This window comes from Medicago sativa, chromosome 6, assembly GCF_051527215.1.
Source record: "Medicago sativa cultivar Bolivia chromosome 6, Bolivia_mono, whole genome shotgun sequence".
Taxonomy (NCBI): domain Eukaryota; kingdom Viridiplantae; phylum Streptophyta; class Magnoliopsida; order Fabales; family Fabaceae; genus Medicago; species Medicago sativa.
The window spans coordinates 59,346,012-59,407,553 of NC_140754.1; the positions used below are offsets into that span (position 1 = coordinate 59,346,012).

Consider the following 61,542-nt stretch of genomic DNA (forward strand, 5'->3'; position numbering starts at 1 on the left):
ACTGGTTCCTCGCATAAACCTAGAGTAGTCCAGTCCCCTTGCACTTCCAAGGGAGTTTTCATTATAATCACTAATGATTACAAATGTTCAAGCACACAAGCAAGAGACTTCTAATGCTCAATTACAACTGAAAGTTACTTCTTACAATCTAACTTAATCAAATGAAAGATTGTTTGGATTTTCACTTGATATACAATCAGAGTTTTAATCAATTACAAAGTAGAGTAAGTCTCTTAAGACTTGGAATTTCTATCACATGAATTTAGTAAGAAATTCTTAAGTGTTTATGTGCTTTTAAATTTGAAAGAGTAAGGGCACGAGTTAAAATTGAAGAGTCTTGTTGTGTTCTTCAAGTGTTCAACTCCTTATATAGAGAAGAATTTGAGAGACGTTGGAGAAGTGCCATCGCATTAAGAGTCTTTGAGAACCTATCAAAGTAAGATGTTGGAATGTTGCCTGATATGGTTAATGTGGTTTGAAAAGACATTCGAAATCCATTGTTGCAAATAGAATTATCAGTTTCATTTCTTTTGTCCTTGAATTTGACTTAGCACGTGATTCAGAAGAAGACAAAATGTATTTGTTTAGATCCTGAAAGCGACCATCTCAGAATAAGACAAACCTGACGTGACTTCTTAGGTTCTAAAAAAATAAGGAGGTTTTTATCATTTTGACCTAAAGTGATGACCTTTTTCCAATTTTCTATTTGATTAAGCAAAAAAAACGAGTAGCATGGGCTACACATATTTCCATCTTTATTTCCTTCTTATTTTAATTGAGTAATGTTAGGCATGCTCATATTGCCCGCATATAATTTTAATTGAGTAATGTTAGGCATGCTAATAGGGCCCACATATACCTTCACATAGTTTTCATGCAACACCGACAATTTAAGGACACAGAAAAATATGATTGTGCTTTTCCATCTAAAATGACACACTCTTCCATTTACTTCTCAATTAAGAAAAATATTATTGACATTGGACCCACATATTAAAAGGGGACATAAAAGGAGATGTTAACATAATATCCACATCGCTAACGTGAATTTAGCTACAAACTTTAATCTTTTTCACCTAGGGTGATCATATCTTTCCAATTTACTATCTAATCAAGCAGAAATATTTTTCGAAGCTTTCATATTGCAATTATTTACCGTTCCTTCCAATTTTACAATTATTTTAAAGTATTATATTTACTATTTTATCCTTTTTATAACATAATTTAAATTACTAATTAAAAAATAGATAAATCTCATTCAAATACCCCACTAAAATATGAACAATATTATCTTAAAAATATATAAAGGAAATATGAGATTTTGGGTTTAATTTTTCAATATTCCAACTATAATGTTAAACAATTTTTCCTATAATAATCTTATATTGTTGGTGTCATGAAAAATGATATTCCAACATATAGACAGGCACGGAGTGCCCGTAAACCGCTAGTATATTTTAATGTTTTTCTTATTTTTTCAATGATAAAAAATAGAAAAACTTATGAATTCTCACATCGTATCCCGGTCATATCTAAAATGTATCGGACAATTGTTTTTTTCTAATAAAATTTAATCGTCAGATACTCTCCTAATATGTATCTGAGTGTATATGGCATGAATCGGTGCAAGATACATATCAGAATATCGATACTTCAACAATTTTGAAGTATTTGAGCTTTAGAACGATTGCCAACCCATCTTGATCAAAAATCAATGTTACATATCAATTAACTCGTAATCAATTTTTTTTCCGCAAAACAACCAAACGTGCCCTTAACGCATATATGATATGTATTTAACACGCCTACTTGGACAACCCAAATTGTGTCCATATCTGACAATTTGAAACTCCATTCCCATTGATAAAACTAAAAACAGATAATCTAATTCCTCAAAATTCTACTCCCACTCTTCATTGTAGTCATCAATTCAGATCTGACCTCAATAGATCGCTTCCATACTCGACGCCAATGGAAGAAAACATCCCCAACCTTCTGCGCCAACCAACCCCAACACACAGTAAGAGATGTTCAAGAGTAGATTCTCTCAACGACTTCCAAGACGACATACTAAGTCACATTCTCTCTTTTCTTCCAATCAAAGACGCTTTCAGAACTACCATTCTTTCAAAGAGGTGGGTCTCATTATGTCACTCACGTGCTGTTCACCAATTCAACGATATCCAAAGTGGCGTGAACGAAATCGAGTCATGGATGAACTTTTGTAAAATGTTGGATGCAATCTTACTCTCACCACACGCCCAACAACAGACACTCAAATCCTTTCATCTCAAGTGTCGGTACGATTTCTGGCAGTTTGACTATTCCAGTATCAATCAATGGGTCGAAACAGCAATACGTCGACACGTGGAGGATCTCTCTCTATTCTTGTTACCACGCGTGAGTTTGACGTCTGCTATTTTCTGCTGTAAAACACTCGTGGTGTTGAATTTAACAAACTTACTTGTCGCAACTATGTCTGATTGTTCTATTCATCTTCCTGTACTTAAAACGCTTCATCTGAGTGATGTTTGTTTGGTTGATATCGAGGATTTAAAGAAACTTATATCCGGGTGTCCCATGTTAGAGGATTTGAAAACTGCATACGTCACATCAAGTGTCGGGGTTGGGATTACAGCTGGAGGCTACTCTAAACCATTATACAAGTTGATTAAAGCCAATATTCGTTTATTCGACGTTCCGCTCAGAGCAGTTTCCAATGTGCAATTTCTAACTGTAACAGGGGTATGATATGTTGATATGTTATGATATTATGCATCCTCTTTTATCATCAATATTATTATGTGTTTGTTGTGGTTGATTTATTTGAATTATCCATATGTATAAACATTTTTGAAACTATTTTAGAGAGTTCAGGGAAACAACTTATGATATGTCAAGAAGCAGTTTTGATTCTATTTCCATATGTTCACCGAGTTGTCTTATAAAAATCTTATAGCTCATATGGAAAAAAATTATTTATATTGTGTGTAGAAATAACTTACATAAACACTCATATGATAAGTTCTTATATATGCACTTAATTGTGTTGTTTATCCAAATATGATCTATGACTTTGTTTGGTTTTATAATATGTATTTTTTTTTTTGGCAGATGGGGCAAAGTCTCCCCAATCAAGAAATCAATTCATATTACAAAGGCTGCCCTGTGTTTGAAAACTTAATTGAACTTCGACTATTTTGGTTTGATCATTGCATTCATGATTGGTATGAGGTAGTGCAAATGCTCCATTATTGTCCCAAACTACAAAGTCTTTCAATTTCAAAGGTTTGTTGGTCATGTTGATGAATAGTTATTGGTTTATGTTGGTTCTTCTTTTCTAGTCTCTTTGTATTTTTACGAATCCTTTTTTGTCTCTGATTGACAGTGGACAGGTTTATCAACTACCAAAGTCATTGAAGATTGGAAATACCCATATACAGTTCCCGAATGTGTTTCATCACATTTAACAACATGCAAAATTTTAGACTATCATGCCATAGAAGCAGATTTTAGATTTGTAACATATATTTTGCAAAATGCAAGACTTTTACAGGTTATGGAAATCCGCTATAGAAGTAATTGGAATTCAATGGAAAATTTCCAATTTTTAGAAGATTTATTCTCCTATCCAAGGATCTCTCCCGGATGTAACCTGTCATTTATATGAATGTTTCTAGTTCCTAGACAAGACCTGGTCTTTTTGTTAGTTTCTATATATGCTACTACCGAAATTTATGGTTTGAACAATATAGGTTTGGTCTCTTAATACAAATCAACTGTCAGCCATTTCTATGGTGCACTTGATAACTATGCAATGTATGCTTCACTTAATATTTTACGTAACCAAATTGCTCGAGTAGAACAATTTGTGGCTGCTATGTATGATGTTCATACTTCTTGCATTTATGACTTAGAATATTGCATTTATTTTCTGAAGAGCCACTACTTCTAGTTTCATTGCTTGAATTAGTTCTAGGAAACCTAGCTCTACCTCTAATGTTTTGCCCTCATTTGCACAAATCCCTAATTTGTCAGATTTTTGCAGGAGCTTTAAATGTTTGGTCGATTATGTCACTCGATCTTTCACTCATTCACATTTCATGTGACCCTAAGTTCAACGTTGTTATTTTAAGATTTTTTTACTCTTTAATCGCTGCTACGACGTAATCAAATTGTCCTGTAACTGTTCACATGATTTTTTTGATGACTTATTTTTCTGTTATATCATCACTATTGTTCTTGGTAACACTGTCCAACTTATCCATCCATTTTGAAAAACATTCATTTTCATTCACGAATACTCACATCTTTGCATTGTTCAATTAGCTCAAACTGTCCATTAAATTGGATCTGCTCCTCCATATGTTTTGAGTCTGATTTTTTTTTTCTTTTTGTTAGATCAGACATCTCCTCATATACTGACATATTAAAAGCAAAGTTTTTAATTGAGTTGAATATCTTTTCTACCTATTTCTATTGATCAACTTCTGATTTTTCTTCTTTTGTTGGTTCACATAGTTCCGTTAAAATTATAAATTGTAAATTGTTGATTAGACTTATTGAAGTTAGGTTACTTATGTGCTTGAAATAGCTGGCATCTTAGTTCGACTAGTCTTATGATACAATTTGTTGGTAATTAAAACAATCTTTTACATAAATATGGGTATAACAAAATTGAGCTGTTAATGTAACATTGTTGAACACTAACATAATTTAAAAACAATATGCACCAGGAACTTGTTGCAGTCTGTCTGCATTTTGGAATTCTCTTGTGATTCCACTTGTTATTCTATTTTTACAAGTAAGAGTTGGTTATTGCTTCTTAACGGAAAGTGTTGCTGGGATTACTCATAAACAATTAATAAATAGTAAATTACGATTGTTGACTGATGACTCTGGACCCTCAACCTGAGTTGTCCATTTCCTTAATAATTAAGCTTTGCTAAAATCATTCAAATAGGTTTTATTTCATTTAACATTTATTCTGCATTGGGGTGTGAGGCAGGGGTTTACGTGCGGTTTTTCTCGCGTGTATATGCGGCCTCAATTCCGGTTTCATCTTGGGGTTTTGTGGGGTGTGTAGGTGTTCCATATATATGCGGCACCTTCGTTGTATTGTCTCTTCTTTTCCGCGAGTTTTAATGCGTCTTGCATTTTCTCGACGAGAATAAATTTGCTATTCAAAAAAAAAAAAACATTTATTTTGCATCATATCCTAATTTCAACTTAAATATTTCAGCAAATTCCTTCTACAAGTTTGAGACATGTAGTAGATACAAAAGAGGCTACTAAAGAACTCATTCCTTTTGTCGGAAGTGTTTGGGAAATATAATTCAATTGCTATCATCTTTTCATTGAAAGAGAAAATACATTTCTTATAATTAGACTTTAGTCAAAAAAAAAAAATCATTTCTACATGATAGAAGCAAACAAATTTATACACTAGACCCTAGTTTTTTTAGTGAGAGAAACTCCAACTTCTCTCTAAGTTTTCCTTCTCTTTCACTCATCGAGGAGGGGTGGTTTTAGGTCATTTTTTGACCTAAAATCACCCCTCTGCATCTTTTTTCCCCTTTCTTTCGATCTTAATAAGTGATTTTCACAAATATCAAGCGTTTTCTTTTGTGTTTTTTCGTGAGTTCGTCGTCTAAGTGCGACCTTGTGTTGTTCGTCGTCTTGTGCGGCGTTGTTTGATTTGGCATCTTGTTGCGGTGTTCGTTGGTTCTTATTGAAAGATCAGCTTCAGTCAATCACAGATTCAATCAATGATTTGGACGTCAACGTTGCAGATCCAGAAGCAAAAGTATTCTGGTGATTTAAATTTTATCATATTATTTGTAGGCATTTTGCCGTTGTATGCTATTAACTTGGGTGCTGTGAGTTTGTTCTCAGATTCATCCTTTACGTTTTTAGCAATCTTGATTCTGATGTATTCTATCGATTTGAATGAATGAATATCGTTTTGTTTTTGTCAAAAAGAAGCAAACAAATTTATGTTAGGCTTCTGTGAGATCAACATGGAACATGACCACAATTTACAAATGTAATGAAATGAAATATCCCTTGCATCTTTGATCACATGCACAAAACCTTCCTTTTCTGAAATGAAGATTGAAATAAAATCATTTGAATTCTTATCACCCCAATGTTCATTCTCAAATCTAAACTATTACTATAGTATAGAGAGTGGTCATTGACAAATTCTGGAGCTGCAGTTTTCTTCTCTTAAACAAATTCTTTTGTGTCGCGAAGCCAAGAAAAATATCCAGAAACCAAAAGGGGCAACATCATGAGTAGTGACATGTTATGTTCACCGCAAAACTTATAACACCCTCTACAATAATTTGAAGTATGAAGAAACATTTAGATAATTGCATCAACTTGTGAAAAAATTAATGGTTAATTTTTTTTTTTACAAATATTAATTAGTATGTTAATTGATGGTTTAAATTATTGTCTCATAATGCTAATCCATGAGAACTCATAGATATGAGACTTAAGTTAGTCATTTTCGTTCTCAAATATTTTTTTTAATCATTTTAATGCTCAATATATTTTTCGTTGGCCAATTAAGACCATAAAATAACAAATAAAAGAGACACTTTCTGTAACACCCTAAACCCCATATGCAATAATTCATGCAATTAAATCAAAGAGCTCAAGATGTCACATCTTCGTTTTCTCTAAACATGCATAAAATCAGTTTCATAAAACTCGCAGCGAAAAATCATCATACAAAATTTAATACCCATACTAAATTTATTTAGAATATTTAGCATGTGCGTTAACTTGGCACTAGATACGTTAAAATCACAACATAATTTCGACCGAATGAATATATACATCAATACAAGTTCGTACTTCTTAAAAATACCAACAGTCAAATACATATATCTTATACACATTTGGATACATGAAAGATAATCTAAAACTGGTACGAAACAAGCATTTGACGATAACTCATTCAGCTGCATATCTGCCTCCTCTTGCTACGAGCAACATGTTGATCTGTAAAATAAATAAATAAATAAATAAATGGATTGGGGTGAGACATGATGTCTTAGTGAGTTCCACCTATCATAGGCTATAGGCAAGCTCAGGAAACCTATGATCGCCATCTGTCAAAACTCAACCCGTTTCGGGTTTATACGGTTTTGTTCTTCATAACTGAATGATCAGGGGGAAACTATGATCGTTATCTGAATTATTTCATAAGTCTAATCTTATACATAACATATTCGTATTACATTTTCATATTAATGTTAGAAGGTTAGCGTTGAACAACAATTATTATCTGGGTTGATTTTACGGAATGGTTCTCGAGTGGGGTAACCCCGGTCACCATCCCACTACTATCCGATGAAAATTCCTATCTAGGGCTAATCACTGGAACTTGTCTGACTACGCGTGGTTTACCATCTGCGATAAACCCATCCAGCGGAACCTAGAGCTTACTGAGGCACATGGATTATTTATTATTACATTATATATATATATATATATATATATATATATATATATATATATATATATATATATATATATACACACACGAATCGTCATGAAGGTTCCCTGACGGGCTGACCTATCCAAACATAGTTTGGAGCTTGCCTGAGCCACAACTTATCGACATATATACATATGTATCTGAAATAATCTATGTAGCATATATCTGATATGCCTCTGGTTAAATTGGTAACATAACTTACTCGACTACCTAAGTCGAGTCTCTAATGATTTCCCATTTCTAAGGGATAGAATCCTACCCGGGTAATTTCATATAATTAATTAAACTCTTGTGTGTCATACGATGATAATCTATGCTCGTATTCACTTTGCATTCTCTCTTTAAAATAAAGTAATGAAACTTCCGGTATTGCAGTTTAGTCCTTTGGCATAAACCATTTTTATTTTAAAAGTTGAAGTACATGGCATCTCGATTGGCGGGCATCTGCTCGCTTGGTGAAGGCATCAGGTAGAACTAAGCTGAAGGGCTGGCTAGGCGAGCTGTCACCTCGCCATGGCGAGGGTGTCCAGAACCAAAACCCGTCTTGCTCGCTACGGCGAGCTTCAGCTCGCTGCGGCGAGCATGACAGTACAACAAAGTCTGAAAATTCATGTTTTAATCCAAATAGGGTATACCCAAAGATCCCAATGCATACCACAAGACCAGAAGGCATACAAATAACAGAAAATTCAGTATGCAAAGTGAGATCAACCAGATTATCTTGCTAACACAAAAGGTGCAACTAGTTATCTTAGAAAAACCTAATAGTTTCATGTTATCTTACATAATTCTCATAACACCCATTGGTGGGAACTATGCTAAGGAACTCACCTCTAAATTTGAGTATGATGATAAGTTCGGCTAATGATAAGTCCACTTAATGTTCATCTTCTGCATCTCCTCGCCAAGGCGAGGCTTCATACTTCAAAAATCTGCATTAGGCTCCATATTTCAAAGTTGCCTCAAGAACTCAATACTGAACCAAAACTCATGAAACTAGTACCAAAATGTCGGAAATTTCATTAGCTATCCATAGCAACAACAACCACTTGATTCGGAGTTGCAGGGGAGAGTTCTTACCGTTTTAGTGGAGCCCTGTCCCAAAACCCGTAAATAAATCCCAGCATTCTTACTCAAACTTCGAACACGTTTTCTGAATTTGTTTCTATTCTGAATCATACGAAACTTATCCGAATTGAAGGGAATTAGATGTAGAATCCAAAAATCCAACAATTACACGAGTTTGGACTACACAGAAACAGGTATGAATCGATTAGCACTTGCACTGTCATACAAAATTCTACTCACAATCCATAACATTCAAGCATAATCACTTTCAACAATAACTAGATTGATGACCCGTGCGCCGAACGGGTCTTATGAGCTAAAATCATTTCAAAATGTATTTTATTTTAGTGGTGTAGTTATAACGTAGATTTTTATTTTGAAGGATAGTTATAATGTAGATTTGAAAATACTTAAAACCCAATTAATATTTCAATAATCAAGGACGAACGGGTCTCATTGGCTATAATAGAGACCAATAAATTATATTGTATTTTTATTGATGTTAATATATAATCTGGCATCAAATAGTATAAAAGACATTGTCGCCATTATTACATATTGACATAACTTTTATACATAACTTTGACTAAATATATAGATTTGACCAAATCCATAGATGATAATACAAACGTTGTATTTGGACTTATATATAAGCAAAAGGTCAAATTTATTTGATCCACATATGGACCAAATAACTTTTTACTTTATATATAAATTCGGAGTGAGTACATCAATAATTATGAGCAATTTCGTTAAATCTCTAATGCACGTTTGATCTAGCTTGTTCAACTTAAAGCTCTTTTGTAAGGCTTTTACTTCATCAAAACTCAGTCTTCTTTTCATCTCCAACATTAAGCTACCATCTTTATTGTGTTATTATCTTGCTCCAAGCTATTGAACATTAGTGGAAACTATTCACCTTAATATTGTGCTTCATTACTCCGATTCACACCTACATTGGTAAGGAATAAAACCAATTGGAAATTTTGAATCAAACATGATGCATAACTTAATTGTTAAACCAGATGGCTTGTAAGAGCAACACAAAGTTGGACTTAGTCATGCTTTCAAATTTAATTTTATTATCAATATGCAATCAGACAAAACCTAAACTGTCAAAAAGACTAAAACCTCCAACACAAACCTCGTTAGCTTCAATAAGGTCCTCAATTGACACCCTCCTAGTGTTGAGAAGATCATCGCTCAAAGGAACAAAATTATGTCCAAACATACTACTAACACCCTGTGTCACACAAATTTCTGCATTTCCCATCCTAATAGAATATTGAAAAACATCCATCGGAAAATACATGCGATTCATTTGTTATAAAAATATGAAAATCTAAAGACACGGTTTTAAGTTCTTGCTTAGATTCGTAATCAGCAAATTTTGGATAATCCCCGTTAATGATCAAATTTGTTCCAAAAAAGGAATTTGAAACTCCCATCATACCTTTCCAACAAAATGACACATGATCAGTGGTATGAAAACCTATTTTTTTTATAAATAATAAACGATATAAACTAACTCAGATCAATCTATACCCATGTATTTCCGTTGCTTGCAGTACTGCATTAAGATAGCTGGTGTTGAAATGTTATGGCCCTCCATATATTGCAAGAACTTATCAGCGTAATCACCCCATAAAGAACAATGAACTCGATGATTTCTGTGGAATGTAAACAACATATCAGTAAATGAAGATGATTATGCTATATGAAATGAAACAGTTTCAAGGTAACTCACTCCAGATCCTCGAGAGTAAGATCAATGACCCTACTCTTCCTGCCATTTTTTTCTGTCTCCCTGAGCGCATCCTTTTCAACTATGTGACCAATCACATCTACACCAAAACAAATAGGTCATAAAATTGAAAACACAAAACAAAAATACAGTGGAAATTATTGCATTTACTGTAAAGTGCATTACCAACTATCTTTTCCTCAACTGTTGAAGCCAGTATTGATTCAAAAGATTCAAAATCAAAATTGTTCAGTGGTATATTAGGCTCATTCTGGATTTTTGTCCACCTAGAGTTCTGCATCATGGTAATTTATATTTATGCCTTGTTAGCTTGAATGGACCTTTATTGAAACCAATCATGATTTGTTCTAGCTCGTACAATGATCCCTCACTTATCTTGGCCTGAAAAACTTTTCACCAGAGACTTCCTTACGGTAGCATGAATCTTGTCAGCCTTTATGAAAAAGCAAATGGGAGATATAAACGTAACTTTTTTAAAACCTACAATCTATTGCAAGCTGGCTGAAAGCCTTATTTTAAGCATATTAGCAAGGAAATACGACAATGAAGAACCAACATAATGTTCTGTACTCAAGTGTATATATAGTTCATAACTGAATGTATAAGGGATGTGTTGGAAACATAAACAACATGGAGAAGTGGGTAGCTGATTAATTTTGCACGGGATATGGGTGTCATACCCTAATTTCGGACCTAAAAATACTTGCTCAAAATGTTTTTTCATCTCTGATATGTGCCTTTGACTCTTGAGAGATTGCCAAATTGCTATTATTTTACCCTGATATTTTACCCTGCTTTATTTGCAATTTTTACTATCTTTGTTTTGAAGATATTTTCAATTGTGATTTTGTCTATGTTTTCTTGTATTTGAAACCACACAAAGGTTTTTCTTGCATATCAAGTCATTTGAAATTGTCTCTGATCAATTGCGTATTTCTCTGCATTTTATTTCAATGTTATTTGAAAAAATTGATGAAAAGGGGATTTTAGTCATCTCCTGCATTCAAACTCTTTTAATCCCTGAAAATTGTCTCTGAGTCTTTTCAATTTGCTTGTATAAACTCTTGCTTCAATTCCCTGTTAAAAACCATTTTAAAGTTGCATTTGAGTCATTTTGAGTCAGTTTAGTCCCTAGGGGCATTTTGGTCATTTCACATAAAATTTTGACAGAGAGAGGTTACTTTGAAGTACCTCATTTTTGTAGTTTGTTCATTTTAGTCATTTTGGTGTTTTTATTTTGTTTCACTTAAAGTTTTTTTCAAATTGCCAATTTTAATTCGATTTTAGTTTTATTTTTATTATTTTAGTCCTTTTGCATTTTGGTCCTTGTTCTAATCATTTTTGCAGAATTGTCCAAGTTTTAAGTCCAGGCCAGGTTGCGCCTTCTCACAGGTTCAGGTCCACTGCATCAGCCTATAAAGCTGACACATCACAGTCAAAAAGTCAAGGATTCAATCATTGGGCACAGATCACAAAAATCACAGAAAAACGGTTACACCATTTTCTCTCTCCATTTTCCAGATCGAAATCCATGAGAGATTGAAGATCTTCATCTTCAACCTCTAGAACCTTCAAACCTTCCACTACAACATTTCTAGAAATTCATCCAGATTCATCAGCTGTTTCACAAATCATCTCCTCAAAACCGAAATTCACCAAAAATCGAATTCCTCAAACCCTAACATTCAAAATCCGAATCAAATCGCAACAACATCACAGCAAAAAACTGATATCTCAGATCGTTCGAACACGAACAACACTTCAGTGCAACGGATTAGAATCGAGAGCGGAGGAGAGGAAAGGTGAAAAGATTCAGAATCGTTCAAAGAACAACATCACAAGCTTACTAGGAACTGAAACACGAACCAGACTGAGCAAGAGGATGGAACGGTTGCAATCTCGAGCAAGCTAAATCGAGATTCGTAAATCAACAACAGAGGTAACCGTTCCATCCTTTGTTTACTTCTCTTTTTGTTTCGTAAATTTCTGGCTGATATAATTGTAGATCTAGTAGCATCTGGTGTTTGTTCCAAGTATCCGAGTTCATATTCGAAACGAAGAGAGAAAGAGGATTCTAAAAAATGTAAAAAAAAATTTTAGATCGGAGACGAAAGAGTTTTCCGGCGCCGGAAGCCGTCGCCGGTAACCACGCCGGAGAACTACTTCTCGCCGGAAGGGATGAATACTCATCCTCTTCCTCTCTTCCTTTCCAGAAACGTTGAAGGCTTGTAGAGAGCTTCTCTCTCTAAGTTGTAACCTTAGAGAGAGAAACGGTGTGTTGTTGTGAGGGCTTCTCCATGAATTTTGCTTATATATCTGCCTTATCAATCCCACGCGCGCGCGTCTGTTGTCGTACCATGCTCCTGTTTGTTTTGAACTGTTTGATTCTTTACCTGATGATGTGTACGTATGTGATATGATGTTATGATGTGCCTGTTTTGCTGTATGATGTGTTTCTTGATCCAGTACCGTTAGATCTAGGATCCGATCCATCTGGATCAATCCTTTGGTCTCTGTTGATTTTCTTTGAAACTGGATCTCACTACCTTGGGCTTGGACTTTTTCTATGCGTTTTTGTTAATATTTTTGCTATTTCAGCATTGTTTTAGCTTTTTACACCCCTGATCATGATCAAAGTCTTTCGGAAAATTCTATAAAAGTTTACACATGTTCTTTGATGATTTTGTGATGTTTTTGTGTTATTTGATCACTGAAAAACTTGATAAAAAATATTGTGACATTTTCTTGCATTTATTTCTTGATTTTATGTGAAAAACTTGTGAAATTTGCTTGATTCTAGTTCCAATTCTTGAAAAAAGATTATGATGCATGACTATATGATTTTGTGAAGTTTGTTGCTACTGTTTTGAATGTGGTTTGCTGCATGTGTGTGAATAATGCTTAGTTGCTTGCTTTGCAAGTTTTGTTTGTAAATAAATAATGTAAATATGTCTAAATTCACTTTAAAAATGCAAAGTTTATCATGTTGTCTTAATTCTCATTCCAAAACCCGAGTTTATGCCTTTGAAAAATGTGTTGAATTATGAGAATTACAAGCCATATGATTTTTGCATTTTATGGTTGAATTTTAGCTATATTGTGCATTATTTTGGCTTTATGTTGTGTTGATTTCTTTGTTTTTGTTATGCTATTTTACTTGCCTCTATCTCAATTCCTATTATCCCTTATGCCACTAACCACTTTATTTCATGTTTCATACATTCATCCATAATCATCTCATCCTCTATCTCATATTCTTAGCTTTTGTCTCTTGCACTTTAAATCTTGCCAAGACTTAGCATGTAAAAACTTAGGGATTTTGTAATTTTCTTTATGCTTTTAAATTCTTGCAAGACCATAGAATGTAAACTAGGGCATATGTAAAGGACAATGGACTCTAATGTTGTATACCAACACAAGCACCGACACATGCACACACATCACATGGATACTCTAGATGTATGTTTAGGGAATATATGCTTTAGATGTATGCTTAGGAATACTTAGAAAATTCTCTTTTTCAAAAAACGTGAACAACTTCACTCAAATAATTTTCCAAAGAAACCTTGGGATCAAAATCCCATTGAATTTTCCCTTTATTTTCTTAAACAAAAATCTTAATGAATTCTAATCATACTTAGACTTTTTTCTTGCAAAAAGACTAATTCCACCTCATATTTTCCAAATCTTATGCCCTTGAGGCCTCTCTCTCTCATTCTTCAAAATTCCATTTTCAAAATTAAAATCAACCAACAAAAACAAAAACATTTTTTGGAAGAGAACTACATGGAGTTTGATCCCTTAAAAGGATATGTAGGCAAGAAGTCAAAAACTTCTCCAAGTCCAATAAAACAAAAATTCAAACACATTCTTCTCCCTCCAATTCTTAACCTAGCAAACCCTTAGGTGTAAATAACACTTTCAAATAGCATTTAAAAATAAAGCGCGCGCGTAGAAAGTAAAGACGGTTCTTATAGGATACTATAGTCGTTATGGGTGCCTAACACCTTCCCGTAACGAAAACAACTCCCGGACCTCGATTCTCAAGAGTTTTTTTTTCTTATTTTTCCCTTCCCAAGAAAAAATGAGATATCAAAGGTTAAAAAGGTTCAAACTTGATCAATGTTTGACACCCGAAAAACCAAGATAAAACAGCTGGCGACTTCACTGGGGAGTTTCGAGAATTACGCCTAGTCTTTATTTTCACGCTTGCGCTTTTGTTCTTTTATTTGCTTCCTTATGTGAATAAATGTTTAAATTCTTGCAAACGTGTGGGGGTGAGAATATTAAAGCCCTACACCCGGGCTGAGTGAACTTAGGATTTAGGGGGGATATAATCGACAATTCATTCCGAGGGTTGCCTCGTGTATTGGATTATGCGATCAATCCCACATAGCTGAGGCATTTTGGGGGTGATGTTGTCGGCGCGTGTTGTCGCGTTTAGGCACTTTGCTTCCGATTGTTCTATGACGCTATGGACTGCAGATAACCGAACCCATCCACGACCATTTTCTAGGATGTAGTGCGGAGGCTAAACCGAGTGTTTGTCTCGAGTTTTAGTCGTCACGCGATACTACACTCAAGTTAAACCTTCTTACGGATAATCATGGGGCGAGTGTTTGTCTCGTGGCACCATGATATACGTAAGAGAGGTTGCGACTTGGGAACCTTTTGTAGAACCCGGTTACTATTACCCAAAGCCCTAGTTTCACCGGACACCGTGTCCACCCATGACTCCTTGACTTTGAATCTCAAACCCACCATGTTCTCTCCGTACTTGAATGTGATCCTGCATACATGCATACATGCATAAACTTTTTCCATGCATTTATCGAAGGGCTTAGACAAATTGAATTTGTAAACAATGTAGGAATGGGGAAGACTAAGTCCTACAAGTTCAAGGAAGTGGATTTGGCTAGTTTGAGAGATCTGGCACTCAAGGTCAAGGATCCGACCGGTTTCCGACGTCGTTACGGGGACTTACTTACTCTTCTCCGGACTAATGTGGATGAGAAGCTGGTACACACTCTATAGCAGTTTTATGATCGGGACTATCGGTGCTTCACTTTTTCCGACTTTCAGTTGGTGCCCACACTCGAGGCTTATTCTTGCTTGATGGATCTATCTATTGCCAAGGGGACACCTTTCACGGGTCTTGAGCATCCCCCTACTCCTTTGGTTATTGCTCGTGATCTCCATCTCAAGACCTCCGATGTTTCCAAGAATCTCGTCACTAAGGCTCACATCCGAGGATTCACTTCGGAGTATCTACTTGAGAAAGCCAATCTCAAAACCACTTGTCAGGACACTCTTGAGGCTATTCTTGCGCTACTCATCTATGGGCTTATCCTCTTTCCAAATCTTGATGACTTCGTGGATATGAATGCAATTATGATCTTCCGCTCCAAGAATTCGGTTCCTACTTTGCTGGCTGACACATACCATGCTATTCACGATCGATCCGGCAAGGGTCGTGGATACATCCTTTGCTGTGTACCTCTCTTGTATAGGTGGTTTATTTCGCACCTTCCGAAGTCTTTCCATGATAATCTAGAGAATTGGACTGTTTCACAGCGGATTATGGCTCTCACCCCTAACGAAGTGGTTTAGCTCACCCCCGCTGCTAGAGTCAAAGAAATTATCTTCGGTGGTGGAAAGTTTCTTAATGTGCCTCTTCTTGGTACCCGGGGTGGAATCAACTATAACCCGGAGATCGCCTTGCGACAATTTGGTTTCCCGATGGAAGAGAAGCCCGTCTATCTTGCTACATCTCCTTACCTCTTCCATTACTCTAATGCTCCTACAGGAATAAGAGAAGATTTCATAGAGGCTTGGTCCAAGATTCGGAAGAAAGATGTGTGGGTGTGAGATCCGGTATTGCCCATGAGGCATATACTCAATGGGTAATAAACCAGGCTGAGAAGATTGGCATGCCTTACCCCGCCATGAGATATGTGTACGCATCTACTCCAACCATGCCTTTGCCTCTACCTCTGCCTACTCAGGAGATGTATCCGGAGCATCTAGCTATGGAGAGCCGAGAGAAGCATCATTGGAAGACTAGATACTATGAGGCTGAGAATTTGATCATGACTTTGGATGGAAAAGATGAGCAGAAGACTCATGAGGTTTTGACGTTGAAGAAGGAGTTATCAAAGGCTAGAAAAGAGATTGAAGAAAAAGATAAGTTGCTTATGAGGGATTCCAAGAGGGCTAGGGGTGCCCGTGACTTCTATGCCCGATATTGCAGCTACGAGTCTGAGTCTGAGGATGATCCTTCCATTTCCTATGCTTGAGGATTACTGTTTCCTGTTGTTGTTTCCAGTTGTTATTTTATATTTCAAAATCTATCCCTTGGCTTAGCATTATCTTGTAAAACCTTGTGATGTTTGATTGTTCGTCTGGTTATGATGTTTCAGTTGTTTAGTAATGTTTACAAATTTCCAATTTGTCTAAAACCCTTCGATAACACAAAAAAGAGTCTCTTTTGCATATGCATTTACACATCTCATGCATCATATGCATTCATTGGTCACAAAAAACTTCCCTTGTGCTCATTACCTCCTGGTTCTTCTGCCACAGTCTGAAAGGTGGCTCGTGTTCGTAAAGTTTACCAACCAGCTAGAATTCATCAGACGAGATTGTACAAGAGAAGAAACATGGCTAACTTTGAAGAAGAGAATGCTCAGCTCCGTGCCGAATTGGCTGCTATGAAAGAAGACTTGGCCAAGGCTCATGACGCTATGTCTACTCTGATGGCTGCACAAGAACAACCGGTCACGTCTGTCCCAGCTACTACTGAAATGATTCCATCCATCCCATTATCCACTGTGGCTTCTGATGCTCGGTTTGTTATGGCCAATGGGCGCCCTTATGGACTCTCAGCTTTCTATGCTCCCAACACTGCGGCTGGTATTTCTGGTATTGGCAATCAAGGACAGATTCCTGTGACAACTTTTGCTTCTACAAGTACCTCCATGCCTCAAGTGACTACTGTTGTTACTGATCCTGTTGTGCACACTGTGCAACAGGTAATCGATGTTGACATTCCACGTGGACAGGACCCTATAATGGAAGCTATGAGAGAACAGTTAAGAGAGCTAGCTGGAGAGCTCCGTGAGGTCAAAGCTAGCCGTAGGAATGGTGTTTCTGCTAAGGCTCGTGATCTATGCCTGGTATCCCGATTTGAGGTTCCTAAGAAGTTCAAAGTGCCAGATTTTGACAAGTACAATGGGTCTTCTTGTCCACGTAGCCATGTCATTTGGTACGTCCGGAATATGGCCAACTACGCAGATAATGATGCACTAATGATCCACTGCTTCCAAGATAGCTTGACAGAAGATGCGGCAGATTGGTACACTGGCTTGAGTAAAGACAATATCCATACTTTTGAGCAACTCATTGCTACTTTTGAGAGTCATTATGAGTTCAACACCCGCTTGAAGCCGAATAGAGATTCTTTTAAGTCTTTGTCTCAGAAGTCAGATGAAACCTTCCGTAAATATGCTCAGAGATGGAGGGGGGCAGCTGCCCGTGTTTCTCCTCGGCTCGATGAGGAAGAACTGACACAGACATTCTTGAAAACTTTGAAGAAAGAATGTGTTGAAAGAATGATAGTCTCTGCACCAAATAATTTCTCTGACATGGTTACTATGAGGACTCGTCTAGAGGAGGCTGTCAGAGAAGGCATCATCATTCTTGAAAAAGGTGAGTCCTCAGCTAGTGCGCCAAAGAAGTATGGTAATGGCCACCATAAGAAGAAAGAATCTGAAGTAGGGATGGTGTCTGGTAACCAGTCTACAGCTGTTGTCGCTCCTATTAATGCTGCTCAGTTACCCCTACCCTACCAATATATGCAGTACTCTCAACATCATTTCTTCCCACCATTCTACCAGCAATATCCTCTGCCACCGGGTCAACCACCAGTACCAATTAATGCCATTGCTCAGCAGGTACAACAGCAGCTTCCTGCTCAACAGCAACCTCCGCAACAACAGGGCCCTCGGCCCATGCCTTATTTTCCACCAATACCAATGCGGTATGCTGATCTGCTCCCAACTCTACTTGCTAAAGGGCACTTCCATCAGGGCGCTCAGAGCCACGATGTTGAAGGGTGCTATGATTTGAAGTACGTTGTAAAGGATCTAATAGACAGAGGACGATTGACTTTTGAAAATAGTGTTCCACACGTTCTTGACAACCCGCTTCCGGACCATGCAGCTGTTAACATGATTGAGGCTTTTGATAAAGTTGAAACATCCCGGGTCCCTCGAGAGGTTCCCATTTTAGATGTCCGTAATGTTGCCACTCCCTTGGTGCCACTACATGTTAAGCTTTGCCAAGCTTCCTTGTTTAATCATGATCATGCTTCTTGTTCAGAGTGTCTTCAGATTCCTATGGGTTGTTGTACAGTGCAGGGTGACATACAGAGCCCAATGGACAATAAGTACTTGGTTGCCAGCGACGTTTGTATGATTGTGCCGGTGTTTCATGATTCTCCTGCCAAAAGTGTACCTCAGACAAGGAAGGACGAACCCTTGGTGATCAGGCTACCTGGCCCGGTATCTTATGCCTCCACTAAGGCAATCCCTTACAAGTATGATGCGACTATGATTGAGAATGGGGTAGAGGTGCCTCTGGTATCCCCAACTGCGGTCAGTAACATTGCTGAAGAAACTACAACTCTGAGAAGTTGAAGGGTACGTCCACCCTTGTTCCAGAAGAAGGCTGTTACACCTGCTGCCACAGTAACTCCACCGGTTGCTCCTCCTGTTGACAAGAATGCCAGCCCATCGAGCCAGTCTATTGAAGAGTCTAATCTGGACGAGATTTTAAGGCTCATCAAAAAGAGCGATTATAAGATTGTAGACCAACTGCTGCAAACTCCATCAAAAATATCCATCTTGTCTTTACTCCTAAGCTCAGAAGCTCATAGGAAAGTGTTGATGAAAGTGCTGGAACAGGCCTATGTTGATCATGAAGTCTCCGTTGATCAGTTCGATTTAATAGTGGGTAACATTACTGCTTGTAATAACTTGTGGTTTAGTGACGATGAACTTCCTGAAGCAGGGAAATACCACAACTTAGCTTTGCATATCTCAGTGCACTGCAAGTCTGACATGATATCCAACGTGTTGGTGGACACTGGACCGTCCTTAAATGTAATGCCTGAGTCTACACTGAGACAGTTGAGTCATCATGGAATTTCTCTGAGGGGGAGTAGTTATTTGGTTAAGGCTTTCGACGGATCTCGTAAAGATGTTCTTGGAGAAGTAGATCTGCCAATCACCATTGGTCCGGAGATGTTCCAGATCACTTTCCAGGTCATGGACATCAATGCTTCTTACAGTTGCCTCCTCGGAAGACCATGGATTCACGATGCTGGGGCAGTAACTTCCACTCCGCATCAAAAGCTCAAGTTTGTAAGGAACGGTAAGCTTGTCACTGTGCATGGTGAAGAAGCGTATCTGGTTAGCCAAGTGTCATCTTTCTCTTGTGTTGAAGCAGGATCCGCTGAAGGGACGTCATTTCAAGGCTTGACTATTGAAGGTGCAGAACCCCGAAGAGGTAGTGCTACTATGGCTTCATTAAAAGACGCCCAAAAAGCTGTTCAAGAAGGGCAAGCTGCTGGCTGGGGCAAAGTGATACAGATTTTGGAGAATAAGCGCAGAGAGGGCCTTGGGTTCTCCCCGACCTTGGGCGTTTCAACAGGAACTTTCTATAGTGCTGGGTTTATCAACGCTATTGCCAAAGATGCTGCTGAAAGTAGTGATGTGCCTGTGTTTGTTGTACCAGGAGGCACTGTGAGAAATTGGGAGGCCGTTGATATTCCTTTAGTCATGCATACTTCCATGTAATGTGTCTTGTTGCTCATGCTTTTCTTTGATTTCAAAGTAACAATCCTTTCGCTCTGCCCAAGGTGAAAATGATGTCTTTGTAAGGGCATGTTTGTTTCGGCATTGCCGTTATTAATAAAAGTTGTCGTCTTTTCCGCGACTCTTTGTTTTTTTACTTTTTAGTGCTTTTTTCTTGGAAATAATGGTAATGCCAGAAAAAACCAAAACATCTTTATTTTCTTATTAATTTCAAAAATCTGCATAAAAAACCTTTTTCTAAAATCATCCCAATCATATTATGCAGATTGAACCATAATAAACCCATTGAACACAGTGACCCTACGGTTCCTCCAAATTTTGAATTCCCTGTATACGAAGCTGAAGATGAGGAGGATGAGGAAGGGATACCGTATGAGATCACTCGACTGCTTGAGCAAGAAAGAAGAGCCATTCAGCCTCACCAGGAAGAGATTGAGCTCGTTAATCTAGGTACTAAAGAGAACAAGCGGGAGATCAAAATTGGTGCTGCACTTGAACTAGAGGTAAAAAAGAAGATTACTCAGCTTCTCCATGGTTATCCAGATGTCTTTGCATGGTCCTATGAAGATATGCCGGGTCTAGATCCCAAGATTGTGGAACATCAGATACCGACAAGACCAGAATGCCCTCCCGTCAAATAGAAATTGAGAAGGTCTCGTCCAGACATGGCTCTTAAGATCAAGGCTGAGGTGCAAAAGCAAATTGATGCGGGTTTCCTCATGACAGCTGAATATCCTGAGTGGATTGCCAACATTGTACCAGTGTCAAAGAAAGATGGGAAAGTTCGGATGTGTGTTGATTACAGAGATTTGAATAAAGCCAGTCCAAAAGATAACTTTCCATTACCTCATATTGATGTGCTTGTTGACAGTACTGCTCAATCCAAAGTGTTCTCCTTTATGGATGGTTTCTCTGGCTATAACCAGATACGGATGTCACCTGAAGATAGAGAAAAAACTTCTTTCATTACTCCATGGGGAACATTCTGTTGTAAAGTCATGTCGTTTGGTTTGATAAATGCTGGTGCAACGTATCAGAGAGGTATGACTACTCTGTTTCATGATATGATTCACAAAGAGATTGAAGTATATGTTGATGACATGATTGTGAAGTCAAGTGATGAAGAGCAGCATGTTGTGTATTTGTAAAAGATGTTTGAAAGATTAAGAAAGTACAAATTGCGGTTGAATCCCAACAAATGTACGTTCGGTGTAAGATCTCGAAAGCTACTAGGCTTCATTATCAGCCAAAGAGGCATTGAAGTTGATCCTGACAAAGTCCGAGCTATCAGAGAGATGTTGGTCCCTCAAACTGAGAAGCAGGTCAGAGGCTTCCTCGGGCGCCTGAATTACATATCCAGATTCATATCTCACATGACTGCTACTTGTGGACCAATTTTCAAATTGCTCAGAAAGAATCAGCCTGTTGTATGGAATGATGAATGCCGGAAAGCTTTTGATAGCATTAAAGAATACCTGTTAGAACCTCCTATCCTTGTCCCGCCAGTGGAAGGAAGGCCTTTGATTATGTACTTGTCAATATTAGATGAATCCATGGGATGTGTTCTCGGTCAACAAGACGAGACTGGAAAGAAAGAACATGATATCTATTATCTGAGCAAGAAATGCACCGACTGTGAGACTCGATATACAATGCTAGAAAAGACATGCTGCGCTCTAGTTTGGGCTGCCAAACACCTGCGTCATTATATGTTGAATCTTACAACTTGGTTGATATCCCGAATGGATCCAATCAAGTATATCTTTGAAAATCCTGCTGTTACTGGAAAGATTGCGCGTTGGCAAATGTTGTTGTCTGAATATGATATTGTGTATAAATCTCAAAAAGCAATCAAAGGAAGTATCCTTGCTGAGCATCTTGCTTGTCAACCTCTTGATGATTACTAGTCAATCAAGTTTGAATTCCCTGATGAAGAGATTATGTATTTGAAAGCAAAAGACTGTGAAGAACCACTGATCAATGAAGGGCCAGATCCCAATAGCAAGTGGGGATTAGTCTTTGATGGTGCTGTCAATGCTTATGGTAAAGGGATTGGAGCAGTCATTGTAGCTCCACAGGGGCACCACCTTCCTTTCGCTGCTCGAATAACTTTTGAATCCACGAACAACATGGCTGAATATGAAGCATGCATCTTGGGCATTGAAGAAGCCATTGATATGAGGATCAAGCATCTTGACATCTATGGTGATTCCGCGCTTGTCATTAATCAGATAAAGGGTGAATGGGAGACTCATCATGAGAAGCTGATCCCTTACCGTGACTATGCAAGACGTCTGTTGACATACTTTACAAAGGTTGAGCTGCACCATATCCCTCGGGATGAAAACCAGATGGCTGATGCTCTTGCTACTTTGTCTTCCATGTTTCGTGTGAACCACTGGAATGACGTGCCCATAATCAAAGTGCAGCGTCTTGATAGACCCGCTCACGTGTTTACTATTGAAAAAGCACCTAGTCAGACTGATGAAGATGTGAATGATGGAAAACCTTGGTATTTTAACATCAAACGGTTCTTGCATAATCATGAATATCCACCTGGTGCTTCCAATAGGGATCAAAAGACCCTGAGGAGATGGGCTAGTAAATTCCTTCTGGACGGAGAAATCCTATACAAGAGGAACTATGACATGGTCTTGTTGAGGTGTGTTGCTGAACAAGAAGCCAAGAAATTGCTGCATGATGTACATGACGGCACTTTTGGGACCCATGCTACGGGCCATACCATGTCAAGAAAACTGTTAAGAGCTGGCTATTACTGGATGACTATGGAGCGTGACTGCTACAACTATGCCAAGAGATGCCACAAATGTCAAATCTATGCTGACAAGATTCATGTGCCTCCACATGTCCTCAATGTTATCTCTTCCCCATGGCCTTTCTCTATGTGGGGCATTGACATGATCGGAAGAATTGAATCAAAAGCTTCCAATGGTCATCATTTCATTCTGGTGGCAATTGACTACTTCACCAAGTGGGTTGAAGCTGCTTCCTATGCTAATGTGACCAAGCAAGTGGTAGTGAAGTTTATCAAGAATAACATCATCTGCCGATACGGTGTTCCCAGCAAGATCATCACTGACAATGGTTCCAATCTGAACAATAACATGATGCAAGCTTTATGTGAAGAATTCAAGATTGAACATCACAACTCTTCTCCTTATAGACCTAAGATGAATGGTGCAGTTGAGGCCGCTAACAAGAACATCAAGAAGATTGTTCAGAAGATGGTCACTACTTACAAAGACTGGCATGAGATGCTACCTTTTGCCTTGCATGGTTACTGTACTACGGTGCGCAGTTCAACCGGGGCAACACCTTTTTCTCTGGTATATGGTATAGAAGCAGTTCTCCCTCTGGAAGTGGAGATTCCGTCTCTTCGAGTGATCATGGAAGCAAAATTAACTGAGGCTGAATGGTGTCAAAGTCGGTATGACCAGTGGAATTTGATCGAAGAGAAACGCATGGATGTTATGGCTCATGGACAGTTGTATCAAGTGCGAATGAAGAATGCTTTTGACAAGAAAGTCCGGCCTCGTGAATTCAAGGAAGGCGAACTTGTATTGAAAAGAAAGATAAGTCAGCAACCCGACCCAAGGGGCAAGTGGACACCTAACTATGAAGGTCCTTATGTTGTCAAGAAGGCTTTCTCTGGTGGTGCTTTGATCCTTACACACATGGATGGTGTTGAACTTCCGAATTTTGTAAATGCCGATATAGTCAAGAAATACTTTGTCTAAAAATATGAAAAGAACAGCGTGGTAGGTCGAAAACCTGAAAGGGCGGCCTAGGCAAAAATACGCTTCCTGGTGGATCGAAAACCCGAAAGGGCGATCCAAGCAAAAGTTAGGGACAAAAAAAATGAATATGAAAAAGCTCGCTGAGATTGTACGCAACTCAGGCAAAAATGAGCATCTCGATGAGCCGAAAACCCGAAAGGGCGGTTCATGCAAAAATAAGATTGATAATGAAAGACAAGTAACTATATCTGGCAAATCACCACCACCCCTTGAGGCATCTGCAGCTGTCAATGATCGTCTTCATCAGAAGCTTCTGTACTTGTGAATTCAAAATTTCTATGAAATGTAGCGGTCATCGTGTTCAATGTACCACCAACCAATAAAATTACCATTTTCCAAGCTTTGTAAATCCGTGGGGTTATGTCTTTGGCTGACTTTCACTCTTCTACATCAATTTGAGCCTGTCTATTTTCTTTCTACTTTCAACGCTATATACAAAATATTTTCTTTCTATTTGATAATGTCAATGTCTGAAACAAACATCTTTGAAAATTGAAAAATCCTTTTTCTGTCTATTTTGAAAGCAAACCTGAGCAGTAAGGTACATTCCAGTGAAACATGCATGAATAAATGTGTATCAATGTCCATTTCAATACATGTTACGAGCAGGTTGTTCCCCAAGGTGATCTGTGGTCAATGGCAAGAATGAAAAAACATAATGAAATGAATGAAAAATGAAAATGAAAAGCTCGCTAAGTTGAAAACCCGAAAGGGCGGCTTAGGCAAAAATGAGCACCCCGCTGATTGACAACCTATGAAGGCAATTCAGGCAAAAATGGGGCAATGAAAAGAATTTATTCCCGGTGAATCGAAAACCCGAAAGGGCGGTTCAGGCAAAAATGAGATTGAAAAATGAAAGAATGAAAAATGATATGAAAATCATTGACCACAGATGCGAACGTCCAATGTTTACCCAGCACTGACACGCCTAGCAATGGCGACCTGTATCAAAGAATCTTCCAAGGTTCCCTCTTCTGCAAGTTTTGTGTATGTGAAGTGATATATTGCCCTCAGCCATGGCTTCGATACGTCTCTCAACGACGATCTCTCCAAAGAGGATTCCTATGTGTATATGTTATAGCACGAGCCACCACGTGCCCAATCTTCCAATGTTTTGTCTGTTTCTGTGAAACTTCTCTGCCAAATTGTAAACCAATCATGCATTTCCAAGCATTCATACATGCATAATCATGCATTCTAGGTGCTCATGCATTTGTAAAATTGTTATACCATACATACATGTTGCATTTTCAATCTCAATTTTCAAATCAATTCAATACCTATGTCTCTTTCAACCTCAATTTTCAATTCAATGTCTCTGTTAATGCCTCTGTTAATGTCTCTGTTAAAGTCTCTGTTTATGTCTGTTAAAACTCCTGTGAAATTCCTGTGAGCCAACGTTTGATCAATGTTTGACACCCGAAAAACCAAGATAAAACAATGGGAAAGGTCGTATTGAATAGCACACAAATGACTACATAATGCTCACGTTTTCTATTTTCAAGCAAGAAAATGAGGGACCACAACAATACACATTTGAATTTCAAATAAGGCATAATAGTGGAGGGAAAAATTGGAGGGCTAAGTGACTAAAAACAATTAATGCAGGATTATGAGAGGGAAAAATTAGGTTTAGTTGTAGCATCATCTAATAAGCATTTAGAGTAAGGGATAATCCATTTTATTCAACTACCAGCCTTACCCACACCTATATATAATAGTCCAACAACAACAATATCAACAACACCTCTACAATATTATCTCAAATTCTTCAAGTTCATTAACAACAATGTCAGTCATAGCAATTCAAATTTAAGCTTAAATTAGGAATCTCACCTTGTTTTGATTGATGAAGTTGGTTTAACTGGTAAGTCTCCATGTTCTTTCCCCAAATTTTAATGAAACCCTTTTCTTTTCTCCTTGCTTAAACTTCTTCCCCTTTGAATTGAAGCTTCCTACCAGCCCCACAAGATGAATTTGAGTGAGAACCCACACATGCAAAGTCTCCAAGCAATACAAATGGCATAAAAATGAATTTTGGTAGTGGAGGGGTTTTGGGTTCGGTTGACAGAGGAAGAGAAAGAGGAAAAAATGCATTCTTGTTTTACCCATTAACTCAATTTCTTTTAAATCCCTTACATGCAAGCTTTAATTCAAGCTCAAATTGCAAAACTTACAAAAATTGAAGGGTGAAGGGAGGGCTCGGAAACAAAGAAAGAGTAGTGGAAATACATTTGATTTAGGTACTAATTATCTCAAGGATCTCCTATGGTTGATGCATGTTAAGTTTGGTAAAAAAAAAGGTGAAGTTTGTGTAGTAGTGTGAGAGATACTTGTTGGTTGACTTATATACTTGTGCTCCAATTCTCTTATGTCCTTCCTTAATCAACTCATCTCTACGCAATAGTGATGCTGCAGACTAAGGAAAATGAGCGGGATATTACAAATAATCCTCAAATATATGAGTAATAAAATCTCAACACCATGTCTCAGGTCTCAAGTACATAATAATAGTTTCAACAAATAAAATTCAACAACGGATAAATGATAGAAAATGTAACACCCTATTTCTATTAAGCGGTAAAACGCGCGAATACATCAGAAATATTCTAGAAATAGATGTTACGTCTCCGAATAAACCACAAATATACATGCATAAAGATCATGTTTACACAACATAGCAGCGGAACAATATATAATTCATAAACATCTCTGGATCTCCAACAAAATACAAAGTGTATCCTCCAAATTTCAAATAACAGAATATCTCAACAACTCCAAAATACAAGTCAAATAAACAACATGCAAGGACTATCCTAGATCAGAGCCCTAATCTAGACACTTGCATGAAAAAGAGGAACTCCACTCCTCGGCATCAACAAGCAACAACTAAGCATCCTGCACTCCATCTACCCGTCCATACAGAAAGGTAGGTGGTAAACCACTGAGGGTTAGCATTACATCATCATAATCCATATAAGATTAACACGAACTTTGAAGATGAAAGGTATAATCAAGGATAAAGAATGACAATCCATACATAACTCCACAATATTCACAACATATAATTATTCCAAGATCATTCAATATCATCATACTAAGTTCATGTCCACAAGTGTATCATACACATATCACAACCTCACCTAAGTTCATGTCCACAAGTGTATCATACACATATCACAACCTCACCTTGTCAAATCAACAATTAACAATTCAATCCGCAAGCACAATTAGCAATAATCAACCATCAAACACATCTTAATTGCAATTCAATCCACCAACAGTTTATGCAATGTCTCTAGACTCATCTAGATGCATGTGGTACCAAAACACCTCTAGGTCGTCACCTTTGATGCAACAAAAACATCGTAATCACCTCCATTGGATATAAAATCCACCGCCATCAGTCATGTATGCATGAACATATGACTCAACTACAAATGCATATGTTCACACAAACAATAATCACCTCACCATCACCATTACTTGTATATATGCAATCATTAACAATTCACCATCACATATCATATATACAATCACCAACCGCATCCAAAAATCACACAACATATAGTTGTCACATAATTACAACACCAATCATCTCCACATAACATATAATAACTTTCCATAAAGGATTCACAATCAATTGATTCTCAAAAGTCATCTTTAGTCAAGTTCGTCTCTCAAAATCACAACATTAAATTAATTGGACAATTGAGTCAAAACCAAGTAAACAAGCTCAATTGCCTATGCCTTGTATTCTCACAATTCACATATGTGGGCAGTAGAGGGTACATAAGCATTTCATCGGCCAAATGCGACGAATTCACGAAAAATCCAAAGTTCGTCTCATTTTATCACTTTTCACAAAATCTTCCATTTTCAAAGCAAAACAAGTTCAAACTTGATGGAACCAATCACAACCATTTTTAGAAATCATATAAACATTATACAACTCTAATCCCACTTCAATTTCCGGAGAAAACGGGTTTTTGGAAAAATCGACGTTTGGACCGTTTTTACAAAAGTTAGACGATTTTCATAAATTCAAGTCCAAACCAATTCAAATCATGTTCCAGTAGGATTAAAGGTGTAAACAGAGGTTAATTATGTCCAAAGAAACATTTTAGAAGTATCGGATTGGCCCCCAAGTGCTCGAAAACAAAAAATCAAAAATTGCTGAACTGGGGCTAGGACGCGAAAGCGTCCTCTGCACGCTTTAGCGTCCTAGTTCCAGAACTCCTGGAACAGCACGCTTTTGGGACGCTTCTGGGACGCTGATGGGATGCTTAAGCGTCCTAAGCACGCGAAAGCGTCCTTCATCAGAATTCCAGAACTCTGTTACTGGTTCTAACCCAAATTCATCCCAAAACCCCATTTTCAATCCCCCAATTCACCCAAACCAGTTCCAAAAAGTGTTTATAGGTCAAAATAGGTTCAATACACTTAAACACATACAAGTTTTGGAATTAAAACATCAACATAACCAAATTCACCAATTTCTCAATTCATTCTCAACTTTCAATAACAATATCAAATCTCATCATTAATTCACCAATCTTGATACCCAAAGTACCAATTCAACAACAACATATTATAAATCAATAACAACAACTAATGAGTACAAATTCATGCACAATTCAACATCACAACATCAATTCTCATCAAACTTGCTCAAGAACACAAAACACCAACAACTATACATTTGAACATGTTAATTCACATACTAACATGCAATTATCACATAAATCATGTTCTCAAACATAACAACAACAATTATGCACGAATTTTACAACAATTAGGTTCAATTCATCAATTTAACAAAAATGGGTAAAGAGAAAAAAAAATTAATTATGGTTGAAACCTAACCCTCTTACCTCTAGCACCAAGATTCTCTAACCCAAGCTTCAATTTAGCTCCTAGATGATGAATCCCCTCTTCAAGCTCTAACCCTTGTTCTTCCCTCTAGCCTCTATCTCTTCTCTTCTCAAATGAAATGAAATGAAAATGTTTGTAAACCTAATTCTCACCAACAACTAAAGTTTATATATGCTCTATTCAATTGGGCTTAACTCTCAATGTTTTAATGGGCCTAACCCATTTCTATTCTAACCCAAAATGTTACTACTCACTTAACGGTAAAATACAACGCTAACGGTCACTTAACGGTAAACTAAATAATTACCCCACTCTCCAACACTTAGTAAAATAAAACCCTCACTAAGCACTAAAAATAACTTCCGGCAAAATTACAAAATTACCCCTACTCTTAAAATGACCAAAATGCCCCTAAGTCCAAAATGACTAAAATACCCTTATAACACCGAACTCTACGAATCCCAACCAAAAATATATACAGAGACAAACAATCACACATGACCACATATAACACACATAAATAATAAATAAAATAAATCTAGCGAAAAACGGGCTGTTACAACTCTCCCCCACTAAAAAGAATTTTCGCCCTCGAAAATTACCTGAAGGAAACAACTCTGGATACGTAACCCTCATCCTACTCTCCGATTCCCAAGTGGCACTCTCACCGGTCGGTCCAACCCAAATCACTTTAACCAAAACGATCTCCTTGTCACGCAAACGCTTCACTTCACGATCCTCAATCCTAACCGGCCAAGTCTCAACGGTTAAATTATCCCTTACTTCCAAATCATCCACTTGAATCACATGGGACGCATCATACACATATTTCCGCAACTGAGACACATGAAACACATCATGAAGATTCGATAAAGATGGCGGTAACGCAATCCGATACGCTACAACCCCAACCTTCTCAACAATCTCAAACGGTCCAACAAAACGAGGAGTTAACTTCCGACACTTCAAAGCACGTCCAACACCAGTTACAGAATTTACTCTCAAAAACACATGATCACCAACCTGAAACTCAATATCCTTCCTCCTCTTATCATGATAACTCTTCTGTCTACTCTGAGACGCTTTCATCTTATCTTGAATCATCTTAACCTTTTTCGTAGTTTCTTGCACCACTTCCGGTCCTAACAAGGCACCCTCACCTGACTCATACCAACACAACAGAGTTCTACACCTCCGACCATACAAAGCCTCAAACGGTGCCATCCCGATACTAGAATGAAAACTGTTGTTGTAAGTGAACTCAATCAACGGTAAACATTCAATCCAACTGACACCTTGCTCCAACACACAAGCTCTCAACAGATCTTCCAAACTCTGAATAGTCCTCTCCGTCTGACCATCAGTCTGGGGATGATAAGCAGAACTCAATCTCAACTTAGTTCCCAAAGCATCTTGCAAACTTTCCCAAAACTTAGAAGTAAACCTCGGAGCCTGATCCGACACAATACTAGAAGGAACACCATGCAATCTAACAATCTGCTCAATGTAGATCTCAGCCAACTTCGCCACAGACATACTAGTCTTAATAGGAACAAAATGTGCCGACTTTGTCAACCGATCAACAATCACCCAAATGGAGTCAAAACCCTTAACAGTCTTCGGCAACGCCCCAACAAAGTCCATCGATATACTATCCCACTTCCACTCTGGCACAAACAACGGTTGCATCAAACCCGACGGTTTCTGATGTTCAATCTTAGACTTCTGACAAACCAAACAAGCATACACAAACTCTGCAATATCCTTCTTCATTCCAGGCCACCAAAACAACTTCTTCAAATCTTGATACATCTTAGTCGCTCCTGGATGAATACTCAAACTACTTCTGTGACCTTCTTCCAAAATCTGCTTCTTAAGCTCAAGTACATTTGGCACACAAACACGATACCGAAACATCAAAACACCGTTCTCATCCAATCTAAAGTCTCCACCTTTGCCTTGATTAACCAACACCACTCGATCTACAAGTTCCAAATCTTCCTTCTGACCATTCTTGATCTCCTCCAGAATATTACTTGTCAGCTTCAACATTCCCAACCTCACACCATCCGGTGTTAACTCACTAACCAAACTCAAGTCTCTAAACTGCTCAATCAACTCCAACTCTTTCACCATCAAAGCAGACATATGCAACGACTTTCTACTCAAAGCATCAGCAACAACATTGGCCTTTCCAGGATGATAGCTCAACTGGAAGTCAAAATCCTCAAGATACTCCAACCATCTCCTCTGCCTCATATTCAACTCCTTCTGGTCAAACAAGTACTTCAAACTCTTGTGATCAATGAACACCTAAAACTTAGAACCATACAGATAATGCCTCCAAATTTTCAACACATACACAACGACCGCTAATTCTAAGTCATGAGTCGGATAATTCTTCTCATGCACTTTCAACTGCCTCGAAGCATAAGCCACAACCTGACGATTCTGCATAAGCACACCACCAAGACCCATCTTAGAAGCATCACAATACACAACAAACGATTCCTTCGGATTCGGCAAAATCAACACTGGAGCTGACGTCAACCTCTTCTTCAACTCTTGGAAACTCTTTTCACACTTAGCATCCTAAACATAAGCTTGTCCTTTCCGAGTCAACTGCGTCAATGGCAACGCCAACTTAGAGAATCCCTCAATGAACCTCCGATAATAACCTGCCAATCCAAGGAAGCTTCTAACCTCAAAAACAGACTTAGGTGATTCCCACCGCAACACTGCATCAACCTTCGACGGATCTACGGCAATACCACCTTTAGAAATCACATGACCAAGGAAACTCACTTCCCGCAACCAGAACTCACACTTCGACAAATTAGCAAACAACCTCTTCTCCTTCAACACTCCCAACACAATCCTCAAATGCTCGGCATGCTCTTCCTCCGACTTGGAATACACCAAAATATCGTCTATAAACACCACCACAAAACGATCCAGAAAAGGATGAAATATTCTATTCATATACTCCATGAAGACACCTGGCGCATTAGACACTCCAAATGGCATCACAGAATACTCATAGTGTCCATACCTCGTTCTGAACGCAGTTTTGGATATATCTTCTGCCTTTACTCTAATCTGATGATATCCCGATCTCAAATCAATCTTGCTAAACACTTCCGCACCGACCAACTGATCCATCAAATCATCAATCCTCGGAAGCGGATACCGATTCTTGATTGTCACCTTGTTCAACTGCCGATAATCCACACACAACCTCATGCTTCCATCTTTCTTCTTAACCAACAACACAGGAGCTTCCCACGGAGAAACACTAGGCCTGATAAACTGTTTCTCGAGCAACTCTTCCAACTGTTTCTTCAACTCACCCAATTCTGATGCAGACATCCGATAAGGCACAATCAAAATAGGACTCGTTCCAGGCACCAAGTCAATTGCAAACTCAACCTCTCTCTCCGGTGGTAACTCGGTAATGTCGTCCGGAAAAACTTCTGGAAACTCTTGCACTACCGACAAATCACCAACTCCTTTCTCACTACTCTCCTTCAAGGAAGCAAACATCATGAACACACAAGCTTCGCCATCCAAAGACTTCTTCACAGCAACATGTGGCAGGAAAGTTTTCAAAAAATTGTTCTATCAAGAAAATCATGCAAGGTACTGATGTCTTGCATGATTCTCTCTTCAAAAGTTTTTCAAAAATTCAATAAGACTCAGGCGTTTTTCAAAAAAACAAGTTTTGGCTTGAGAAAATCGCGGCACGCCAGTTTTGCACCGCGGCACGATTTTTCTCCTCAGCTTATAAAAACCTCATTATTCATCATCATTTTCATTCCATTTTTCCTACTTTTCTCTACCAAAAATTTCCCTAGACTTCCCATTCACGAATTTTTCCCATCTTCATCTACTTTATCACTTCCTAAACATCATCAAACCACAATCCAACCACAAATTCATCAATCCAAACCATTATCAGTCACACTCCTTCACAATTTTCCCAAACTTCACAAAACTTTCCTTTCACCATCTTCCTTAACCACAAATGGCCTCCAACCCACGAAACACCCGCAAACACCATCCATTTCATCAATGACCAAGCCCAAGAGTTCCACCAATCCATGAAAAGTTTTGAAGTTATGGGGGAGAGAGAGTTTGACTTCACAAGGCTTGTTAAGTATCCGTTCTTTGAGGTTGAATTACGAAGGAGAGGGGTGGACGAAGTTGAATGAGATGATCAATAAAGTGAACAACAAAACTGTGACCGTTGAATTCATTGCAAATGCACGGGTTTCCTATACACCCTTTCAAACTTTTGTTCGAGGCAAGACCATTGATTTCAGCCCTGAAGCTCTTAATGAATGGCTGAGTGTTCAACCACCGGAGGAGTGTTGGGTTGAGAAACTGAGGAGGGAGAGATTTGGTATGACGGAGGATACATTTGATGACATCATTACCACGATGTGTAGGCCTGGGTCGACTTGGAAAAAGTCCCGGATGCTTACCTATGCTGAGATGTTACCGATACCCAAGGCGTGGGTGTCTTATTTGGTCCAGACACTTGAGAGTGCCTCTTGCACTTTTGAAATTCCTCTCAAGACACCCAGATGATGATGTGAACATGGGCTGATCTACTGATGGATTAGCATTTCCTGCTTTGTATTTTATTTTCGGTTATTTTTCTTTTGATGTATTTTCTTTATTTTCTTTTTATGTCGAAGTCCCTTGAACTTATTTCCCAATTGTAATTGCTCCTGCACTTGTTTATTATTAACGAATTTGTTTTATTTCATGTGACCTATTCCAATTTAGTAACAGTTGTTTGATGAAACGGTATTCCAAAAGTTCTAAAGGAGGGGTGACTTGATTCAAAGGCGAAGTGTACGGCGTTGCTAGGTAGTCACATACTCCCAGAAATCTCAGCCATAAGGTTCATTGCCAAATTTGTTTTTCAATTTACTTATATTTAGATTAGTTTTCCATGCAACTACATTTCTAGAACTTGCATTGTTTCTCTATTATTGATTGGTCTTTGTCATATACACACTGAGGCAAAAGTGCTTGGTCCTGTGAGCCTTTTTGAAGTCTACCCTGATTTTAATTGTTATATATTATCCATTTCTTAGCCAATTTGAGCCGGTAGGATTAGAACTTTTTATTCGGTGACAAACTACATTACAAGCCTAGAGACCTTTAGGACTTGTCCCTTAATGTATTTTCTGAGTTAAGGCATTGTAGGATGTTGCTAAAGATTAAGTTTGGGGTTGCTATTGGAATTTGCAACCAATTAAGTTTGGGGTGGGGGTACTAGAGAATAAGAGAACAAAAATGAAAGAAAAAGAAATTGTCATGCAAAATACACACAAAAATGGTGTATGAAAAAAAAAATATATGATGAAAATGAAATGATGAAAAGAAAGGGACAAAACACATTGAAAATCCGAGTAACTTCAAACTCGATTGTCCCTACTGTTGAAAATATTCTCTAGTACCTTTACATTGATTGTTGTTTCATAAGGTGAATGAATGATGGATTGAATTTTGTGCTTAACTTTCGTAGGAATGCCTAACTCAAATTTTGTGCAGCCTACTTATCCAAATATATCCCACCTTTCACCTAAGCCCCGTTATAACCCTAAAGACCTCAAAAGTGTGTAATGATATTGACTTTGATTGATATTTAGAAACTTTTCAAGCGTATGGTAATATGTAGACCTGCATGTCGACTGGTAGAACCCTATTTCATATTGTTGCGTGGAGTTGTGAATTGGTGGATGCGAACAAGTCAAACTAGCTCATCTTTAGCTAGAAGGAGAATGAACTTTTGGGTACTATCGTTTTGTCAGGTAACTGTTATTTTACTGTCGTTTGTCACTGTTGCAAGCAAATTCCTTGAGGACAAGGAATGGTTTAAGTTTGGGGTTGTGATGACATGCTGTCATTACGTAATTTTTAGGACTTATTTTGACATTTTGATAGAGTTCTAAGCAACATTAAGTGTCCAGGAGCAGTTAAAAGCATCAAATTTGGAAGATCTAGAAGTAGCCAATCGTGTTGCGATTTTACAATCGCAATGCGATTTCTTGAAGTCAGAGAGCATGTTTTTGAAGGTGATGGATCGCAATACGATCCAGCCAATCGTGATACGATTTCAAGAAGGGCTTTTAAGGAAATTAGAGTTCAAAGATGCAATCGTGGTACGATTCTCAAATCGCAATACGATTTGGTGCGATCCAGAAGTTGCCTATTTAAGCTGAAGTCAGTCTCAAACATAGGGGTGACGATTTTGGAGAGCTAAAGTGCGATTTTAACACCTGAAGACGGCTAGGAGGGCGATTTCATCATCCTTTTACCAATTCATGTATGTTTTGATTTCATTATTGATTATGCTATTTGTAAACTCAATTATGAGTAGCTAAATCTCTTAGAGATTAGATCTGAGATGAATCTTTGTAACCCTAATTGACACATGTTGCTGTGAAACTCTATTTTGTTTATGAATTCAATTCTATTTTATTCAATTCAATTGTTCTTAATGCTTTTTATATCTTGATCACATATAACCTGATTTTGTGAGAACGAATGACCACTGACCATGGCTTTCGACTTAGACCTAATTGAATTGTTCTAATAAACAGGGTTAGTCTAGGAATAGATAATCGTTTGTTAGTGATAATAGGTTAACGTTCGGTAAAACCTTCAAGAATTATTAGATCACCTAAGGAATTAGGGGCTGTAGTTTAAGAAGAGGGTCCTAACTCAAGGGATTGATTAGGGCTAATTTGTTAATCATCGTAAATTAGAAGAGGATTCATAACAAATAGGTGCAGTAGACCAATTAGGGGAACTTAGAGGATTCGAAGGATCTGATCTCATCTCTCTTATTTTCTAACCAAATCTTTATTTTATGTTATTTAATTTTATGCAATCAAATCTACTGCCTAGTGGCAAACCAAACAAAATATTTTACACATCCTAAATATTAACTTAATTGCTGAATTGAGATTAACACAGTCCTCGTGGGATCGATATTTTTACTACTTCAATGCATTTTTAGTACACTTGCTAAAAGTCTATCACGTTACACTCTTGGTTAAACAATTAATGCTAACACCAAAAGTCAACATCCAATCCATACCAAAAATTACGTCCATATGCTTCAACGGAAGACACACAAGATCCAACTCAAAGTCAACATTACCAAAACTAACAGGACACTTAGCACACACTAAAGAAGTAGTCACTGAACCACTAGCCGGGGTATCGATAACCATCCCTCGAGACAACGAAGTCACAACCAAACCCAAACGCTCAACACAACTCGCAGCGATAAAAGAATGAGTAGCACTAGTATCAATAATTGCAATCAAAGGAGTACTATTGATAAAACACATACCTCGGATGAGATTATCAGGATGTTCCACCTCTTCCGCATTCAATGCAAACACCTTCCCCGCCGCCTTCTTCGGCTTGGTACACTTAGTACTGATATGCCCTTTCTCACCACAATTGTAGCAAGTGATCTCCTTCTTGCACTCTGCCGCCTTGTGACCTGCTTCTCCACACTTGTAGCACTTCTCACCACTCTTGCAATCATTAGCAAAATGACCCAATGTGCCACACTTGTAGCACCTCACCTCAGCAACTTTCACCTTAGAGCCTCCACCAGATTCTCTCTTCTTGCCTTTGTCTTTGTTGTACGGCTTCCCAAATCCATGCCCCTTTCCTTTCTTCTCATTCTGAGCCTTGTAGTGATTAACCTTAGCTCTTCCAGCATCATCAAACATACGACACTTATGCACCAAAGTATCAAAATCACGGATCTCCTGAATACACATATACTGATAGATGTCGGGCCTCAAACCGCTTTCGAACTTCACACACTTGGAAACCATAGCATCCTCCGCATTGATGTACAGACAAAACCTCGAAAGCTCCTCAAACTTCGCCGCATACTCAGCCACCGAACGGTTCTCTTGCTTCAAGTTCAAGAATTCCACTTCCTTCTTGGTCCTCAAATCCTCAGGAAAGTACTTCCTCAAAAACTCAGTCTTGAACCTAGTCCAAGTCACAGCTCCACCAGCCTCAAGCCTTCCCTTAGCATTGGTCCACCAATACTCAGCCTCCTCTGCAAGCATATGAGTAGCCAACCTGACCTTCTGGTCCTCACTAGTCACCATAGCACGGAAGATCCTCTCCATGGCTTGCACCCAACTCTGAGCTCCATCCGGGTCATATCTACCCTTGAACGTCGGCGGACTGTTTCGCAAGAAACGATCCAACCTTCGCTCCTCAGCCTCACTAGGATCACGATGACCAACTGCCGCCTGCTCATTCGCCTGAGCCAACACCTGAGCCATCGAAGCTAAAGCCTGAGCAATCGCCGCATCATCTCTACCACCAGCCATCTCACTTCTACATAAAACCAACCAACAGATAAGAACAACAGCACAACAACACAAGAACAAGTACCGAAGGTAACTCATTACCATTCGCATACTAACAGGGTAAATCAACAAACACTAGTCTACTAGTCTGGACAAGACTGACCACGGCTCTGATACCAACTTGTAACACCCTATTTCTATTAAGCGGTAAAACGCGCGAATACATCAGAAATATTCTAGAAATAGATGTTACGTCTCCGAATAAACCACAAATATACATGCATAAAGATCATGTTTACACAACATAGCAGCGGAACAATATATAATTCATAAACATCTCTGGATCTCCAACAAAATACAAAGTGTATCCTCCAAATTTCAAATAACAGAATATCTCAACAACTCCAAAATACAAGTCAAATAAACAACATGCAAGGACTATCCTAGATCAGAGCCCTAATCTAGACACTTGCATGAAAAAGAGGAACTCCACTCCTCGGCATCAACAAGCAACAACTAAGCATCCTGCACTCCATCTACCCGTCCATACAGAAAGGTAGGTGGTAAACCACTGAGGGTTAACATTACATCATCATAATCCATATAAGATTAACACGAACTTTGAAGATGAAAGGTATAATCAAGGATAAAGAATGACAATCCATACATAACTCCACAATATTCACAACATATAATTATTCCAAGATCATTCAATATCATCATACTAAGTTCATGTCCACAAGTGCATCATACATATATCACAACCTCACCTTGTCAAATCAACAATTAACAATTCAATCCGCAAGCACAATTAGCAATAATCAACCATCAAACACATCTTAATTGCAATTGAATCCACCAACAGTTTATGCAATGTCTCTAGACTCATCTAGATGCATGTGGTACCAAAACACCTCTAGGTCGTCACCTTTGATGCAACAAAAACATCGTAATCACCTCCATTGGATATAAAATCCACCACCATCAGTCATGTATGCATGAACATATGACTCAACTACAAATCTATATGTTCACACAAACAATAATCACCTCACCATCACCATTACTTGTATATATGCAATCATCAACAATTCACCATCACATATCATATATACAATCACCAACCGCATCCAAAAATCATACAACATATAGTTGTCACATAATTACAACACCAATCATCTCCACATAACATATAATAACTTTCCATAAAGGATTCACAATCAATTGATTCTCAAAAGTCATCTTTAGTCAAGTTCGTCTCTCAAAATCACAACATTAAATTAATTGGACAATTGAGTCAAAACCAAGTAAACAAGCTCAATTGCCTATGCCTTGTATTCTCACAATTCACATATGTGGGCAGTAGAGGGTACATAAGCATTTCATCGGCCAAATGCGACGAATTCACGAAAAATCCAAAGTTCGTCTCATTTTATCACTTTTCACAAAATCTTCCATTTTCAAAGCAAAACAAGTTCAAACTTGATGGAACCAATCACAACCATTTTTAGAAATCATATAAACATTATACAACTCTAATCCCACTTCAATTTCCGGAGAAAACGGGTTTTTGGAAAAATCGACGTTTGAACCGTTTTTACAAAAGTTAGACGATTTTCATAAATTCAAGTCCAAACCAATTCAAATCATGTTCCAGTAGGATTAAAGGTGTAAACAGAGGTTAATTATGTCCAAAGAAACATTTTAGAAGTATCGGATTGGCCCCCAAGTGCTCGAAAACAAAAAATCAAAAATTGCTGAACTGGGGCTAGGACGCGAAAGCGCCCTCTGCACGCTTTAGCGTCCTAGTTCCAGAACTCCTGGAACAGCACGCTTTTGGGACGCTTCTGGGACGCTGATGGGATGCTTAAGCGTCCTAAGCACGCGAAAGCGTCCTTCATCAGAATTCCAGAACTCTGTTACTGGTTCTAACCCAAATTCATCCCAAAACCCCATTTTCAATCCCCCAATTCACCCAAACCAGTTCCAAAAAGTGTTTATAGGTCAAAATAGGTTCAATACACTTAAACACATACAAGTTTTGGAATTAAAACATCAACATAACCAAATTCACCAATTTCTCAATTCATTCTCAACTTTCAATAACAATATCAAATCTCATCATTAATTCACCAATCTTGATACCCAAAGTACCAATTCAACAACAACATATTATAAATCAATAACAACAACTAATGAGTACAAATTCATGCACAATTCAACATCACAACATCAATTCTCATCAAACTTGCTCAAGAACACAAAACACCAACAACTATACATTTGAACATGTTAATTCACATACTAACATGCAATTATCACATAAATCATGTTCTCAAACATAACAACAACAATTATGCACGAATTTTACAACAATTAGGTTCAATTCATCAATTTAACAAAAATGGGTAAAGAGAAAAAAAAATTAATTATGGTTGAAACCTAACCCTCTTACCTCTAGCACCAAGATTCTCTAACCCAAGCTTCAATTTAGCTCCTAGATGATGAATCCCCTCTTCAAGCTCTAACCCTTGTTCTTCCCTCTAGCCTCTATCTCTTCTCTTCTCAAATGAAATGAAATGAAAATGTTTGTAAACCTAATTCTCACCAACAACTAAAGTTTATATATGCTCTATTCAATTGGGCTTAACTCTCAATGTTTTAATGGGCCTAACCCATTTCTATTCTAACCCAAAATGTTACTACTCACTTAACGGTAAAATACAACGCTAACGGTCACTTAACGGTAAACTAAATAATTACCCCACTCTCCAACACTTAGTAAAATAAAACCCTCACTAAGCACTAAAAATAACTTCCGGCAAAATTACAAAATTACCCCTACTCTTAAAATGACCAAAATGCCCCTAAGTCTAAAATGACTAAAATACCCTTCTAACACCGAACTCTACGAATCCCAACCAAAAATACATACAGAGACAAACAATCACACATGACCACATATAGCACACATAAATAATAAATAAAATAAATCTAGCGAAAAACGGGCTGTTACAGAAAACATAAATGTCTGACACCCTAATCAGAGCTTAACTATACTCCAAACAACACAAAGAGAGGTAGCTCCAAGCTAGTCATCAAGTAGTTCCAAGCAATATTAAGAAAATCAGTCCTACACGTTGTCTACTTGTTCATACAATTAGGCAGACAGTCAACCAAACACCACTTGGAGTTAGATAATATTCCACATAATAAAATATAATCAATAAATAGCATTCAAGGATTTCAAGTATAGCACCTATACATACTCATCACTCCTAGAATAGTAACATCATGTGAATATCATCATAAATTCATTTATAAAACAATAATTCATATCACATCAAATCCTCTTCAATAAATTGTCATACCTGATGAGTCAATAATTAGTTAGTTTTTGTACAATATTTAGTTTCGTTTTAATTAGATTTAAGTTTATTTTATTTTAATATTATTTCCTTTTTGAACTATTTTACTTCAATTGCATATTATTATATTTCAGGAATAAATATTTGATGAATTGAGTCTTTGAGCAAAAGAAAGGAGTCTGGAGCTGATTTGGAGCAAAAATATGAAGATTTGGAGACAAAAATATATTTCCCCCAAGTCAGAAGCTTGGCACGGCCCGTGCTAAGGTTCGCACAGCCGTGCCACCTCCCAGGATGCCCTTTTGCTGCTTTTGCTTAGGATTTAAGCTACTCTATTTAGTTTTGACCAAAAAGCCCGCAGTTGCTTGAGGAACATTCTACTGATGTAATTGCTTAGATTTTAAGTCGAATGTATCCTATAAATAGAGTAGCTAGCCATCACAAACATAATCATCTTTATTCTTGGAATTCAATAAGTGACAATTGTCTTTCTCAATAAAGTTCTTCTTTTATTTCTTTACTTTCTTGTTATTTTATTTATGTTCTTCTCTTCCTTCTCTATGTCTACGATGAACATGAGTGAGTAGACTTCTCTTGTCTTGGGATTGTTGCATAAGTCTAATGACGTAATCCGAATCAAACCAAACCATAAACCCTAATTTTATATAAGTTTACTTTCTAATCAAATTTCACCGTTTTTATAATGAATTAACAATTATCGAACTAGGAAGCGAACACGGAGGGTTTTGTAATCGTTAATTCATCATCTTAAATATCAATTCATAAAGCGAACGTGGAGCTTTGATATTGGAACAAGTGAAATTAGACTTGGGTTGCGAAACATGAGAATAGTCTAGCAAACCTTGAGACATATAAAGTTTCGTTCTTCAAGGATTCTAATAACAATCAACCATGAGAATAGGCTTGATTGTTAGAGGAACACACTCACTGACTTCGAGAGAAGCTTTGATACGCTAAAGAGAAACTTGTCTTTAGAAATTAAACCAAATATGAAATTAGAAGTTTAGGGTTTCTTTGTGAAGGATTCGTTATTAAGATGGACCAATAATCCCAAGGCTCTTTTTATTATTATTTTCTTTCATTAAAAATCAAACCTTTTCAACTGAATTCTCCTTTAATCATTCTCTAAAAAGTTAATTGAATTGAACAACTCCCTGTCGGAACGATAATCTCTTTTATTACTACTTCGATAGGCCGTGCACTTGCAGTTTATCCCATCAAGTTTTTGGCGCCGTTGCTGGGGAGTTAACTAATTTGATTAGCTTTTTCTTAGTGATTAGATTCCTTTTTCTTTTTCTCTTCTTTTTCTTCTATTTTTCTATTTTATTTTCTTTCTGTTACCGTTAACTTCTTGGGTTCTCAACCTTTTATGCGAAAAACTAGAAATCTTGTTGAATTTGATCCCGAGATCGAAAGGTTTTTACATAAAAGAAAGAGAGTCGCACAAAATAATATTGCAATGGCTGACCACACTCTCAAAGAGTATGCAACACCATCTACGGATGAGCCACAGGCTATTATTGTGTACCCGACGATTGAGGGTGACAACTTTGAGATCAAACCTGCACTACTTAACTTAGTGCAGCAAAATCAGTTTTCTGGATCTCCCGCTGAGGATCCCAATCTACACACCTCTATTTTTCTAAGAATCAACGGAACCAAAAAAGAGAACCAAGAAGCCGTAAGACTCCATCTCTTTCCCTTTTCCTTAAGGGATAGAGCTAGCGCTTGGTTCCATTCCCTTGAAGTCGGTTCCATCACTTCATGGGATCAAATGAGGCAAGCATTCCTTGCCCGGTTCTTTCCCCCCTCTAAAACTTCTAAACTAAGAGACCAAATCACAAGGTTCAATCAGAAAGATAGGGAGTCTCTCTATGATGTGTGGGAGCGTTTCAAGGAAATGCTTAGACTTTGTCCCCACCATGGTCTAGAGAAGTGGCTCATAGTCCACACTTTTTATAATGGCTTATCTTATACCACTAAGATGTATGTTGATGCAGCTGCAGGTGGAGCTTTAATGAACAAGAATTACACAGAAGTATATGCCTTGATTGAAGACATGGCTCAAAATCACAACAAGTGGACCGACCAGAGAGCCATCACCAATTCTTCACCCTCCAAAAAGGAGGCAGGTATGTACAAAGTCTCTAACTATGATCATCTGTCTGCTAAGATTGATGCACTAACCCAAAAATTTGAAAAATTAAATGTTAGTGCTATCACTTCTGCTTCTGCATCTCCTTCTTGTGAAATCTGTGGTATATCTGATCATATTGGAGTTGATTGCCAACTAGGTAGTGCTATTAATGGTATTGAGCAAATGAACTATGCTCAATACAACCAAGGGATGAGGCAAAACCAAAATTTTTATAAAAACCCTCAAAATCCCTATGGACAAGTAGCACCATCTGGCTATGCAATCAACTAGAGAGTCACTCAGAAATCAAATTTGGAAATTTTTTTGGAAAATTATATTGCAAATCAATCTAAACAGCTTCAAGAACTCAAAAACCAAACCGGATTTCTGACTGATTCTCTTTCCAAACTCAATACCAAAGTTGATTCTATTGCTACTCACTTTAAAATGCTTGAGACCCAAATTACCCAAGTGGCCCAACAAGTGGCCACTCTTTCTTAAACATTGGGGGTCTTTCCTGGTCAAACCAAAGCCAACCCCAAAGCCCATGTTAACGTTATTTCTTTTGGGGGTAGTAAGATAGGAGAAACTATTGCTAAGGTTAAAAACATCGAGGGAGAGAGTGTTAAGCTTTTAGGTGAGAAAACTGTGATAGAAACTAAGAACCCGCTTGATGAGACCAAAGCTCATTCCCCTTTAAAACTTGCTAAGCTCAACTTGGAGGCTCAATTTGATAAATTTATCAACATACTTAAGAAAATTTGCATTCAAATCCCCTTTGCGGAAGCTTTGTCTCGGATGCCTCTATATGCTAAGTTTTTAAAAGAAATTTTTTCAAAGAAAAGGGCTATAGAGCATAGTGAGACTATAGCTTTGGCTAAGGAAAGTAGTGCAATTATCCAAAAGACACCTCCTAAGCTTAGGGATCCAGGTAGTTTTGCCATACCTTGTATGATTGGGAGTGAGACCGTTGACAAAGCCTTGTGTGACTTAGGAGCTAGTGTTAGTTTGTTGCCTTTGTCTCTCTTTAAGAGGATGGGGATAGGAGAGTTGAAACCTGTCTTGAAGCTAGCTGATCATTCTACTATAAATCTAGTTGGTTTTGTTGAATACATACCTGTTAAGATAGAAGGGATATACATCCCGACTGATTTTGTGGTAGTTGACATTGAAGAGGACGATGACGTCCCTATAATCCTAGGTAGACCTTTCCTCGCCACTGCTAGAGCTCTTGTTGATGTTAAAAATGGTAGGATTGTCTTTCAAGTGAGTGATAAAATGGTAGGATTTGAGTTGGAAAATGTTCCCGCTCTTTACTCTTGTTGCATGCTTAAAGATCATGATGTGAAAGAACGTTTCATAGCATCATCTACACAATATGATCTCTTTGATCCATTCCAAGGACACTTTCTAACCGTCAAGCTAATGACCCTAAAAGAGCGCTTCGTGGGAGGCAACCCACTCATTTATCTGCTTTTACTTTGTTTGTTTTTCGTTGTTTTAAGTGTTTTGTAGGTAATTGTCCGAGTACGATTCGAGAAAAGTGAAAATTTTTGAAGCCCCCATGACCAGAAGACTGGCACGGCCCATGCTCCCAGATGGCACGGTCGTGCCTGATTACCAAGCCAAAAAGGCCAGCAAGGTCCCGAAACTTGGCACGGCCCGTGCCAATAACTGGCACGGCCGTGCCCGACCTCTAGGTTAGTATAACCACGTTCTTCGTCCCTCATTCTCAAATACAAACATCTCTCATCCTTCAAACTTCTCTCTAAAACCTCCATAACCAACAACCTTAAAAACTTCATATCTCCTTCAAATCAATCAATTTCTTCCCCAAATCAATTCCAAACATCATTCTAAACAAAACCCACCAATCAAAAACAACTTTCATCCACCCAAACCCCATAATTCACCAAATTCATATTCCTTTTAACCTAACCTAAAAACCACAAATTCATCACCAATCTCCACAACTAAACTCATAAACCTTACTCAAACCTTAACCCCAAACCTAAACCAACCTTTTCCACCAAAAATCTTTCCAAACCCTAACCTTCCCCAAAACAACACAAAGTCAACCCAAGGTCAAGGTCGATGGCATCAAGGAGAAGTGGAAAAAACCAGCAAGCTCTTCAGGAGGACCTCCACAAAAGAAACAAGCACATGCAAAGAATCATGGAATCAAATTCAAGGACAATAAGCAAAGGGATAGGTATAAAGTTCTAATCTCTAAAACCTTCCATGCTTGTAAATACCTTGATTCTCATAGTTTGAATGTGCTTGGCATTAGAGATAATGTGTATAAGTTGCTAGGAAACCTAGGATGGATTGATATGCTGAGACCTATGAGAGGTTATGAAAATTTCACCGATGAGTTCTTAAGTTCAATTGTTTTTACAAAGGATATGTTGAATTTTGATAATCCTAACCATAGAGTAACTTTCCGGCTTATGAATATTGATTATGATATGTCCCTTCAGCACTTTTGTGATGCATTTGGCTTCGCAAATGAGGGATATATCCATGATTTTTAGGATCAAGATCTCAAGCCGGCGGAATATCAACCCGCTATCTTTTCGGAACGTATCACCGGTCTTAGGCAATTTGTCACAAAAGCCAACAAAGCTAGTAACATTCACAACCCCGTGCTTAGGTACCTTCAGAGGGTTATGACTTGCACCATTTAGGGTAGAACTGAGTTAGGAAACACTAGGACAGATGAGCTTTTCATGTTATGGGCTATGCTATATAACCACCCTATAAACACTTGTTTCTACTTGCTTGATTATCTTGCCGATGTAGGTAATAGGCCTGCCGGTAAGGGAGAGATAGTGGTAGGTGGCATCATCACATACATAGCTAGGAATTTTGGAGTGGGTGAAGATGAGGGGATAAATCCAATTGAAGGAAACAATAGGCTTAACATAGAGACCCTCATCTCTATGAACTTCATAAAACATCATCCACCCATGCAATATTCGCTAAAACTCAATGTGCCTATTTTGTTACTACTTCCTAACCCATGTCGGACTAACACCGAGGTGGAAGAAAATTTGTTGTATGTTGATGATGACCAGGTACATGAAGAGCAAAATCTAGATGAGGGAGACGGTGCTCACTTGCACCATGATGCGGAAGAAGGTGCGCACTTGCACCATGATGAAGAGCACCATGACCAAGAAGCCGATGGGCTAAATAACAACGAAAGATGGATATGGATGCAAACTGAGGTTGAGAGGATAAGCATCGAGAAACAAAGGCAAGGTGTTGAAATATTCGGGCTAAGAAATGATGTCCTAAGGGGCAACCGAATGACGGAAGAAAACAATGAAATGCTCCCAAGGATGATGCAACACTTCCTTCTCCAAGGTCCTCCTTATGGACCTCAATAAAAATTGTGAGCTTTCCTCTTCCTCTTTCTCTTGTCTCTTCTCTCTTTCTCCTACTCTTTCTTCTACTCCTTCTTCTTCTTCTTCTTCTTCTTCTTCTTCTTCTTCTTCTTCTTCTTCTTCTTCTTCTTCTTCTTCTTCTTCTTCTTCTTCTTCTTCTTCTTCTTCTTCTTCTCTTTTATTTTATTTTAAATCATTGAGGACAATGCTTCTCCTAAGTGTGGGGGGAGCCTAATAAAATGTCCTGAGTCGTAGTGTTTCCAAACTCCCTTAAACTTTATTCTTTTGTTTTGTTTTTGTTGCGAAAGGCATGATTAAGTAGCTTGTTTTTATTGAAAATTAAGGCATAAAATTTTTTGTTGTCTCTTCTTAAAAGGTTGTTTCTTGTACATGAAAGTGATCTCTTGTGTTTTTAGTGTTCTTGCTATACCCACATCATGTTTTATTGTGAAAAATTCTCCAATGAGAAAAGCACATAGTTGCAATCTTTGAGTAAGTGTATGAGTAGGTATTTTAAGGAACACGTTCTAGCTTTAATGGTAACTTGGACCCTTAAAAGTCTTCAGAGTAAAAGTAGTATAAGTTTGTGTGGGGAATAATATGCTATATTGTTATAATGTGTTAAACCAAAATGGGGCGGGAGAATATCACCAACACATGGAGGAAAGGACACCCCCTTGCTGACTTCCTAAGTGTGGTGATGCCTCTCTAATTGAACTTAAGTTCTATAAATCCCTCAAAAGAGGAAGTAATTCATCAACACATGGAGGAAAGGATACCCCCTCGCTGACTTCCTACGTGGAGATGATTAAAATTGTAGCACTATTTAGGGTGATCATGGAATCTAGGAGGAAAGGATACCCCCTCGCCGACTTCCTATGAGAAAATGGTATCCCCTAAGCAATCTGCAAGCCCTAGAGTGCTTAAATTGTCAATTTAATTCCAACTAATTCGCATCTCTCTTATACGAAATGAAGAAAGGAATTTTCTCCATCACTTTAGTGTTAATCTTAGAACTTGTTCCTCATAATATCTGTCTTATACAGGAGCAAGAAAAGGGTTGGACTATACACACACACACTCACTTGAGACTTGATGTTGGGTTGAATAGGTTCCCAAGGAATACTCGAAGTTGTGACTAGTGTACATTGAAATAAAGCCTTAAGAGAGACATGAGTTTTCAATTGTGTTGCCATATGTTAATCTTTTTATTGCTGCTATGTCTATGCCTTTTGCTTGAGGACAAGCAAAGAGTCAAGTGTGGGGGAGTTTGATGAGTCAATAATTAGTTAGTTTTAGTATAATATTTAGTTTCGTTTTAATTAGATTTAAGTTTATTTTATTTTAATATTATTTCCTTTTTGAACTATTTTACTTCAATTGCATATTATTATATTTCAGGAATAAATATTTGATGGATTGAGTCTTGGAGCAAAAGAAAGGAGTCTGGAGCTGATTCGGAGCAAAAATATGAAGATTTGGAGACAAAAATATATTTCCCCCAAGTTAGAAGCTTGGCACGGCCCGTGCTAAGGTTGGCATGGCCGTGCCACCTCCCAGGATGCCCTTTTGCTGCTTTTGCTTAGGATTTAAGCTACTCTATTTAGTTTTGACCAAAAAGCTCGCAGTTGCTTGTGGAACATTCTAGTGATGTAATTGCTTAGATTTTAAGTCGACTGTATCCTATAAATAGAGTAGCTAGCCATCACAAACAGAATCATCTTTATTCTTGGAATTCAATAAGTGACAATTGTCTTTCTCAATAAAGTTCTTCTTTTATTTCCTTACTTTCTTGTTATTTTATTTATGTTCTTCTCTTCCTTCTCTATGTCTACAATGAACATGAGTGAGTAGACTTCTCTTGTCTTGGGATTGTTGCATAAGTCTAATGACGTAATCCGAATCAAACCAAACCATAAACCCTGATTTTATATAAGTTTACTTTCTAATCTAATTTCACCGTTTTTATAATGAATTAACAATTACTGAACTAGGAAGCGAACACGGAGGGTTTTGTAATTGTTAATTCATCATCTCAAATATCAACTCATAAAGTGAACGGGGAGCTTTAATGTTGGAACAAGTGAAATTAGACAAGGGTTGCGAAACATGAGAATAGTCTAGCAAACCTTGAGACATATAAAGTTTCGTTCTTGAAGGATTCTAATAACAATCAACCATGAGAATAGGCTTGAATGCTAGAGGAACACACTCACTGACTTCGAAAGAAGCTTTGATACGCTAAAGAGAAACTTGTCTTTAGAAAGTAAACCAAATATGAAATTAGAAGTTTAGGGTTTGTTTGTGAAGGATTCGTTATTACGATGGACCAATAATCCCAAGGCTCTTTTTATTATTATTTTCTTTCATTAAAAATCAAACCTTTACAACTGAATTCTCCTCTAATCATTCTCTAAAAAGTTAATTGAATTGAACAACTCCCTGTCGAAACGATACTCTCTTTTATTACTACTTCGATAGGCCGTGCACTTGCGGTTTATCCCATCAATACCGTTAATAAACCAACAACATCAATCAACACAAAGGCTCCTTGCTTTATTCTTCATTTATCATAATCGTCAAATTACACCAACGTCATCATTTAGGAAATATAATCTTATATTCAACTCCAATTATTCCAATTAAAGCACATATTTCACGTAATGCATATACTTCCCTTAGTCCATATCGATCATATAAGTCACATATACTCTTACCTAATTTACTCAAACAAATACAACTGATCATTTCAAAAGTATAGGCAAGGAAATCATCATCATCAACGAATCACCTAGTCAAGTATATATGATTCAAACTTTTATCAGCATCACCAAAATAAATCATCATCAAATAAAATCACCAAGTGTACAAGCATCATAAAAAATAACAAACATCATCATGTACAGACATCTCCACACAAATTCACATTATTCACCAATCACATAAATCACCAAGTCACAAAATTCACCAAATCACAAATTTCACATAATTCACCAAGTCACAAAATTCATATAATACACCAAAACACATCATCACATAACATGTATGCATGCTTTGTTTTAGACACCTCGACATGTATGTGGTACCATTTTGGATGTCAGAGATAATTTTACCGATTAATCCATTAACATAATTTCTCTCTGATTACGTTCTTCATCAAATAACGTAGTTTCTCTTCGACTACGTTCTTCACCAAAAGATTATGAATGCATGGACTTTCACGTAAAGACTCGACAATGCACAAATCACCAACTCTATAGTATATAATTTACACCATCATATAATACCTTCACCAAAATCACCATTAAATTATCAAACATTTACATCCACACAATCAACAAGTCATAATCAACAAAAAGTGTCAGCATCATAATCATCATGAACAATTATCATCACAAAGAAACCACATCGTTTCACAAAGCACAATTCGCATAGTAGATGATGATCAACCACATCATGATAACCAACATATTATACACCAAACAATCATTGATCATTCTTATTTCATCATATCATCATGAATACAAAGCCAATTGCAAGTCATCACATCTTATTCTATCATTTTACTGAAGTTCATCTATATTCACCAAAGTTCACCTCATTTTACAAAATCATCTATTTTCAAATATTTCACCAAGATAAGACATTATGCTCATACACATCAACAATTCATTCCTATTTACTTCCTAACATCACATTAGGTCAAACATATCATCACCATTTCACAAAGTCCGCCTATTTCTCAACAATTGCAAAGTTCGTCTCCTTTTTCTTCATTTTTCAAAGTCATTTCATTTCCAATATATAACCATGTTAAATCACTCCGAGAAGTTCAATTACACTTCAATTAATTAGGTTTAGGTGTTGGAATTCATTGGTATGCTTAAAAGTACCTTAAAATATGAAAAATCAGAGTTTTCGGGCTCAGGGAGCTTGGCACGGTCGTGCCAACATGACCAGAACAGCACGCATGATCCGTGCTAAGGGGGCGCAAGGTCGTGCCAATTCTGCAGGTGGCGGAAATGCGTTTTTGCGTTTTCGTACGCAAAATCCCGTTTTGAAATCAGTTTTCGACCCCAATCGCACCAAATACGTCCCAAACACTTAGACCATTCATACACACTCAAAAACATAGTTTTCAAACCCAAAACAACTTAAATCAACTCACTCCAAAATGAATTATTTCATAAAAGTGCTTAAAACGAGTTTTTACTCAAGAGCCCGATTTTCACCCAAGCGATGTCACACCCAAATTTTTTGATTCAAAACATAAATTCTAATTACTCTAATTCAACACAACAACTTTATTAATCCATTCAAATTCATCAAAATCAAATTTATCCTCTTTTGACCCATATTCACAAAAATCACCAAAACACAACAACTTAATCAAACATCATATTTAACATCATCAAATTAATGAATTCTCAACACCAATATATACCCAACGTCATTCATAGCACATAAATCATGAATTCATCATTAATCAATAGCAACATCAACACATATCAACAACGAAATTTAAGCATCAACAACAAGTTTGCAACAAATTTCACACACCCAAAATCACCACTTAATTATGAGCACGAAAATTAACCTCCAAAATAATCAATTTCATAATTCGTTCAAAACAAATATGACCCATAAGTGAAAAACAAGATTATAGCTTATTAAGTAGAACAAACCTATCCCCCATACCTTGTTTTCTCTTAAGTTAGCTAATCCACCAAAATCTTCACCCCCTTTGTGATTCCTAGCTCTCCTCTTCACTTGGGTTCTTCTCTTTCTCTCTATCTTCACTTCTCTCTCAACTCTCTATTCTCTCTAGCCACTCTGTGAGAATGTCTGAACTTAGTGTAACCCTAATTCTCCTTAAATGACCAAAATATCGTTCTCGCCTAAAAAACTATTAATCCCAAATCAAACACACAAACAAGCAATTAAACACATATAATAAATAAATAAATAAAATAATCCTAAGAAAAAACAGGCTATTACACTTTCATTCATAGTCTTAAGTTTAAGTTTCAAATACATAAGATATATTTAAGATAAAAATTTATAGAATGTGATATTAGTTAGGATTTATATAGATCAAAATGTACTTGGTTTAAATAACTCTATAGAATGTGATATTAGTTTACAGAATTTTGAAGAATTTGTTGTTCGAACATGTTGATTTGAACTCATATCAATAAAAAACTTTAAATATGTGGAGCAAGTACCAAGGGCACTTAATAATCAAACATTCTCAAGCAACAACAAGGAATCTAGCAAGTATGTGTAAAACAAGTTTACAAACATAACCAAATATCAAGTTAGGAGAGTAGAGAAACAACACACAAATAAATGTTTATACAACTCAACCTAATTTGACATGTCTGTGGATAGGGATGGCAAAAAAATTCGCCCCCGTGGATATCCGCGGATAAAATTCATCACGGACACAGAGCGGATACCTTAATGGATATCCACGAATAAAATAAACAGATACTTTAATTACCCGCTAATTAATAGATATGAATGCAGATTTAATTATATCCGCACTCGCGGATATTTATGCCCGCAATTAAACTGAGTCAAATACATAAATAACATTAATACCTCTCAACTTCCTAAGCAGAAAACCTTGGTATTGTGAGTATTATTAGTTATTACATGACTGTTTAAATATGTATTACACTTTTTTTGGTGGTGGTCAGGGTTTGAACCCTAGACCTTGCATATATTATGCATTTTCCCTACCAACTGAGTTAAACTCACGAGTACTATATTACACTCCTTTAAAAAGAAGTGAAAGTGGTCTAGATTTTTGAAGCAAGAATCTTTGTATTTGTTGAATATGATGAGCTTTATTTATGCTTTTGTTAAATCAAAGAACTTTATTTTTATTAAATGTAAGGATCTTTGTTGTTATTTTAATGTAGGCTTAATTGCACTTTTCCCCCTATCTTTTGCTAATTGTGAGATTTTGCACCCCTTCTTTTTTATTTGAGCGATTTTGCACCCCATCTTTTGCCAATTATGTTTTGTTCAAAATCATCATTAAAAGAGGGGAAAGGGGGCAAAAGATAGGGTGCAAAATCGCTAAAAAAAAAGAAGAGGGGGTGGAAAATCACACAATTGGCAAAAAGACGGGGCAAAAGTGCATTTAAACACGAGAAGGTCCATCTAACCAGAAAGGGGGCAAACAAATGGGGTGCAAAATCGCTCAAAAAAAAAGAGGAGGTGCAAAATCGCACAATTAGCAAAAGATAGGGGGGAAAAGTACAATTAAGCCTTTAATGTATTGATATTATGCTTTGCTAAAAAGAAAAGAAAATGCATGTGATGAACTTTTATTTTTAAATTTCATCTAAAAAAATTTGCCAAGTTTTTTTATTTTATTTTATTTTATAAATGTTATCGATGGATATCTATATAAACCCGCGGATACCTCAAAATCTGTGGAATACCCGCTAAACGAATATCTCTGCGGATATGGATAGGGTACGAATTTCATATTTATCCAACGGATCGGACACATATATCACACTATCAACATCCATGGTGTCATACCCCAATTTTTGACCTAACATCCTACATTCATACATTGTCTGACCCTGAATAGTCTTTGACTTTTCAAAAGAAATTTCAGCAGAAAGGTATCTTAAAATACCTCATGTTTGGTTCCGAGTCGGGCCCTCTTCGCTCTTTATATTTTTATAATTTTAGTTTTCTTTATTTTTTTATTATTTGTTATTTACTCTTTAATTTCCATCTTTTATTTAATTTTATAATTTTAGTTTTTATTTCCAATTTTTATTTTAGCTTTTAATTAGTCATTTTTCATATTTTATTTTAGTCACTTTTATTTTATTGTCCAAGTAAAAAAAACCAAAGTGTCAATGAGTCCAAAATTAAGTGTCCAGGGGTCCAAAATATTTTTCCTCCAAGCCATGCCATAATCAGTGCAGAGTCAAAACTTTCTTCCCATTTTTCATCAGGAACGCGTTTCATCATCAATACCTCTTCTCACTTTTTTAATTTATTAGTCATTTTTTTTTAAACTTTTAGTTTTTATTTTTATCTTTCATTTTTATTCAGTCTCGATTTTTATATTTTCTTTTATTTTCCATTTTACCATTTTGTTTTTATTTTTTTCGTTTAATTACTTCTTTATGTTTTTATTAACTTTTTTTAATGAGTCCAAAAATTGTCAAAAAATATAGTGTCAAGGTCCAATTTTTTTTCTTTCTCAAGTGTGCCACCAATCATGCCATTTTTACATGTCAACTCTCCCATTTGAAAAATCATTCAAATCACATTCCAAAACCATCAATCTCATTCAAATCCCCATCAAAGTGCATTAAACCAATTTTCCATTTTTCATCAACCTTAGAACCTATAAATAGAGCTCTCATCCTTCACAATTTCACACACCAAAAGTTCTCTTGAGTTGTCAAAGAACTTTTCTCTCTTCTCCCTCATTTAGCTTGTGTTGACGAGCTATTCTTTTCTTCTCTCTCTTTTTTCTGTCCCTTCGGAATAAGTCCCTTCGGAATTTTGTCCCTTCGGTAATTTTTGTCCCTTCGGTTGTCCCTTTATTTTATTTTCTTGCATTTTATTTCTTTTTAGCATTTTATTTTATTTCTATTTAGCATTTTAATTATTGTCATTTATTTTCCTGCAATTAGAATGTATTTAGGTCCAATGTAAATATAAATAAGAAAAGTGTGTGTGTGTGTGTGTGTGTGTGTGTGTGTCTTTTATTTCTTTATCGCTTTATATATATAAAAAAATACAAGAAAAATAGATTAGGGATTTTGTGGTGACCCAACGTCACTACAAAAATCCATGCGCTTTTAATTTTATTGCTCCGTTAGTTTAATTTTCATTTATTATTCCAAAACAACAAAAACATTCAAAAAATCAAAAATCACAAAAATACTTTCATAATAAACCTTGATTTTCAATCAAGTGATCGTCCTTTTTATTTTCTTTCTTAATCAAATATCAAATCAACTTTAATTATACTTTGAGTCTATTTTTATTTCAATATAAAAAATACAAACCAATTCTCATTTGCCATTTGGCTTTTCATTTTAAAACCTTTTCAAAAATTAAATAAAAAACACACAACAAATCAAACGTCAATTTCAACCCCGAACTACGAGGTTTTGATCCCTCACGGGTACGTAGGCAGCAGACACTCGTCCTTCCAAATCAATAAAATGTAGATAATTAGGTCTTCCTTTTTTAATCATTTCAAAATTTCATTTTTTTTAAAAAAAAGCAAGCAAGTTTATAGCACAAAAATTTAAATAAAATCAAGAGGTTCTCGTAGAGTACTACGAATATTTAGGGTGCTAATACCTTCCTTAAATATAACCAACCCCCGGACCCCCCAATTTAAATAAATTTTTTCAAAGTCGTGAAATAAAATAGTGAGTCAAAAGCTAATTAAATAGCCTTGATCTCCGAAAAATGACGCGACAGAAATGGCGACTTCACTGGGGAAGCCCCTAAGAGGGTTGAGCCTAACTTGGTCTTATTTAATTTTTGTGCTATAACTTGCTTGAAAAGTCCATAAAAAAAAAAGATGGAAATACTTGTATATATGCTCTCTCTTCTTCTTCCTTCTTTCTTAACGTGAGTGGTGAGATAAGTCCTACACCCGGACTTGAGAGAAATTTAAGATAGGACGGTGGTATAATCATAGTGTCTTGCCAAGAGTGAATTTTGGTTTGTGACACATGTGATAACCCCACTCAACTGAGGGATCTTGGAAGTATACTATGTTGGCATGAGTATTCGTGTCTGGCATGTTATTTTCAAGTGACTGTCGAAAGTTGAGGACCTTTAGTTACCTTTAAACCCCTCTTGGCCTTTTAGGACGTAGTGCGGTGGCTAATCATGAGTAATCTTGGTTTAGTTGACACGTGATACTACACTCAGACGAGACTTTCTTACGAACATTGTTGGATCGGAAGTATTTCCGTAACCCGATAGTGTTCGGAAGTGGTTGATAACTCTGGGAACTTGGTAGAACCCGTGATACAGGTACATTTGAAAACCATAGTCCTTACCAAATGGCGTGTTACCTTGACTCCAACATATGGACTTAAACCTCACCATGTTTTCACCGTTCTTGTTGCATAATCATGCATACATGCATACATTCATAAACTTTTTCTCATTAAATACCGAAGGACTTCGATAAGTTTTTATAAACATCAGAAGTATGAACCTTGTAAAAGGAACATCGAGAAATACATTTTCAAAAGTCTTATCCAGACCTTAGCTTTTGTTGGGGTCACTTTCCTTGACTTTTCTTTTGCTCTTAAGGAAACTGTTTGTAACACTTCAAATTATCAAATGAAGCAATGTTCCTTATGTTGTTTACAATTACTTTGACAAATCCTTCGATAAAATAAAAATTGTCCATTTTTGCATAAGCATATCATGCATCATTTTGCATTCATAAGTTTCAAATCCGAGTCTCACAAGTCGTTGTTTTCACAATTAAAGGTCAATCCATTTCAAAAGTGGTCGGACTGTCCTTGTCCAAAGCCAACTCGCACCTACAACACTCGTGCAAACAAAAAGAGGGAACATATCAGTTTGAACAAGAGATCACAACACTCCAGGCCGAGTCAGAGAGACTGAGCACCCTGGTGGTTTCACTGGTAGCTTTGCAGAATCAGCCGTAGTTCAAGCAAAGGCCCGAACGCCAACATCAGCAGCAGCCCCAACAATAGGCTCCAAGGATGCAGTTTGACCCAATCCCAATGACATATGCGGAGCTGCTTCCCATCTTGGTCATGAAGAACCTTGTCCAAACTAGAGCGCCTCCTCGGGTGCCTAACGAGTTGCCAGTTTGGTATCAACCTGACCTCTCATGTGCCTTCCATCAAAGAGCACCTGGTCATGACATCGAGCACTGTTTCTCTTTGAAGATTGAACTTCAGAAGCTGATTAAAGCCAATATCTTGCTTTTCGAAGATTGAATTCGGACGTGCAAATTAATCCACTGCCGGACTATATTAGCCGCAATTGGGTCGCTTTTGATGTTCCTTCTAATACTTATTTGTTCAAATAATGTGTTAGTTTGTTGTTTGCTGCTTTTCAAAAAATCTTTTCGTCCCGCCCAAGACGAAAGTGAACTTGTGTAGGGCTTTTTGCTTCATGTGTTTTCCATCATTAATAAAAAGTCATTTTTATCCCGGCTTTGCTTTTTATTTTTGCTTTTTTCTGGGAAAATGGTAACACAAAAAACCAAAAAATAAATTTCATTCTCAAATATCTGCATAATCATAACTTACTTGTCAACATCAATAATCAAATCATGCATTAATAAACCTGTTGAACACTTTAACCTTATACTCTCTTCCAACTTTGAGTTCCTTGTATCCGAAGCTGAAGAAGTGAACAAAGAGACTCCTGATGAAATCTCTCGCATACTGGGGCATCTTAGCCGTCAAAGCGGCAAACAAAAATATCAAGGAGATTGTCCAGAAGATGGCTTTCATTTACAAAGACTAGCACAAGGTGCTACCATCTGCACCTCATGAGCATTGTACTTTAGTACACATTTCAACAGGGGCAACCCCCTCTTTCCTTAACATACAACATGGAGGCCATGCTTCCCGTAGGAGGTTGAAGTCCCGTCAATAGGAGTTCTGCTAAAGTCAAAGCTTGATCTAATTTAAACGTATGACGACCTTGTGCTAATATATCAAAAGAGGTTTGAAACAAACTTCCAACAAGAAGGTTCGTCCCTGTGAATTTCAAAAAAGGAGACTTTGTGCTCAAAAAGGTACTATCATTTCAACCAAACTCCAGGGGCAAGTGGACGCCTAACTATGAAGGCTCGTGCAATGACTCTTACAACTATGGATGGTGACAAACACACACGTTCTATGAATGCTGGTGCAGTCAAGAAATACTCTGTCAAAAAATAAAAGCTCGATAAGTCTCAAATCAGAAAAGGCAGCTTAGGCAAAAATGAGCGTCTCGGTGGACTGAAAACCCGAAAGGGCAGTCCAGGCAAAAATTAGAGACAAAAAAAATGATGATTATCCTGATAGGTTGAAACCCGAAAAGGGCGATCTATGCAAAAATTAAGGATCATGAAAAAGTAACTGCATCCAGTCAGGCAAGATCCACTTGGGGCATACCTGCTATCAAAGAACCTCCAACTTAAGCATCTACAAATCCAAGACTCAAAACATGGGCAATTCAAGGTCGCATCCGGTCAGGCACGATCCACTTGGGGCATCCAGCTATCAAAAGACCTCCGATTCGAAGCATCTGCAAATCAAAGACTCAGAACAGGGGCAATTCAAGGTCGCATCCGGTCAGGCACGATCCACTTGGGGCATCCAGCTATCAAAAGACCTCCGATTCGAAGCATCTGCAGATCAAAGACTCGGAATAAGGGCATTCAAAGTTGTTAGGGAGAATAACGGTTATTGTGTTCAATGTACCTTCCCATATATTTACCATTTTCCAAATTTTTCAAAGATCTACGGGGCCACGCCATTGGCAGGCCACCACTCAATTCATCAAATTTGAGCATGTGCCCATTTATTTGGAACTCTCATTTATTCTATTTGCAAAATTTCTTCTCTTTTTGATGGCAATACTTGAAGCAAAAATTTTCATAACACAAAACCTTTTTTACATCTTTTGAAAAGTGTGAACAACAAACACATCCTCTTTGAACTCGTGAGTAGGTGAAGCGTACATCCGCATCCGCCTCGAGAACGGTTACACTCCGGAAGAGAAACATAGCCAAGCACTATGGAGAGGACCTCTGCTTTGAGCAAGACGCAGTCATAATCCAGAAATTCAAAAAAGAAATACAAAAAAAATGAAAAGCTCGCTAAGTTGAAAACCTGAAAAGGCGACTTAGGCAATAGAGAGCGTCCCGGTGGACTGAAAACCCGAAAGGGCGGTCCAGGCAAAAATTAGGGGCACAAAAAAGGAATATATTCCAGTTGGACTGAAAACCCGAAAGGGCGGCCCAGGCAAAAGTTAGGGATTTTCAAAAAAAAAAAAGAAAAAAAAACATGACTGCTGAAGCATACCAGTGGAAGAACACTCTGCGTCGATTTACAAATGGCGACTTCTTCCAGACTCTTGGTCAACAATGGGCTTTATCCCCAGGGGCATCAGTTGCTACCTTGTGCCGGGTTTTACACCGTCAACGGCTCGATTTGTTCACGATAATATCACCTCCAAGGAAGCTTGCCGAGTGTTTGTACTGCGATGTCAGTCCGCCTCTCATCTTACATGTCGTGTCCTGTCACATCGAGTTCACCTGTCACGTACAGTTTATACAGTCGTACAAGTTACATCCATACATTCATACATCCATTTATACAATCGTACATACATACATTAATACTTTCACATATTCATACATTCATGCATACAAAATATATACACAATATCAATTCATACATGGTTGCATCAGTCACCCAGTGTTTGGTCGTATCCTTTCGTTTCAGTCTTCAATTGTTTCAAGCTGCCAGTCCTAAACAACGGACCGCTTGAGTCTACTTTTTGCCTTGTTTCAAGCTGCCAGTCCTAAACAACGGACCGCTTGAGTCTACTTTTTGTTTCAAGCTGCCAGTCCCAAACAACGGACCGCTTGAGTCTACTTTTTTGCCTTGTTTCAAGCTGCCAGTCCTAAACAACGGACCGCTTGAGTTTACTTTTCATCTTATTTCAGGCTACCAGTCCTAAACAACGGACCGCTTGAGTTTACCTTTTTGTCTTGTTTCAAGCTGCCAGTCCTAAACAACGGACCGCTTGAGTTTACTTTTCATCTTATTTCAGGCTGCCAGTCCTAAATAACGGACCGCTTGAGTTTACTTTTCATCTTATTTCGGGCTGTCAGTCCTAAACAACGGACCGCTTGAGTTTACCTTTTTGTCTTGTTCCAAGTTGCCAGTCCTAAACAACGGACCGCTTGAGTTTACTTTTCATCTTATTTCAGGCTACCAGTCCTAAACAACGGACCGCTTGAGTTTACCTTTTTGTCTTGTTCCAAGCTACCAGTCCTAAACAACAGACCGCTTGAGTTTACTTCTTATCTTGTTTCAAGCTGTCAGTCCTAAACAACGGACCGATTGAGTTTACTTTTCATCTTATTTCAGGCTGCCAGCCCTAAACAACGGACCGCTTGAGTTTACTTTTCATCTTATTTCAGGCTGCCAGTCCTAAACAACGGACCGCTTGAGTTTACCTTTTTGTCTTGCTCCAAGCTGCCAGTCCTAAACAACGGACCGCTTGAGTTTACTTCTCATCTTATTTCAGGCTGCCAGTCCTAAACAACGGACCGCTTGAGTTTACTTTTTCATCTTGTTTCAAGCTGCTAGTCCTAAACAACGGACCGCTTGGGTTTCCTTTTTGTCATGTTTCAAGCTGCTAGTCCAAAACAACGGACCGCTTGTGTCTATATTTTATCTTGTTTCAGGCTGTTAGTCCTAAACAACGGACCGCTTGAGTTTACCTTTTGTCTTGTTTCACGTTGCCAGTCCTAAACAACGGACCGCTTGAGTTTACCTTTCGTCATGGTCAGTTCCAACCAATGAACAGTTTGAAATCACATTTTATTTTCTCCAGTGTCATCCCCAGCTTAGATGTTCAAGTGATGTCGCTAACAATATTTTGTTTTCATTAAGCTATCGTTCCAAACCGATACGGTAGTAGACAATCTCTTCCCCAATGAAACTGCAATTCCCCAGCAGAGTCGGATCCCTTTCTTTAACAAATTGGGTATCCCGTTGTTTGTTTCTCGTCCCACTCAAATCATCTTTGCCGTCCTGCATTCATAATTGCATCATGAGCATTTCACAACATCTTAGGTCAAAAATTGGTGTACTTTTGTATTTAAGTCTCTTCGTCCAGTCAACTCAAAGATTTCATCTTCAAATCTCCGGACGAAGAAAACTTAAATAGGGGCATCTGTCATACCCCAATTTTTGACCTAACATCCTACATTCATACATTGTCTGACCCTGAATAGTCTTTGACTTTTCAAAAGAAATTTCAGCAGAAAGGTATCTTAAAATACCTCATGTTTGGTTCCGAGTCGGGCCCTCTTCGCTCTTTATATTTTTATAATTTTAGTTTTCTTTATTTTTTTTATTATTTGTTATTTACTCTTTAATTTCCATCTTTTATTTAATTTTATAATTTTAGTTTTTATTTCCAATTTTTATTTTAGCTTTTAATTAGTCATTTTTCATATTTTATTTTAGTCACTTTTATTTTATTGTCCAAGTAAAAAAAACCAAAGTGTCAATGAGTCCAAAATTAAGTGTCCAGGGGTCCAAAATATTTTTCCTCCAAGTCATGCCATAATCAGTGCAGAGTCAAAACTTTCTTCCCATTTTTCATCAGGAACGCGTTTCATCATCAATACCTCTTCTCACTTTTTTAATTTATTAGTCATTTTTTTTTAAACTTTTAGTTTTTATTTTTATCTTTCATTTTTATTCAGCCTTGATTTTTATATTTTCTTTTATTTTCCATTTTACCATTTTGTTTTTATTTTTTTCGTTTAATTACTTCTTTATGTTTTTATTAACTTTTTTTAATGAGTCCAAAAATTGTCAAAAAATATAGTGTCAAGGTCCAAAATTTTTTCTTTCTCAAGTGTGCCACCAATCATGCCATTTTTACATGTCAACTCTCCCATTTGAAAAATCATTCAAATCACATTCTAAAACCATCAATCTCATTCAAATCCCCATCAAAGTGCATTAAACCAATTTTCCATTTTTCATCAACCTTAGAACCTATAAATAGAGCTCTCATCCTTCACAATTTCACACACCAAAAGTTCTCTTGAGTTGTCAAAGAACTTTTCTCTCTTCTCCCTCATTTAGCTTGTGTTGACGAGCTATTCTTTCCTTCTCTCTCTTTTTTCTGTCCCTTCGGAATAAGTCCCTTCGGAATTTTGTCCCTTCGGTAATTTTTGTCCCTTCGGTTGTCCCTTTATTTTATTTTCTTGCATTTTATTTCTTTTTAGCATTTTATTTTATTTCTATTTAGCATTTTAATTATTGTCATTTATTTTCCTGCAATTAGAATGTATTTAGGTCCAATGTAAATATAAATAAGAAAAGTGTGTGTGTGTGTGTGTGTGTGTGTGTGTCTTTTATTTCTTTATCGCTTTATATATATAAAAAAATACAAGAAAAATAGATTAGGGATTTTGTGGTGACCCAACGTCACTACAAAAATCCATGCGCTTTTAATTTTATTGCTCCGTTAGTTTAATTTTCATTTATTATTCCAAAACAACAAAAACATTCAAAAAATCAAAAATCACAAAAATATTTTCATAATAAACC

The 61,542-nt window shown here is 37.3% G+C and overlaps 1 protein-coding gene, 1 non-coding gene and 2 pseudogenes across 2 annotated transcripts; 3 read left to right on the plus strand and 1 right to left on the minus strand.

Moving 5' to 3' along the window:
* The first annotated feature begins 1,937 nt into the window (after positions 1-1,937).
* LOC146915969 (F-box/FBD/LRR-repeat protein At4g26340-like) lies at positions 1,938-3,670 on the plus strand. Its single transcript, XM_085716747.1, has 3 exons — positions 1,938-2,745; positions 3,115-3,288; positions 3,389-3,670. Exons 1-3 carry the CDS (start codon positions 1,972-1,974, stop codon positions 3,668-3,670), a joined length of 1,230 nt encoding a protein of 409 aa, XP_085572873.1. The 5' UTR covers positions 1,938-1,971.
* A 37,118-nt stretch (positions 3,671-40,788) lies between these two features.
* LOC146915970 (uncharacterized) lies at positions 40,789-44,350 on the plus strand (annotated as a pseudogene).
* On the minus strand, positions 42,489-42,595 carry LOC146915971 (small nucleolar RNA R71). Its single transcript, XR_015017086.1, has one exon. It is a non-coding gene; the product is annotated as a small nucleolar RNA R71 (small nucleolar RNA).
* Positions 44,351-44,897: 547 nt separating the features above from the next.
* Positions 44,898-47,974, plus strand: LOC146915972 (uncharacterized; annotated as a pseudogene).
* Positions 47,975-61,542: the final 13,568 nt, after the last annotated feature.

Coding starts and splice junctions, on each gene's coding strand:
- LOC146915969 (XM_085716747.1), top strand. CDS start 1,972: ATGGAAGAAAACATCCCCAACCTTCTGCGCCAACCAACCCCAACACAC. Junction 2,746..3,114: donor AATTTCTAACTGTAACAGGG/GTATGATATGTT, acceptor TTTTTTTGGCAG/ATGGGGCAAAGTCTCCCCAA. Junction 3,289..3,388: donor AAAGTCTTTCAATTTCAAAG/GTTTGTTGGTCA, acceptor TCTGATTGACAG/TGGACAGGTTTATCAACTAC.